The sequence below is a fragment of the Coffea arabica genome, chromosome 11e (genome assembly GCF_036785885.1).
Source record: "Coffea arabica cultivar ET-39 chromosome 11e, Coffea Arabica ET-39 HiFi, whole genome shotgun sequence".
Lineage (NCBI taxonomy): Eukaryota > Viridiplantae > Streptophyta > Magnoliopsida > Gentianales > Rubiaceae > Coffea > Coffea arabica.
In genome coordinates, this window is record NC_092331.1 from 49,572,494 (window position 1) to 49,644,582 (window position 72,089).

Here is a 72,089-nt window from a genome sequence, read left to right on the forward strand (position 1 = left end):
CAACACAGCAGCAAAACAGCGAAGGGATCCAGTCAAGACTTCATACAACAACTGGAATCCTTTTCTTTTGACGTAAAAGATTACAATGGGTTCACAGTATTATAGTCAGACAACACACAAAATCAAAAGGGTCAAACCAGCCGCAACTTGACAACCAAAGAAAAGAAAATCTATTGCAATAAAACTGAAAGTATGAAAACTTGCTGCAGCCAATTTTAAATTTAACCCTAGAACTCTAACAACCGTGTCTTGCCTAACATGAAGATTCTAGGGACAAGAGCCAGATGCTATACTCACAAGAAAACATCAAAAGCCAATCACAACCAATAAAACACGAACTAGCGACATATGAACCAGAAAAACATGAGTGAACATACGAGAACAGAAGAAAAAGAAAAAAAAAAAACGAACGTAATGGGTTTCTGTTTCTGATGAAACTAGTGATGGTATTATCGCAAGCCAGGGAAAGCTTCTAATTCCACCAAAACAAAAAAACATCCCAAAGTAAGCAAAAGAAACGAAGAAAGGAAGCACCTTTACAAACAAACAACAAGGAAAGCTGCAATTTTTTTTACCTTGCCGTACGGTGCCTTCCACAGATGGATGAAACAGAGAGGTTTCGTTCGAGTAGAACCAGTACGCAGCTAAGAATCACGATCTCCTTCTTCCTTGCCTTGGGTTTCTTCCCTTCCCAAATTTTCTCTCTGTTTTCGGTCAGTTTTCCCTTTCACTCTTGCTCTATATATTTTCCTTCTTGCCGCTAATCACTTGCCCAGTCTCGGTTTCAATCCTTTCCCATCTGAGTTTCCCTAGCTTTTCTTGGTTGTCACTCGACGACCCCTTTCTCTCTTGCTCTTCCTGTTTCTTTTCTGAATCCCAATCTCTCTCTTTTTTCCAGAACCTCTCGCCGCCACTCTCTTTCAGTTTTTCTCTCGCTATCCCCACTCTCAATCTCTCAGCTCTCAGTTTTTCTTTTTGCCGTTCTTACTCTCCCCCAAAACCCTCTCTTGCAGCTGATGTTTTTCTTTCTTTTATATGGAACTCCAAGGCCCTTAAACCCTCCACTGAATGGTCAGGATGAAGGCCAGCCTCTGCCTTCATCCTGCCCTTCAATGGCACGTACGAAGTTAGCCCTTTGCAAGCTGCCAAAAATGCAGCTTGCAGGCCACGATCCCTTTTTTTTTTTTTTTTTTTTTCAAGAAAACTAATACAACTTGATAATTACAGAAATGATAAAATAAATAATAACAAAATTACACAAACCAGGTAATAATAATTATAACAAAACAAAAATAATTTTAAACAAAACACTAAACAAAATGGCCATTTTTTAATTTTTAATTTTTCTCTTTTCATCATTTTCTTTCTCTCAAAATAACTTAATAAAAATAACTAAAGTGCCCAAAGATTGAATTTAAAGAAATAAACATATTTTGGTGAACAATTTTTCCTTTTTTCCTTTTTCCTCTTTTTTTCATTTTTCCAATCCAACTAAAGCCTATTTTTGAATTTTTCTTCTTTTCCTCTTTTTCTTTAATTTCTTTTTTCTCCTTTTTATGATTTTGCATTTTCATTTTTCTTTCAAGAAAGCAAAAAAAACAAAATGACTAAAATGATTTTTCTTTTCTTTCTAAAAACTCTATAAACTTAAAAACTAAAAAAACTAAAAACTAAAAACTAAAAACTAAAATCTAAAACTTAAAAGTGATTAAAAACCTAAAATGACAAAATAAAAATGAATAGACAAACTAAAAGGGCAAAATGAATAAAACTAAAAAAATAACAACTAAAAATGCAAAACACTCAACAATGAACTAAATGCAAGCGATTTAAAATGAAGTAGATGCCACATACAAATTATTCAAAATTTGGTGTCTACAGACATGATCTATGTAAATCTAATAGCTCAAAATTTGAGTCAAAATAAAGAAACATCTTTCAAAATATCTCACAAACTATTTAATGAATTAATGAAATCCAAAATATCTCTATCTAACAAACTATTTAGTGAATTCTGGAGTGACAAGTATAACATTCTACAAAATTCTTTCACAATCATACAGGTTAGTAAAATCTCACACTGTGTTTTTATGCATATTTTTTTGAGACGATACTAGTGCTATTGCTGTTAGTTTTATAATATTTTGCAAATTTGATTCTTATAGCTTTAAATTTTGTATTGATTCATTTTTATCTTTGACGAAGAAAACATATTTTAATTACACATAACTTTTTATATTCAATCAAATAGTTCATGAATTATATTTTATGATTTGTATGAATTATAATTTCATGAGTACTCGTCAAAGACAATTATAAATTTTTAATACTGAAGTAGCAGTTCTATTGTTATCTTCAAAATTGAATAAAATATTGCACTTAGTGTTTGTATTATTATTTTTGTAAGTTCACAACTCTGCCAATTATCTATATAGTATACTGCTTATGCTGTTATTTAATTTAATTGCTAATACATTTTTTTAAAAAGAATTAATGTACAATTTTGCCCAACCCAAGGTCTTGGTTCATCGGTCCTTTTCCCGCCACAATATGCAACCAAACATCTTTTTCCTAACTCCTCACTCAGCTGCGAAAATAGAAATAGTGGCATCCTCAAAGACGATGATGGACCTATTCAAACAACCCGCTACCCAGCGTCTCAAGTGAGTCTCTTCTCCTCCTCCTCTGACTTAACTCCGACGACAACAACCAAGCTTGCCGCTTTTTGCTCTTCGTCGTTCTTACCGATCGGCCGTAAGCATGATCAAAATGACATAGCTTCATCAAATCCCTACCCAATTTTACTCAAATCGAGTTGTCACCACCGAATCGAGTTCTCATCTTCGAAGAGAAGTCCAGAATCGAATTAAAAAAAACCCTCGCCAAAGCCAGACAAAAGCTTAAGCTTTGATCCGACGAAATGGCCAAATGTAACCTTCTTAATTTCTCTATTTCCCTTAAGCGTCTCAAGTGAGTCAAACTACTCATCAGTAGTTTGGTGCTCGACTCAAGCTTAAGATGCTTGAGTAGTAAATTGAATCGAATTTGAATTTGAAAATACTATGCTCGAGTGCCCATTGAGAGTAATCAAGTATTATTAATTATTCAAATTTTAATTTTTAATATTTCACTCATTACTCAATTTATTATAGTTTTTAAGTAGTTTACTTATTCTTTAAGACTCCTACTCATTTTGAAATGTTGAAGGTTCTTAGTAAGTGGTTGAAATGCTTTAGAATCTTTTAAAACCAAGGTTTTGAAACCCAAATTGTTCATTGAACCAAAAAAAAATTGGATCACGGGTCACTGGTTTAACCGTTGGGCTGATCGTAATTGACCTGTGATGTCATAAATACGTCATTAATAATTATTAATATTTTAAAGAATTATTGCATATAATAAAAATAAAATGCAACGATTGAGTAAATGATAATATTTGATCACACTATTAAGTTTGTCATCTTAACTAAAACATAAAGCCATTTTAAATAGATAGACCAAATTTTAAGAGTAATTGACTAATATTTAAAGTTGAAAGATATAGATAATATACACAGACATTTTGTTACGAGTATAGGATAATCATTGACGTTAAGTTTTTTCATACTTTTAAGATCAAGATGTTAATATTGCAAGATGTTTTTATTTTTGATATGTTAGTGACCACAAGTTTTTAAGTAAAGGAAGTTGGAGGAAATTTTGAAAAAAGAAAGGAAAAGTGAGTTGTGACTTCATCTCATTATTGGCGAACATAAGACAATTAAAAGTTTAAAACGTTGCATGGAAATGGAAATGTGGGCCAAACTTCATGCTATTCAGCCGACATTCATGAGAATAAAAAAAGGTCAAATTGTTAGCTATTAGTCAAAATTGGTGTGCTGGTTGCCTAGAAAATAGGATCTGCATAAGTGGTTGGCTCCAACGGCCTTGACCCAAACGATTCTAGGAAAATCGTTCCGGTTTGACGATTCACTAGTTGAACTGCCCGATTTTTCCGTTTCGCATTAAAGAAAATGTTTTTATGGCACTTCCGATTTTGAGGGTTGAACCAGCCCGAAAAACAACCTGATTGACGGTTTTTCCAGTCCAATCGGACGGTCCGAGCTGTGTGAGACCCCGATTAGTCCTTAAGTTGGATATTATGTGATGCTAATTATTTGTGTGGTAAAATTTGGGTTTTAGGGTTAATTGGAAAACCCTAATTTGGGTTATGATTAAAACTCTAGTTTTTGTATTAATCACAAGTTTGAGTTGTAGTTAGAGTTAGTTATGCTAGTGTGTGGTTTAGTATAGGATTCGATCCATTTTATATAGGTTAGGTAAGTTTAAAAGTTAGAAAATCCTAAACTAGTAAAACCTCTAGTGTTATAATTTATTAGAACCCTAAGTTGGGTTTAAAAACCCTTAATATTTCCCATGACAAAACGATTGTTGTTTAATTGCATAACATACATGGTTAAGTATAGATGATTAAGTTAGTGGGGTGATTAGTAGAGAAACTAAGTAAGATTAATTAGTTTGGACTAGATAAAGTTTACGTCTATGGAGTAAATTGTAAGGAGTTCAAATGTTCAAGAGCAAGAGTTGAATAAAAGGTAAGTTGAAGTGTAAGGGTTAAAGGAGCAAAATGGGAACTTTTATGTGATTGGGTGTTAAGAAAATATCTTCTAATGTCTTGACTAGGCTTATGACTAAGCTTATATCTAGAAGATACAAGAGAAACCAAGTGATTAAATCACAAAACAACATAGGAAAAAAAGAGAGAGAGGGCCGAAAATTTGGAGAGAAAAGAGAGAAGAAAAATCCCTTTGGTGCACCAACTTTTGTCCATTAAACTTTATCTTGGAGCCTAGAACAACAACCTTGGCACTTGATTGTAGTGGTTTGATCATCTACAGAGCTTCAATTAAAGGTAAATCATCCTCTTTGAAAGTTGGTTTTTGGTGATTAAGTTTTGAAACCATGAAAAGTGATGCTTTTGTTGTAATTGTGCTCTCTTATGGTTCATATGGTGAGTATATGGTGGTTATAGAGTAATTTTATGGGTTAATTTAGTGATAATGTTGCTGAAATTTTGGTTAAGGCTATGAGAAATTAGGGCTTTTTGGTTTAAGCTTCTCTTAGTCAATTGGGTTGGTGATTAGACTTGATAATGGAACTTTTGGTGTAATTAAGTCATTTGAATGGTAAACTCTTAATAAACTCAGGTTTGTTATGGAACCCTAATGAAAAAGGGAAATTAGTTTGGTTTAGTTAGAACTTGAAAGGTTGGTGTGTACTTGGCTAGCGTTTTGAAGTTAGTAAAGAACTAGTGGAATTGGAATCTAGATGGTGGGTAATATTTGGTAATTTGGGGAAGAAATTTCGGACCATTGCTAGGTCTTTTAGAATCTGGTATAGGTAGTATTATTTGGCATGAAATTGGTTAGAAAACTTGTATAAGACTCATAGCAATGGACCATGTGTTTGCAAAGTTTAAAAACCGGCAAAACTGGAAACAGGGCAGCTCACAAATCCGAACATGGGCTCTGTTTTTCTTTATGCTGTGTGCTGATTCGGAAGCTACTCAAAACATAAAAGTTGTAGCTTCTTAAGTCCTTGATGTGCCTGCAAAATTTCAGGTCAAACAGATCAGTGTAGCCTGAGTTATGGCCAAAACAATCTCTCCTGTTTGGAACACTGGATTGTGTTACGTTTTCAAATTTGGCCTCTGGCCATGCTCGGTTCACCTGGATAACGTGCGAACTGGGTGTTGATCCCTTCATAAGAAATGTAGATCTTGGTCTTAGCTTCAAAATGGTATAAAGTGCATCCAAATCCGAGTTCCGTAGCTCTAGTTATGACCAAAACAAGAACGGTTGTCAGAACTGCCTTTGAATTTGGACAGTTCTGACAGGAACTTTGGACCCGTTTTTCACCCTGCTCGGTATTGATTCAGGTTTTGGCCAAAACATAAAGGCTCTGTTTGGATCACCTGTTTTTGGAGGTGTTTTTAAAAAACTTAACTGTAGCATTTTTTGAAAAACTTCATGTAACGTTTGGATTCTTGTTTTGAAAAACTCTGTGTTTTTGAAAAATACCTGCGTTTGGATTGAACAGTATTTCAAAAACACCTTCTTATTAAAAGTGAATATAAAAGAATTAGATAATTGCCCAATAACTTCAGCAACAAAGCAAAAGTGACCTTTTATAAAGATGGGAAAATTTTCAATGACCAAATATGAGAAGTAGCACACTACAGCCAATTAACAAATTTTGGAGTAACAAGAGGAACTTAACTTGTTTTTTTTTTAAAAATTTTAAAAAATATCTCAAAATATATTTTAAAAACTCTTCTATTCTTAAATATCTCAAAATATTCGTTAAAAATATTTCAAAATATTTCTAAAAATTGGATTAAAGCAAAATTTTTCTAATAATTACCCCCAAAAACTGCGTGATTCAAACGGAGCCAGCTTGTTTAAGGGATTTTTGTACAATATCATCCACAAACACATGGTGCAATTAGCATTGAGGTGCACATATGGAGGTAGTGCAAACCACGAGTTAGCATATATAAGATAAACAATCGAGTCCTGAAAGACATAACACGATAACACTGACACAAATTCGAAATCAAGCGGAAATCACATGTTTTTCAATCAAAGCGTATTAAACTTTTTTATTTCTAGGCCTATCGGTCCAAAGCCTCATAGTGTCCCCTAGTTATGCGCATTCCAATACATGTGCGCCGCCATTGCCCGCCGATCTTCGTTCCAATTAAAGATGCCCTGCTCCGACATATCGATGGGTTGGCCCGCCTGCTGTTGCTCCCCTGCTATCTGTGCATCAGCTATGGCTCCGAGGGTTGCTTCTTCGTTGAAGTACTCATCTGCTGGGGAGTATGCACGCATAAAATTGTGCAAAGTACAACATGCAAGCACAATATTATTTTGTGTTGCTATTAGATAATTCTGCATTGGACCCTTGAGTATTGGAAAACGCTTCTTAAGAACCCCAAATGTGCGCTCAATAATATTTCTAACCGATGCACACCACCTATTGAACAGACGTTTAGCTGCCCGTTCATGCTGTGTGCCCTGTGCTCCCCTAAACGGTGCCATAAAACCTGGCATATTTCTATAAGCAGCATCTACCACATAATATTTCCCTGTCAATGATGTCAAGTTGATGGTTAAAAGGCTTTGATTACTAATACAGAAATAGGTTCTTCTTGATTTTGTTTATGTAAGGTCTTGAAAATATCTACCACATAATTATGCATAATCTGCCAATGCCTATCTTGAAACATAAAAAGTTTATCACATACCCGGCGGTGGCATAGGAAAACCCGAATTCGGATCTAGCAAGGTATCTTGGAGAATTCGGGCATCATGAGCACTGCCCTCCCAACCGACTTGAACATATACAAAGCGCATATCATGATCGCAGGCAGCAAGCACATTCTGGGATAAGTCACCATGCCGATTTATGAACCTCTCTCGTATCTCTGAGCTGCACCAAGCGGAGACGTGTGTCCCGTCTAGTGCTCCTACACAATCCTATACAAAGCCCCATACAATATTTCAATAAATTGTAAATTGAAATTTGAGTTGCGAAAAAGTTGAAATAAAATGCTAAAAAACACAAACCCGGAACCACGGCATGAGTGATGCATTGTTCAAAATTCTTGGGTGAGTCCCATCGAAGTCTGTTGGCCTAACGAGATCACAACCGAGGCGAACTAATGCTCGTAACACACGACGAACATGTCGATCTATCGTCTCCGTGGAATGCTGGAACCGCTCGGCTAGAACACGGTGCCGCTCATCATGGCTCAGGCACATTAGAGTTAATGCAACGGATTCATGAACCCCCACCTGATGTGAAGGATATGCATGCCAATAACCACGCTGAACCAACAAATCACACAACATCAAGAATTGGGGAACATCCAAGCGCATGTTTTCAATAATTCTGTCCTCATGTCCGTTTATCAGCTCAAGCACATAGTCCCTCCCCGAGAGCACACTATCTCTAACTCTTCTTCTTCTGGGAACTCGGTTAAAGCGTGGGTCGAAAAACATGAAGCCTAGGAGCACAACTCCCAAAAGGATGTTATCGAAATCAACATCGTCCGTCTCGTCATCCAAGTACCCGCCCTGAATATGTCCCTGATTATCCATCGCACTGCTATCAGTATCAAGTGTGCAATAAAAATTCGGGATACCCTGCAAAGAAAGGAATCAAAAGGATTAAAAATAGAACCCAACAATGCTCTGGCTATATGCACAAAAATTTGATATAGAACAATCAGATAACAACTTATGAATTGGGGGGCATCTTGTTCCTATTATGATAACAATGCTCCGGCTATTTGAACCTACTTTTATAAATGTAAAGCCTAGCAAAATAAGAAGTTTGGAGTTTCACAAATACAAGTTTCCAACAGAAGCATACTTGCTGGTTTCCAAGTTAACAAGTTGCACACCTATGGAACAATAAATCCGCAAAACATTCTAGTCGTCTGGTATAATTTATACCTGGCCAAGAAGCTTAGCTATCAGTTTCCAAGTTAACAAGTTGCGAAGCTTGGCTACAAATGTACCACAAATCCTATACAATCCCTAGGTATGGTGAATACCTAGGCAACATGATATAGAACAACTAGTGCAATCTAAAATTCTCACTAGGTTCGACCGAAGGCAAAGAATTGGCCAGCTGTTTAATGAACATTTGAAATCAAGTATAACTATGCCAATTCCAAACGTTACCAAACGATTAAATCATCTTATCCCTGCTTATGACACTGTAACAAAGCCTATTATCACACACAGCCTAAAGTTGCAACAATCTGTTCGAACGAGCACACACAGCAATTAAAAGGTCACTAAATCGATTCATTAAAATTCAGAAAAAAAATAGACTCATTCGGGGTACACAAATAGAAAAAACCGCCGTCAAAGTTTCCAAGGCCAAACTACATCAAACGAAAATAAAAAGCGAAATAGTGGAATTGCATGTTCGGGGACACAAAGACAATCCAAGTGGGCTGCCACGACTAAAACTCGGATGGTATGAGCATCTATGCGGGTGGGAGGAGCCCTCGATGTCTCACAAACGCAAGTCGGGCATCGTCTGTGGTGCAGGAGAACCAAATGATACGCTCCGCTTTGGACCGGAGGAGATCGGCCATCTTAAGGTGAACATTTATGTCTAGCCCAAGCGCGCAGAGAGGCACCATTGCAGCTTCTAACTCCGCATCGTCATCTACAACAGCCTTTTGACTCTTCGAAGGTGAAGAGACCTCTGCACTCTCGCTCTTGCTCTTTTTACAGCTCAAATGTGTGTCAATGTTGTCTAGGACGCGGACGTACTGCTGGAATTGGGGGTACGATGGTGAGGAGAAGGAATCGCAAGACATGTCACCCGATCTGCGCTTCCCTTTGCTATTCTTAACTTTTTGTTTCCCTTTCCGACTCACAGGCTGTGAGGGAACGTTTTCCTCGGAGGAATCCACGTCCACAACCCCCTTTCCTGAATAGCGTCTAGCAGCTCTCTCCATTTGCTGCTTGTCGGCCGAGTTGGGCGGTGAATCTCCATATCCAGCGCTGAAATCCCCAGTCGCCCCTCGATTCATGAAAACTTCTTCGAGCACGTGATAAAGTAGGCATGAGCAGTTGTAGAATCTAGCGTATGCCTGGTTCACCTACAACAAAGCAGAAGACAGCAAAAGCACAATGAATGCAACTCTGAAAAACATATGATTGCATTAGAGTTAGGAAACCAGCAATTAAATCCAAGGGGGGAACAGTTAATGCAAGGGGGAAGATAAAATCCAACAGGGAGACCGTTTTTATCGATTCCGAATGGCTTAAAAGTAAGAAACCAGATGGCTAAGCGCTTGGAGGGGGACAGTTAAACTGCGAGGGTGAAGATAAAATCCAAAGGGGAGACAGATTTGCATAATTTCAATTGGCCTAACGAGAAACCAGCAAGTAAAGGGCATAGTACGGGGGGACAGTTAGTGAAAGGGGGAAAAGAAAATCCAAGGGGGGGGACAGTTTTCAATAGTTCAGATTGGCTTAAATACAGAAACCAACAAGTAAATCCAGCAGGGAAATAGTTATATCCAAGGGGGAAGAGAAAATCCAAAGAGGGGGCAGTTTTTAATAATTCCAAATGGCTTAAAAGTAAGAAACCAGCAAGCTATACCTGAACCAGTTGGCTCCATCGTTCATCATCCATCATGAAGGTGTAGTTCGTTGAGTCCCACCCCATACCGGTGCCCCGTTTCTTGAATGAAATGTAAAGCCTAGTGATGCTCTGAAGGGCATAGTACTTCGACCGAATACTATTGCTGGGAAATGGAATTCCGAACCTCTGAAGAAGCATGTTAGTAACCTCGGGGATGACATGGCTCCCGATGTTTTGAGACGATATCTCTCCATTCCTATGCATATGCAGTAGATGTTCGGCAAACGCAAATTCATGTTCAGATGTGAAACTGTTACGTTCTGAGTACTTCCCTTTTGACGGTTTCATCTTATTTCTCTTTAGGATACATAAACAAGAAAATTGGGCATAAGAGTCAAAAAACAGACAAATGTGTCCTCGTTGTCATATAAAAATGGAGAAGGCAGTCGCACATGTGGTTGTAAGTAGAAGGCTAAATGCAATTGGCTAACCTTGAAGTAATTAGTTATGCATAGTTGCAAATCGTTTTCTCCCTGAGCTGACAGCGAACAACAATTGCTAAATCCCCTACTCCTTCGCAAGACTGTGAAGTATATATAGAAAATACAATCCTAGAGGTCATTTAATTGACTAAACTTCAACAGAATTAGACCAACTGACAAGTCTAACTTACCCTTCCAAGCACGCCGCGTCACAGGGGGCATGTAGCTCCAAGGAGGAGACAATAAAAGGACAATGAAGTAGCTGCAGCCGCAGTACTTACATAAAATGGAAGAAATTAGGTCCCCAAACTCATGCAAATTACTCAGCAAGACTGTGAAAATACACAAATATACTACAACCAGCATTTTGAATCTACTACAGCCACCGTTTGGTTCGGAACAAATTATACATTGGAGTACATTTATATCTCTGAAGAGGGTCAATTATATGAAAAATTATGCGGCAAACAAGTCAAGCGCCTATTCCAATAACACTGAATGTGCATAACAAAGATGATCGTCGGCAATGAGCAATCCCAAATCAAAAGAAGTTGTGAAGAAATGTTTTCAATAATTTACAGTTAAGAACCAATATGAAAGACGCTGAACAAGTTTAAATCTACTACTTGATGTTCAGTCACTATTTTTTTTCCAATCGTCGGAAACAGATTGAAGGCGAAGAAAGAGACATCAATTTAGACTGCGACATTGGATAAAAAATTTCAACTGTAGCCCTACTCTGTACGAATAAACCCAAAACTCAACGAACTCACCTGCAAGTTCCTTGAAAAAGAGGAGGCTTCACCGAACTTCTTGTGGGATGCAGCAGCGTACCGCCAATATCTTCACGAATTAACTACTGTAGCAGGGCCGAGCGAGTGATAATCGCGTAAGGGCACCTCAACGAAAAGAATCTACAGCGTGTGACTCCAATTGCAGATCTGCCCGCAGCAAGCTCAGGTGAAGCGCAAAGTTGTTTGTGTAGCTCAAGCTTCGTTCCAATTAACTCTTAGCTGCCGGGCTTGAGGCGTGGAATCGATGGGCTGCCCCGCTTGCAGAAATCGTCGGTTGGTCGCTCTTCGAAATTCGAAAGGAGGAGCTGATGTCCAAAGGCTTCTTCGTTCTTAGCTCAGCTCAACAGAGAAAGGATAAGAAACTTTACACTGTGGCATCACATGACCGAAAAACTGTTTTTACTCTTCAGGAGCTAAAACGGTGTAGTCTTGCTACAGTAGGCACTGTAGTTTTTTGGTGAAAAGCTGTTGACCACTTTTTGTAGTTTGACTACAAAAACAGTTTTTACAAAAACTACCGATCCAAACAGACCCAAAAGTTTTAGTATTATGACATACCTGTATAACGCCTTTGGAATTTCTTGATTTAGACTTGTGAGCTGTGAGTTATGGTCCGGCCAACAGACCCTGTCCGTTACCCTAGAGTGTAAACTTCTGGTACTATTTTCCATAATTTTGACCTATGTTCGTTCAGATCTAGGTTAAGGTGTTTTCACGAAAGTTGTAGCCCTTCCTCTTAGCTTCGCAACGGTACCTCATGCACTTTGATCCGACACTTGTAGCTTCAATTGCGTTCAAAACAGTTTTTGAGTCTAAAACGGTCACGTTGCCCTTCCTACTTCCGTAAGCCGTTTTTGTGCATGCATGTGCCAATGTTGCCGTTTTGCTTGATTTATGCACTTTAGTAGCCGTTTGTGTAATAATATGGTACAACCTTCTATTACAGACGGTGGCGAGTTAGACGGAGCCGGTGGGGCCAACTAGCTGTTACACCCGAAGTGATTTTTGCACTTGTACTGTTTTGTGATTTGAGTAAGTATTCAGGCCGTTTTTGTGTATAACTTGCTTATGTGCTTTGGTGTGGATGAGAGGGTACTTAGGCGAGGGTGTACTTAATCACACTCGACCTAAACCCTAATTTGTACTTGTGCTTCTTTATGAGCTGTGTATATATGAATTATTTTGGTGCTGAACCCCTTGAGCTTGTAGCTCGGGGTGACTTTTGTGAAATTTGTGAAATATGATGAAGTTGTGGGCCCGATCTCAAGACCTAGACGGACTATTCGAGCCGGCCAGGGTTTGGTCGAAACCAGTCCAACCTAGTCTTAAGGTCACCAAGTTTGTGGTTCTGTGAACCAAGTTTGTGAACCGAGCTTGTGAATCAAGTTAAATTTTGTTTCGTTTGCTCGAGCCATTTTGTGAGGTGACTGGCCAGTGTGGGTGATAAGGTGTACGGTGGGAGTAAGTGGAGTTCTACGGACCCTTATCGGTGGTCGACGGAGTGTCGACAGGAGGTCACATATGGCACATGACGTGGCTTTGGAGCCAACCTGTATCCTTAACTTGTGTTGTTACTTTGATATTTTGATTTGACATCTTTGTGACGTAATTGTTCGTTTTAATGTGAAATTTATTTTTTACCCCTATTTACTTACTAAGCATATAGCTTACCCCTTTCCCTTTGTTTTCCTTAACAGAGGCCGACGCGGGGAACTTTTGGCACTATCACTAGTATAGTTAGGCTTGGTTTGTAATAGCCGGGGAACTAAGATGTTTTTCTTGTTTTAGTGACCTGTATAAGGACCCCTCTTTGGGTCTACTTTATATTTTGGTTATTAGCATAAGATAATGTAGTAGTTTGGATAACTCCTTTTGAGGATGTAAATACTCTTTTGGAATTGAATATATTGTGAGTAGTACTCTTTTGGTTTTTATAATTTTATTTGCTTTGTGTTTTGAGTCCTGGAGCGAGCTAGGCAGGCGTCCCGCCGATACCCTCGGGTTCGCCCTTAGGAAAAGTGGGGGCGTCACAAGCTGGGTTTTAAAACAATGAATGTATTTGGATAGAGTATTATTTGGAATAATTACTATAATATTTTTTGTAATATGATGTATGTGAAATAAAATAATAGTTAAAAATATAAAAAAGTAAATTTAAAAATATATTTATGATACAAGTCAAATATTATGTGAAATAATTTGCAATCTAAACACATTTACTGTTTAAAACATTAGGCGGTGCCAAAACAAAAGTTTCCTCCCGGGGGGCTATGGGGCGGGGGTTGGGGAGTGGGATGGGGCGGGGCGGGGAGGGGATTTTTTCCCCCTGTTTAGACACGGGGCCGGGGGAGGGGAAGTGTACGCCTCCCCTGCCACCTGTTTAAAAAAATTAAATATATATGTGTATATATATAATATTTAATTTAATTAGTTACAAACTTATGATAATGATATTATTAGTTATACGTATTATATAATGTATATTAGTATATGCAATATAATTGATATTATCAATTGTACTAATAATTATATATGTCTACTAATAGAAATTATTAATTAGTTATATTAAACTTACTAATATATTTATACTAAATCCCTAATCACACTTAATACCATGACATTTTTTTCTCAAAAAAAAAAAGCACAAGCATAATAATGAATTAGTGATTGTATTTGTGCTAAAAGTGAAACCTTGACTACTTTAGTTGTATTTATTTCATCATGTTGGATTGTATTCAAATAATTTTTGTTCAATTGTTTTCATAAGTTTCAATTGTGAAATTATAGTGAATAATATTTTGGTGATATATTGATACTTTAGTACTTGATTATTTGCTAAAATTTAACTATAATAATATTATATAACAAATTTTTATTAACTCCGCGAAGTGAGTTGGTTTGGGGCGAGGGGGGGGGGGGTGGGAATTGATTATCCAACAAGGGTCAAAATCTTACGCTTTGCACCGCATGGTGGACCAAAGGTTGTAATCCATCACTTTGTGGGCTCAAGTTAATGGGCTTGGAAATTGGTTCAAAAGAAATTTGTCTTGGACGAAATCAAATTAAGTCTCATAGCTATCAAGAAAAATGGACTGCTTATTTGGCAAAATTCAGGATCAGGGACATTTAGACTTGTTTTCAACGTTGAGTTAGCTTTCGACCAAGCTTCGAAATGAAGACATTTGTTGACATCAAAATTCTGATATTTAATTAGTCAAGAAAATTTTGACATTTTACCAACAAAGTTGTGCATGAATGGGAGAAATACTTGCAAGCACAAGAGAAGGACATAAGGAAATTTAAAATGATGTTTAGTGAATGTTGCTTTCCCTTCATCAAAAGGAACAACATTTATGTAGGTCACAAGTTAGTGCCCTCCCTGGGTTAGCTCTTCTGGTAGCAAGCGCTTCTTCAGGCCACGCTTACCAGGTTTCGAGTCTTGCCTGGGGCTACCGTGTCCAAGAGGATAGGGCCTCCCCTCTCCTAGTCGGGCCGAAGGCCCGGATACCCCCTGTGTCTGAAAGAAAAAAAAAAAAAAGTTAGCAAAGTTCGCGATTGATTCTTGCAATGAAATATGCTGGAAGGGATCCTTCCCAACTTGCCTATTAGATGCAGCCAAGAATGATGTAACGAGGAGTTGCTCAACCTGATGTAATTACGTTTCCTGAGCTATAACATTGATTGCCGTATTGAGAAAAAAAAAATTAGTCAAGAAAATAAATAAATATAGTTTTCATGGTTAATTAGTTAAATATTTAGTCCAACTTAGAGGCCATTTCTTTATGAAACAAATGATTGGGCTTAGTTAAATCATGACCCAAAACAAATGCTAGACTTCATATTAATGGGTTGATTTAGACATTTTGGTCCGTGATGGGCTAACCGAAACTTTGTTGTTACCAATGGGTATCTTTAGTCACGAATAATCTGTAGAAAACCACGGGCCCGTTTGGCAAGTGAGATTTTTGGGTGTTTGTCTAAAATTTTACTGCAACTTATTATATATAGAAATTTTTAAAAATTTTTTTTAAGTGGGTAAATTTTTGAATATTTTAAAATGTATAGTTTAAAAATTTTGAAATTTTTTTTGAGATTATCATAGTTAAAATTTTAAAAAAACTTGTAACATACAAACTTGACAAAAAACTTGTCTACCAAACAAGACCTATAACTAGCGTGCTTCCCTCCTTCAGGCAAGATAATCCAAGAAAATATGCATCAAGTCTCTCAAATCTGCATCAAATTTCTCTAGACAAATCCTTCAGGTCCTCAAAATTTTTCCAAGTCCTCGAAGTTCAGCAAATCTTCAAATCCTTGGTGCTCTACCCTAAGCCAAATCCTTCAAGTCGTGGTCAATCTCCAAGTCCTTGAACTTTCTACGCAGGGATTTATGTTCTTCGATCCTCGAGTCAATCACAATTTAGGTAAATTTTCATATTTTTTGAGTTGTCGAATCCCCAAGTGTTGCTAAATTCCGAAATCATCAAGTCAAAAGATAGATCATAGGACATTTTTTTTCTCAAAATCTATTCAATCCTTCAAGTGTCTAGTCAAATCTTCATGTTTCTCAATGATGAAGGGAAAGAAGAAAAATGAAGGGAATATTTCTTCTTTTGTAAAAGGACTCACAGCTGTACCCTGTTAGATTTCAAATTAGTTAAAGTGACGCTTTTTTTCATCAATCTGTTCTTGATTTTCAATACTGTCTCCACATTGGAATTTTGTGCGAATGCTTTCGCCAAGTTTGAAATTTAATACTACCTATATATTTTTCAAAAAAGTCAAATTCAAGTATTTGATTACACTCGTATAATCGAATAAAGTCAAACTTTTAAAACTCTAGTTTAAACTCAAAGTTCATTTGTATCAAACTTGATTTCGAACTCAGGCACATTTGGAGCTTTAACTTTATTCACCGAATTCAAACTCATTTATTATTTTAACTTTATTCACCTAACTTGACAACCAACTATGTTAAACTTAACTAAGTACATATGAATGTACTATGCATCGAAAATCTAAATACAGTTACCTCTATCCATTGTTGTCAAGCATAAGTTAATCACTTCTTGTGTCTTTAACTCCTTGTTTATTCTAACAAAACAAAATATGTAGAAGAAGGAAAGTAGAAGGAGAATTTAAAATAAGGATCTTCTAACCTATGTCTAACTCAAAAGTGTACAATTGATGGAATACCACATGCTATTTATAGACTAGGTTAGGGACCCTTACTGACAAATACAAAAATCTCTAGGATTTCCTTCCATTAAGAAAATCTTGCCAAAATTCATAACTGAAATAATATTTTCTGACTAATTGATTGATTAACTAATTGAATAAGATATCAATTAATAAAGATATCAATCAATCATTAACAAATGAGAGATACTAATTAATTATTGATAAAATATCAATCAATTAATCAGGATATCAATCACCAATCATTATCTAATAGGAGATACTAATTAATTATTTATAAAATATCAATCAATTAATTATGATATCAATCATTTTAGAATCAATCATGTGGGTCATAATTGCCTCAAAATGACGCAAGTCTTACAAACTACTCTAGTTATTCCTAGAGTAGTTAACCACTAAAAAAGTTTTAAGGCTCTATTGTGTGTAAGTCAAATATTTCTTCTAAAAAATCTAAGATTTACTAAAAGATTCAGAATCTATTATGTTCGGGAAAAAAAAAGCCTAAATAAACTGACCTCAAACAATATATACATATTTAACCTCAATTAAGCTTTTTTTTTTTGGGTCAAATTTCTACTTCTATATATAACCTCAATTAAGCTTGACAAAATCTAAATATATACAATTCTTAAACTACTCTAGCTGCTCCAGCTCGGATGCAATTCAATGAACCGATGTCCATAACACGAAATCGTACTCTGCATTGTCCTTGTTCGCGGACAAATTTCGACATTTTACCTCTTTTTAACTTTTCGGCCTAACCGGGCTTTCTTTCTTCCCGCCAGAATATACAACCAGATCTATATTTTACTCAACTCCTAATTCAGCTGTGAAGAGTCTGAAGACAGAAATGGCGGCATCCTCAAAGACGATAATGGACCTATTCAAACAACCCGCTGCCAAGCGTCTCAAGCGAGTCTCTTCTCCTGCTCCTCCGACTTCGACTCCGACTCCGACGAAGCTCGCTGCTTTCTGCTCTTCATCGTCCTCACCGATAGACGGCGGTAAGCATGATCAAAACGACGTAGCTTCGTCAAATCCCCACCCGAGTTTACTCGAACCAAGTTCTACTCCTCCTTCCATTCTTACCGCCGAAGAGAAGTCCAGGATCGAATTCAACAAAGCCCTCGCCAGAGCCAGACGAAACCTTAAGCTCTGCTCCGACAAAATTGCCAAATGTAACCTTCTTAATTTCTCTATTTCCCTTCTTATTTAGCTAATTTTTTGCTTTATCATTCCAAATTCGTGCCCCTTAGTTCCTCTATCCAGTGTAGTATACTTTGTCAGTTGCAAAAGTTTTTTTTTTTTTTTTTTATTTATTTAAAAGTTTTCCCCTTTTTGTATTCTAAAACATTTAATCACTGAAATGCTTTTTCCTTAATTCCTTTCAGTTAATCTTCCTTGTATTGGGTAAACTTTTTTTTTTGGGTCAATTTTATTGCATTATGAGTAGCTTTAGATGCATGCCCCATTTACAACGATAGGATATCTACTGAACTTCTGTACGTATCTATACATTTTGCACAGAAGTCAGCAAATTCATTTTATAATACATTTTGTACGTATCTATACGTTTATTACATTATGTGTCTTCTTTACTGATTGGGGCCCTTTTTAGCCTGAATTTTTTTTTATTGATTTGCTTTTGTTGTTTGCTATGCAACTTTTTTTTTTTATTCAATAAATGTTGTGTGATGTTCATGTTTGTAAAGGTTTGATCTTTCTTTGTAGAAACAATGATATCGAGAGAAGTAATAGTCTGCTACTTTGAGTTTTCATGTTATAGGTGAGGATGTAGGATGTGTGAAGTTGGAGGAGCTGTTGGTTGAAGAAACCTGGCTGGGAAAGTTACCAGGGGAATTTCAAAAGCCATATGCGAAAAATCTGTTTAAATTTGTGGAGAGTGAAATTCAAAGGAGTGGTTTTCCAATTTATCCTCCGCAACATCTGATCTTTAATGCTCTCAATACTACTCCTTTCGATCGAGTGAAAGTCGTTATCATTGGGCAGGTGATTTTCATTTTTGCCATATAAGTTTGGGTTTCTCTTGTAAATCTTGCTGTTGAACTCATGGAATCTTGTCTGAATTGCTCATTACTAGCTTGTTTCTGACAAACCACTGATGTCGATGTTCGTCCCTAAATTTAGAAGCAATACAAGTATTTGGAACTTTCTGAAACTGAACCGTTGACTACAATTTAGCACTTTTTGTTGCTTGATTTGAGGAAGTTTGACACTTCATTCTCAGAGAATTGAAGAAAGAGAAACTTTGATTCTCTACTTCATAAGATAACAAAACACTAAATAGTTAAAAGAATTCCTGTGCATTTGAGTTCACTGATAAGAGTTTCATGATTGAAAGGTTGGAAATCTTAATAGTTGTCATCAATCTAATTGGATGTTGTTGACAAAAACATCCGGATATTTAGCAGAGGGTGTAAGTTGCCTAGCAGTGACTTTGTTTTGATAGCTTGCCATAAAAGCTTACGCTAAGGTTAAGTTTTTACTTTCTTTGGTTCTTCTACTAGGATCCATATCACGGACCTGGTCAGGCGATGGGGCTCTCCTTCTCTGTGCCTGAAGGTGTTAAAGTCCCTTCGAGTCTGGTAAATATATATAAGGAGCTTCAGAATGATTTGGGCTGTTCAATTCCTTCGCATGGGAACTTGGAGAGATGGGCTGTACAGGTACTACTAAATCTGGTGGTAATGTACAGCTTATTCCACATTTGTAGTTATGCAGATCCTATGTTTTTTTAAAGTGCATTTAGTTCTGGAAAATTTTCACTTCGATGACTCTTTGGCAAACTTTCTTAGGTTTTTTTTTGTGCTTTTTGTCATCTGTACAATTACCTTTTGAATTTTGTAAGCTTTTGTTATTCTGTTGCATATTATATTGGTAGGAAACTTGATGTACATATTATGCAATTTAATTGGTGAGGTTTCACGTATTGGCAAACTTTCTTAGGTTTTTTTTTGTGCTTTTTGTCATCTGTACAATTACCTTTTGAATTTTGTAAGCTTTTGTTATTCTGTTGCATATTATATTGGTAGGAAACTTGATGTACATATTATGCAATTTAATTGGTGAGGTTTCACGTATTAGGTTTCATAAGTGTATAGTAAATCTTAGTGCTGAGCATCAAATTAGTTAAAATATCATCTGCTTCTCTCGTTACCAAAAGCTGTTCTACCATATTATTCTTAATGTCATCTGTATTCTGTTATCTTTGTGTTAAATGGTGTCTAAAGCTGGGAGTGTTCATCTTGTTAAACACTGCCTAATATTCGATCATGTAATTCTTTAGGGGGTTCTACTGCTGAATGCTGTTCTGACAGGTATGTTCATGTTTCTATTGAAATTTATATATTGACTTTCAAAGGTGTTCCCTCATCTTTTATCCATGAATATTCCTGAGTTTTCAGTGAGGGAATCTCAAATTTTGATATTTGCTTTTTTCAACTTTACTACAAAGTAGGAACATCTCAAATTTTGATTTCTAGTCATTGTTTTGGAGCTTTGCTTTCTTACAATCTACATTATCTATCTTCTTTCTTGAAGAAAATTGCTCAGACTATATTAAAACCATGATACCAGTATGTTCTATCCTTTACTTTCAGTTAGCCCTATAGTACCTATTCTTTTTTTCACAATTTGTTTCCTTTGACTTACTTTTCAGTTAAACAGAGCCAAGCAAATTCCCATGCAAACAAAGGTTGGGAGCAATTTACTGATGCAGTCATCAGGACAATTTCACAGGAGAAGAAAGGTGTTGTTTTTCTTCTCTGGGGTAATTATGCACAAGCAAAAGCCAGGTACTTTTAGTTGTATGCTTGCTTTACTGTACATTTATGGACTTTCAACAAATCTCTTCCCAATTAATTTAATGGGTTACAACATTTCCCTCCACTTTTTGCTGCTGGCACTCAAATCTTTTTTGTAATGTTTGCAAATGAATGAGAGACAAATGGAGTGCCATAACAACAAGTGTAATGTGCATATTGCTACCCCTGATTTGGACATTTCTCTTTTCTACTCCTTATATTGGTGATCTGAACTTGAAGAGGTACCAACCTAAATAGGCACAGTATTAACTGATAGGAAATTAAAGAAAATCCAGATATTGAGATTGCTAAATTTCGAAGTGTCAAGCTTTTCTGCTGTTAATTACATTTCTTTTGTAGTGTCTCTATAGTCATGGTATTCTTGATGCTTTGCCATGGTCTTATCAAGTAGAACATTGAGCAGCACGGCATTGAGGTCAATGCATCCTAAAGGGAAACTAAAGCACTTGAATTTTACAAGTTTTGGAAACTGTTATCCTCATGTAAATTTGACAAAGTGAACAAGCAAACATCACCTCAGCACCAATATGTCAAAATGTGAAGAAACTAATGAGGGTGGGTAATTTGCTCTATACATCGGAAGTCTTTGACTCTCTAAAATTAAAATATTTCAAACTTTAAACTGGAATGGAAGACCTCATTGTGAGGTTAACACTTTTAGACTCTCTTTTGCTTTCCAGTTTTTGGACTTTTTTGGTTCATCTTTAACGAGCATAAGATATTTGTGTAAACTCTTAGATTATTCACCAATATTTCTTTTGTTTCTTGCGGTTAGTTAAATTGGTTTTAGACTGGTTGGGGGATCTGCACAACCAAGTGAAACACCGATGGCTCCCGCTAGGGAGTTGTCTTTAGCGCCATGATTCTCTAGCAGTTTAATCTACAAAGTTCACTTCATAGTACGGTATTGTTCTCTCTCTAGTTGCGATACAGAGGATCAGCATATTATGACCTTAGTGCGTAAATGCTTCTAGATGAGGATAAGGAGTGAATTTTTTTGGTAACCATTCACTAATAATGGCAAAACATGGCTAATAAAGTATTGAACGGCAAAGTTACTCGTTATAGAACAGAGTCAAATAGTTTTAAATTGGCAATTCACCTAGTATTCAGTGTTCCCTACTAACCATCTGCATCTTCAACTTCCATTAAGCCTCATTCTGGGTCACAAAGCTACTCCATAAACCTCAATTGCATCTCCTCTGTGGTGCTTCTGTGTACGTGTTTATCAATTTTTACAGTGAACCATTCAACAGAGTGCAGGTCTACCTTAAAACAACACAAATATTGATGCTTTTTCTTCTTCACTAGGACCTCTTACTGGTTGAATCATTCCAACACAATGATCGTGGTTATTTGGAGTTTTCTTGGTTTTAATTGGTGCATAGCTTGAGAAATCCAACTTTCTAGCTGTAGTAGTGGATTTACACAAAAGTTTTAACTTGTGATCATGGTAACCTTACATCCTATGATTCTTGACTGCTGCTGCTAATAATGACTCCATGGAAACAGTCTAGCTTGTGCGGAACAAAATAAGTCCCTTTCATTTAAATCTGTTTGTGCATCCAAAACAATGATCCCTGGGGATGAACCAAGTTTCAAGTGAGACAGATTTAATGTTTGTGGACGTGTCGTGCTGTTCTCTATTTAAGAAAAGGAAGCTTGAAAATTGCATGCTTGACTAGATTGAAGTTTTGCTTTGCAACTTGTTTGTTAACCGCATGTCATAATTGGAATTCCAACAGAGGATTGATTCTAGTTTCTTAAATGGAGCAGAGAGCTCATAGTTCTAGGAAGCATCAACTTACTGAATGACATTTATTTTGTCCCTTTCTACTAATCTACCCCTTCAAATTCTATAGATTGTCCACAGCAATCTTAAGATTTTGTTTTGGGCTTTGGACAGGTTGATCGATGAAACAAAGCATCACATTCTCAAGGCAGCCCATCCATCTGGTTTATCTGCAAATCGGGGCTTCTTTGGCTGCAGGTCTCTATCAATTCAAGATGACTATGCCAGTTTACTTAAACATCTCTTGAGAAAATGTACTACATCATTTGTTGTAGATTTCACATGTGGGGTTTTATTTCCTTGTGAGTCTTGGATGATGCAATGGGATCAGAGTTTTGAATTAGGTCTTGGAATGTCAGTATGTGGATTTTCAGCTAAATGAACCACTTGCAAAGTGAGATACCAAATTGTTAATGGGACACCATGTCACTTTGCACCAATGCACCTTGAAGCGAGAAAATCCCATGTATTCTTTACGTAAAAACATGCCTTTGAATCTTACCAAATTGATGGCTCCTGGCCCAAGAGACCTGCCATGCCTTGCCTGTGCTGTGAGAGAAGGAATGAAGAAAAATCCTATTTAGTGACATAGAATGTCAATGCTTTTTTTGTTTTCCTGCTCTTAACTCTGTCAGTTGTTAATGCTAAAGGCTACAGTAACTAGTGAGATTGCAATTTTTCTGCTAATGTACTTACAAGTATCTTTTGAAGACATACTTAAGATAGATAATGTTGGGATAGGTTTCATTCTGCCTTACGTGTTTCTGGATAATCTACCTATAAACTCTATTCCATTCTTTGAAAATGAAACTTTAGTGACTGAAGCAATGATTTTATTCTGTATTGTTAACTTCAGAAAACCATGTTTTGTATGTGCAGGCATTTCTCTCGGACAAACCAGATTTTGGAGAAAATGGGAATTTCTCCCATTATTTGGCAACTATAGTGCAGAAGGCAAACTTCTGTTTCTGAACATGATTTTGCCTGCAGCTGGAAGTGATCTTCTTGTGCTTATGTGCATAACATAACAAGATAAGTGAAAGATTTAGTTAGTTAATTGTAACTGTTAGTTCCAGTAATTCAAAAGTGATGATTTTTGAGACCTTTTAATTTTGCCGAGTGGGTCACAGACAGTGTGCACTCTAGCATGTAGCATTTAATTATGATCACCTGGTGCTGGAACTCCTTTTGTACACCTTGTAGACACATTATTAAAGTTGCTGAATTTATCATGTTCAGTTGGTGCTGGAACTCCTGTACTACACCTCTGTAGTTTCAGAGTTCAAATCCCCACCTTGCCACTTAATTTTAGAGATCCCAAAATTTGCAATATGGGTTAGAGATGGATTTGACTTTTCTAAGGGAGGTGTTAATAGAATTATGATCTCAGGCCAGGTTCGGAAATAGCAAAAGGGGTAAAATTGGTTTGCCTTCATCACCTGTTTCTTAAATATACTTTTGAACCCATTGCAATTTTGTATAGTGTAATAGGTCACCTACTTCTTTGTTTTATGTACACTCTTTTCTGTTAATCACCTGTGTTCTATTGGGGTACAATCTGATTGATTCTTTTAGTTTTGATGGAGTTAAAGTTACAGAAAAGACTACGTTGTAGTGAACTTGTCCTCTTAAAGTAGGCTTGAAATTGACATCTAACTCCTTTGTCTGATGGAAGTACTACAAACTTATAAGCTTAGGTCCTTCTTGGCAAAACATTGTTACATTTCACATATGAATCAACTGTTCTAAGTATTGCATATTCATTGGAAAATCCAGCAATATAGAATCAAATGAAACAAAAGGTTTTAAAGATAAAAAATTCCTAAGCAAAATGGACTTTGAACTTGATGCTCCCTAACAAAAAATCAAGATCCAATCAGTTTGTTTTGCAGATAAATTTCTTGCTATTTTCCCATTTTTGGATGTCCTCAAAGGTGTTACTTTCTGCCATAATCCTTGACAAAAAGGCAAATGACTACCTCGGAAGCAGATTTCCATGATACCACGGCATTCAGGAGTTGACAGCAAATGATATATGCAATGGCGTGGAAATCAGCACATTCTAGAATATTGAAAATTCGTCCAAAGCAACATGACCTCATATCTTGAGAATAACGTTTTTCATAATTTCCTTGTTCAGATTGACAACATATTACATGAAAGAGATATTGTTTTGTACAGGAACCAAGAGCCACATGTGGGAAACCAAAGCCCTTTTTTGTGGTATGACATTGTTCTAGATGAGATCTAAGGGTCAAATTTGTTACGCCAGCTTATGGTTCGAGGGGAACGAAGGGCCTGTCTTCAAACCCTCCATTGATGGCTGATAGAAATGCATTTCGGATTTCAGACTAATTTTCATAGAAATTTAAGCATTAAAGACTTTCACCACAACCTTAGGGTGTTCAAATTCATGGCTCTATTTTGTCCTCAAAAATTACATTTTTGTCAAAAGCAGATTGAGATCAATTCACTGATACACACATCTAAAAATGGACATATGCTTGCTTCAATGGATTACATATATTTCTCAGCCTCTGAGACATCTATTCCAACATATTTGTCAAACGCCAAAAAGCTGATTTTCAAGTTATGGGATCATTAGTTTGACATATCGCATTAGAATTAGTCATGGTCTTGACTAGTAAGACATGCCATGTACAGGTTATTCATTTACTTTCATATACTCAAGCCTGCATGATGTTCCTCTTCCGTAATTGCTAGAACTGGTTAATAACCAAATGTCTTTCTTGTAATAATTACTCTTTTTTGAAATTCTAAGCAAGCTCCCACATGTATACTTCTACAAACATGTGTTATTGACTTTTAAAAGTATTTTTATCAACCATGATACACCTGTGTGATCCTCGGCCACCAATTTACATAATAGTAATTCAAGATTTAAGCTCTCTGATTGTTTTGACACCAATATGTCTCAATCAAGACGTGTGAGAGGGAAAGACAGAGAGAGTTCATGAATTACATTAGCACCAATAGCAAAATGGAGAAGTGGACTTTGGGAGGCAAAGTTTTTGGTAAGGAATTTGGAGCTTTGCCTTTTCAGCTGGCCAATTTTGTGCCCACTAGTGGAGTTGTTGTACATCTAACAAGATCGCTATAGAGCTTATCAACTGCTTAACTATAAGCAAGAAGAAGACATCAATGAAGAGCTTACACAAATTCTGTTGCTTCTGCTTTCTGTTGCCTCCTTTTATACTGTCTGATGCTACAGATACCATAACTGTAAATGAGCCACTGGCAGATGGGAAAACAATCATCTCATCAGGTGGAACTTTTGAACTGGGATTTTTCAGCCCAGTTGTTAATTCCAGGAGTAGATACTTGGGAATATGGTACAAGAAAGTTGCCAAATCTGCAGTGGTATGGATTGCTAATAGAGACGTTGCAATGAATGACACAGATGGCCTTTTGAAGATGACTGATCAAGCTAAACTCACACTTGTGAAAAGTAGAGATACAGCCATATGGTCCACAAACGCCACGAGGTCGGTAAGGAATCCAGTAGCCCAACTTCTTGATTCAGGAAATCTTGTTGTAAAAGATGCAGCTGACGACAATCCAGAGAATTACCTCTGGCAGAGTTATGATTATCCTACAGACACTATATTACCAGGAGTGAAGCTTGGACTTGACTTGGTGAAAGGCATTGATAGGTACCTTCAGTCTTCAAAGAGTAGTATCGATCCTTCAAGAGGTGATTTTTTATATCGAACGGATCCTAATGGCTTTCCACAACAGTTCTTGATGAACAATTCACTTCCACAATTTCGTTCTGGACCGTGGAATGGTCTGCGGTTCAGCGGCTCACCAGGCCTGAAACCAAATCCGGTATATACATATGAGTTTGTAAATACTCCAAAGGAAATATACTACAAATTTGATCTGATTAACAGCTCTGTCTACTCAAGGCTTACTTTGAGTAGCTTTGGGGTGCTTCAAAGGTTAAATTGGAATTACCGGGCTCAGGATTGGACTGTTTACGTTAATGCACCGGCTGACAATTGTGATACTTACGGGCTTTGTGATGCCTATGGCATCTGCAACATTGCTAATTCTCCAGTTTGTAGCTGTTTGGATAGATTTGTGCCACAATCCCCCAATGATTGGAACGCAACAGACTGGTCGAGTGGCTGTCAGCGAAGAACTCCTTTAGATTGTCAAAAAGGGGATGGATTTCTAAAGTATACAGGCCTTAAGTTGCCAGATACAAGATGGTCCTGGTATAATGACAGCATAAATCTCAAGGAATGTGAGAAAATTTGTTTAAAAAACTGTTCCTGCATGGCTTATTCAAATACAGATGTAAGAGGCAAAGGAAGTGGCTGCTTGCTTTGGTTTGACGATCTCATCGATATTACCATGATTGGCGACAGTGGTCAAGATATCTACATAAGGATGGCCTCCTCTGAGTTAGGTAATGATGCTATCACATACACTGTGCGAACCTTCTTTCGGAAAGATGATAAATTGCAGCATTAGAGTTCATGCTTAAACTTGCAGTAAGTTGAAGAATGAATCACCAACTTTTTGTCATGGGCACCAGTTACTGTCATCATTTTTCAAATCATCGTTGGCCGTGCAAACATTGTTGATTAAGATGTAAATACTATGCAAGGTCATGAAATTTCAAGAACTTGATGCCTGAACACATAATTTGACTCGTTGCTTCTGTTCTAAGCTTTCATCATTTATATCAGAATACATATATTTTTAATTCTGCAACTTCCTTAGAGCTCTTGAATATGCATCACTATGTTATCTAATTACTACTGGCTTCAATCTATGAGAAAAAAATACTATTAACATTAGCTCTGCTAAATGAAGCATCCTTTTTTTCCCCAAGTATCTGAGTATGGTTGAACAAAAGGATATATTAACACTTACGTTGATACATTCGTGCTTTCCTGCCAAATAGGCACTGGATCCAATAAAGCGAAAAAAATTGGAATCAGCTTGTGTTTGGTGGTTCTTGTACTGCTGGTCCTTGGCCTTACCTTGAATGTTCAAAAGAAGAGGAAGAGGAGGCAAGCTGAACACGTGTCTGGCGAAGGTAAGCGGATGCTTCTATATTAGTGGCAAGGTGTAATATATGCTTGCTTTCACTTCATGAAAAGAAATGAGAATGCATGTCAGTTTCCAGACAATTCTCTCAAAATTTGTTGTCTATCTATAACCAGATATATAATCTTTCTCAAATTCTTCCTTTTACTAATCTTTCCATGATTTATCCAACAGCTAGTACGGGAACCAGATCAACGCAATATCTTGCTGAAGAAGGTGACAAGGAAGATGTTGAGCTGCCACTGTTTGAATTGAAAACCATCATCCAGGCTACCGATAACTTCTCAAGGGATAAGAAGCTTGGAGAGGGTGGATTTGGTCCTGTTTACAAGGTAAACATTTATTATTCGTGTTAAACCTAACTCCTTATTGAAAGTTTTGAAGTCCAGAGGAACTAGACCTGTTTTGATTTTGATATTCAAGTCAATGTATTTCTCTTGTGGAAAACCAACCAAAATAAGAGCGAGAAATATTTTTATTTTGCACTCTTTAGGATGAGAAAGAAATCTAGTTTGGATTGTAGTTTTCTGTAGAAAAATTTTCATGTTTTCCATGAACACATTTCACAATCACCTTTTTACTTCACACTCATCAAATCTACAAAAGCTCCCAAAAATAACAATCCAAACGGTCCAGGACGAGCCATACAATCAGAATGAACATAATATTGTGTGTGATATGTGTCTGCCAAGGCTGTTAGCTAGTTAAACAGATACTCTCATTAAAAGCTAGTTTATCTTAACGATTTTCTTAAGATACACTAATCTTGGCAATCTCCGATCATAATCAGTACTATATAATTAGTGGGATTTGATATATGATGATGCATCTAATTCAAAAAACAGAAAAGGAAAAGAAAAAAGAAAAAAGATACTGGATTTATGGAAACACGCACAAAAGAAATTGGATATCACACCGTGGAATTGATCTATGACATACAACAATTTTCAGGGTACACTTGTTGGGGGACAAGAAATTGCAGTGAAGCGGCTTTCTCAAAACTCCATACAAGGACTTGATGAGTTCAAGAATGAGGTTAAATGCATTGCAAAGCTCCAGCACAGAAATCTTGTGAAGCTTCTAGGGTGCTGCATCCAAGAAGAGAAGATATTGATTTATGAATTCATGCCTAATAAGAGCTTGGATTTCTTCATCTTCGGTGGGCTCTCTCACAACAATGCACAAATATATAGAAAATTACAACTTGATCTTGCATTCTTTTGGTTCTTTCTCGTACAATCACATTATTTGTTTTTCACTAGAATTTTCATTTCACATGTGGTTTCACCAATAGTTACTCCTTACGGGCTGGTAAAAATGCTTTACATCTATGCAGTGAAATGACATGAATGAAGGGGGCATTTGTTTTTGTTCTTCCAAAGCTGAAAAATATTCAAACTTCACAGTATAGTCAATGACCTGCTGATGTCAAAGGACTTTCTTTCTTTCAATTTAAATCACTTACATGCAGGCTCAGATACTAAGATGTAAGATTTTGCAGATCATGATCGGCGCAGATTCCTTGATTGGCCAAAACGCTTCCAGATTATCACCGGGATTGCTCGCGGACTTCTGTATCTTCATCAGGACTCTAGATTGACAATCATCCACAGAGATCTTAAGGCTGACAACATTTTGTTAGATATTGATTTGAAACCAAAAATATCAGACTTTGGCCTGGCCAGAATTTTTGGAGGAACTGAGACTGAAGCAAGCACAAAAAGAGCCGTTGGAACATAGTAAGGATGCCCTTTAACAATTAAATTTCATGACTTTTTCGTAGGATATTGATATAATTCCTCTCATTATCCTATCTTAGTGGCTACATATCGCCAGAGTATGCAGTGGATGGATATTTCTCAACAAAATTAGACGTATTCAGCTTTGGTGTTTTGGTACTGGAGATTGTAAGTGGGAAGAAGAACAGAGGATTTAGCCATCCTGATCACCATCATAATCTTCTTGGGCATGTAGGTTTCCTCCATTTCCATTTCATACAGCATTGAGTTCATTTTTTATTCTCATGAGCAACATTAATTACCACAAGTGCTTCATAAACTTTCAGGCATGGTTACTTTACAAAGAAGGCAGATGTCCGGAGTTGATTGATGCCCATTTGAGTGTATCCTGTCATCTATACGAAGTTATAAGATCAATTCATGTAGGGCTACTATGTGTACAGCAATCTCCAGATGACAGGCCGAGTATGTCATCTGTGGTTTTTATGTTGGCTGGTGATGGATCGTTACCTTTCCCTAAAGAGCCTGGCTATTTCACTGAAAGAAATTTATCTTTCGAACCTGATAAGAGTTCATCAGGCAAGAAAGAAAATAGTTCTGGCAATGCTTTAAGCATCACATTGTTAGATGCTCGATAGTTGAATGAATCTTTTGCAGGTTTGCTCCAAGAAAAGCCTGTGGCATTCCATACTCCCTTTAAAAGTAAAAGAAGAAGTGAAGTGCTAGAACTTTTTTTAAATAGGTCTCATACTCTTTACATAGAAGTGTTGGCTATAATGAGATATTTTGTACATACATACACATGTATATAATATAATTTTTTGATTTGGCTAACAAGTGCTTAATGAGCACTCGTTAAGAGGGGATTTAGGTGTTAATTATATTGTGGCTAATTTGGGAATGTATCTAAATGTCAGAGTACATTAATTGTGATGGTGTATATTAACATGGTAAGTTAAGCATGATTAGGCACCAATTAGAAAAATTCTCAATTTTTTTTTATATTACTTCATTGCTTATGATCCTCTATAAATTGGTTTCTAATTTATCAAAAAATTTGGATGGTAGGTATACAAGTTCATAACAAGGTTAAAAGCAAATGCAAGATTAACCATTTTTGAAGATTGGATTTTGAAGCAACTAAGAAAGGCAAGGGGGATGCAAGATTATCCCAAACAGCAGAGATGACACTGATTAGCAGATAATTATAGCATTGATTAAACAAAACCTTGACAACCAAAAGCTAAAGTGGATCCAAAAATGCAATTAGAATAGGCCCCATCATGTTTAACACAATATGCTCGTCCTCTCTCTAGAGTAAATGGTGCAATTAGTCACCAAAAATTTTCGAACTTCATGTTTTAGTCACTAAACTTTTTATTTAGCCAATGTGCTTAGTCAACTCATAAAAGGGAGTATAATTTTTGGCACTCAACTAATTAAAGCTGACATATTTTATCACTCATCTTATGAAAACTCATACCTATTTAGCCCCAAAATGGATGTTTAAATTACATGAATGACAATTTTAACTAAATAAAAGGTTTAAATTAATAACCAATATAATGCTTTAAATAGTTTAATAACCATTTTTTTCCATTACCTCCTTTCGAGGAACCTTTTGTTTTCATTCTTCTGACAAGTTCGCTCTTAGGAAAAAGTTGCATCTAATATATAATTTGGACATAACCACTTGGTTCAGCCCAGTCCGTCACAATATCCCTATTGGTAGTTTAGTAGGTTAAAATCCCACCCCACCAATCAATTTCACAAAGCCCAAAAGTTTCACTTTGGGAAGAGGTGGCTTTCACTCGTCTAAAAGGGTGTTACCTACAATTGGAATCTAAGGACACGTTCGGAGGGACACAGCTGTTCGAGTCGTTTTTGTGCAAAATGCATAAAAAGTTACTTTATATGCACACGGTGTAATTCACTTTCAATAACATGTAACTATAGAATAAAATTTTATGAGTCCCACGCATGGTGTGAAAATCATATATAAGATGCAATCTGCACCTTACATATTTTTTTTTGTACCAAATCTTGGTCATGAACCTTCTGGAACGGTTGCTAAATCCTGCAACTGTTTCCTGCCCCTCCTCCCATTTGGAGTAAAAGAGGTATTGATGTACTCATAATTGTTTGCCTATTTCTTTTTGTTTCATAGGGTTAATTGCACATTGTACTTTTCAATCATACATAGATTCCTATTTTAGTCTCTAAACTTTAAAATAAAACACTTTAGTCTCTGTATATAAAATTTGCCCCTTTCAAGTAAATTCATTGACTGACGAAAATTTTATACTTAGGTAGAAGAAATTTTGTACTTTAAGGACTAAAGTAAGACATATTTTATATCTTAGGAACTAAGACGGGACCAAATTTATACTTTAAGAATTAAATTGACCGTCCTATTTTGAAGTTCAGAAATCGTAAGTCGAAATTAAGTTTATAGTTGAAGGATGCAACCTCGTTTCATATGTACAAGTTTAGAATTAATCAACCACGGGTTTAAATAATTTATTTAATAGTTTTATCATCTGATTGATTTCTTTTGGTCTTGAAGAAATATAAATTACCGAACAAATTAGTGCAGTCAACTTGTCCTCTTAAATTATGCATAAAATCGAACTTTTGCATGCCTAATGAAAACACTACCTAGCTAGAAGTTAAAATGCTTGTCCAATGCTGTTGCATTTGACAAATAAATTACTCTGTATGGGTCCGTGGATTTGAATTCAATAAAGCATCCAGTCGAATGGATTTGAAATTATGATTAATTGAAATGCATTGTTTGGCTAGTTTTTTAAACGTGGGACATTCCAAAGTTCACAAATATAATTGGGATAAAAACATAAAAAATCAAAAAGTTGAAAGGTGAAGGTCTAATTTGCCAACTTTCCTTCATTCTTTCTCACTAATCTGGCAGCCGCCTTGACAATGACATCATGCTGACGTATCATTTTTCCTTCTCGCGCAACAACGCCAACGTCTAGGTATACATATATCATAAGTAAGTCACTAAATTCCTACATTTTGTAGTTATCCTATTTCCTTATCCCTATGTTTTAGATTTTTTATTCTCGAACTTTAGACATGTTCACAAGTAATCAATATTGTGTATCGATATGAGCAGAGACTGAGAGGGATTTATAAATATACGTAACTATCAAAGTTTCAGCATCTGCAAAGCTACTAGAATCCAGTTTCTTTTGGGCTGAAAAATTTAATGAAAGATTCGAAATTCATTCAAATCACTTTTAATTGTTTGGATTGTTTAATGGGTATTTGGGTTTGTAATACGTCAACTATTAAAATATATTTTAAATACTAGAATAACTGGTAATTTACAAATCTAAATACCTTATAAATAATGTAAACGACTAGAGGGATTTGAGAGGATTTCAATTCTTTTATCAAATCTTTCAATTCAAACGCAATTAATTTAGTTGGATTATGTAATTGGTTCAGAAGATGAAATCGTGAAGCCAAGATCACGCTTTTATAGTTCCTGGATTAAGGAAAACGTGGTACCTGGTTTGACGCCTCCTATGCTTGCTGCTTAGGGGACTAGTCATATTCTTTTTCTGGCTGCTTTATTTAATTGGAAAACATCTTTTTATAGAGCCCGCCAGTTCATTTTGCATGTCATGTGATTGTAATCTTTTTTTGTTTAAGAAAAATTTTGGATGGATTCGGCTCCGATCACCACCACGAATCAGGGCAAGCCTACGGATTATAATCACAATTGCAGGATTGGATTTGCTCTCTTTGAGTTTATCTTATTTTCTTCTTTCCCAAGTTTTGCTTCCTCTTGCATTTTTAGTCTCTATTATTAATGGATTATCAGCTTTATTTGATCCCAATCAACTGGTGCTTTAATTTCAGTTGATGCTCCAGTTTGTTAATTCCAATTTCCATACCTGAGTCTGTTGACCACAGCAACATACCAGCAAGCAGTAGATGAAACTAGGATTTGAAACGACACTTAATTTAATGGAATGTAAAATCAATCATCTTCTAATTTCAAAATCCCTTTCAACAAGCCATCAATTTGACAACGGAACACAACTTATTTAGTAAAACGTTTCTCCTGAAATCGATACGTCACAAGTTCGAGTCATCAAGAGGATAAGTGAAAAATCACTGTTGATAATTTAAAAAAAAAAGTGATGAATTTCATGTCCACATCCTAAGAGAATCCAAACAAATGAGGGGATTTGGGTGGATATCTCAAGACCAAGCCATCCAACCAAACCTCTAAACCCAAACGAATCCTAAGAGTTTTAAGCGTCACAAATTCATTCAAAAAATCCAGCAAGACAGAATCAAGTGTAAAATAATAAAGCAAAAATCAAGACAAAAATCGGCTTAAACTTCATGTTCCCCGCAATTTCTTCACTTCGGTCCCTCCATTAATGGCGAGATTGAGATCAAACTATCAACTACATTTGTCAACCTGTCCCTTTATGTCGGTGACGGTCAAAAATTGTTGTTGCCATAATTAACCATATATGGTACCTCCCCGTCAAAGTCGTTACCATTTTTTTGACTTCTTTTTTGATGTAGATTTCTTACCTTTTACGCCATTTTTGCTTGTCCTCAAAGAACAACTTTCTGCCATTACCCCTTTATCCAAAAATCATAACAGAAGACAAATGACTACCTCAGAAGAAGATCTGCAGGGTCTACTAATGAAATCCACAGCCATAGAAGTTGACAGCAAATGTTATTATATGGTGCTGAAATCAGCACTTTTATTTTTGGGATAATTTCAGAAACCTTCCTTGAGGGTTTCCGACAATTTCTCGTAGTACTCTTGAGATTTTTAATATTACACTTATTTCCCTTGGCCCCATAAAATGACCATAATTACCTTAATATATTAATAGTTTTCATGCAATTAAACATTCTGCTGCTAATCTCATGCATATGAATGCATCGCGCAATTAGACATTTAATGGAATTAAAACAAGATTCACTCGTGAAATAAACAATTATGTCCTGAACATAATTTTAGCATATTATAGATTAATTTTAGCTTTGTTTGGAGGATCTGGAAATAATAGAAGAAGATGTAACTTGAAGGTTTAGAAAAGATGGGGCTAGTGTTGGTACTCCAACATTTGAGGGATAGAAATATTGGATGTTATATTAATGTAGTTGGTGAAATTTTTTGGATTTAACGTTGCTTATTTTTTTTAAAACTTATATTGATGTTTTAGAATTTAGGGACTAATAATGGTGGTGGTGATCATGGTGAAAATGGTACTAATTTGAGATGTGAGAATATGAAAGATTTAAAATAGTAAAGGTGAGAAAGTGAATTTGAGATTTTATACATGTTTCATATATATATATATATATATATATATATATTAAGAATTTTATAAGAAGGTAAAATGAACTTCACAGTTTCATGGGGGTATTTTGGGTTATTCAGTCAAAATTTTAGTCATTGAATAGTTTTCCTTACCAAAAAAGTAAACTCAAGGGAGGTATATGTAATTTTTAAAATCTCAAGAGAATTAGGTGAAATTGTCAAAAATTTCAAGGAAGATTTATGAAATTATCCCTTTATTTTTTTTAATGGAAAACAAGTGACTTGATTCACTTAGGGTTAATTGGGGTAAATTTCCTCAGGCTTGGTTCAAAGCCACTTTGCCACCTAATGGTACTTTTTAAGCATTTTGCCCCCTTAGACAATCAAAATCATGATTAAGCGTTACACAAGGCCTGAAGTTCGAATGTAACCCTGACTTTCAACCATAAGGACTACGTTAACTTGCAGTTTACCCACCATGATTTATGACCCTAGTTGCACTCCCCCCCCCCCCCCCCCCCCCCCCCCGCCCCCGCCCCCGCGGTAAGATTTTATAAGCTACTATTTTAATCATTTTGTCTATTTCTTTTTTCCTTTTCTGTTTCTTTCCTCTCTATTTTTTCCTTTTATCCCAAGTCGCCCTTGTTATCCCTATTGGTAATTGATTAATCACAGTGTCAATGGTTAATTTGTATCTAAACATTTTTAGTTTCTTGATTATATATGCTTTGTGACACAAGTAACAAGTTAATCACCATCTACAACTTATCAACATCAGAGTTTGTATATTTATTAATTAGTAATACCAGATGAGCAACTTACGACAAAATCTGGGGAAAAGTAAACATTATAGTATGAAACGTATGCAATAATCAAGTGTGTTATTTATCAATTATTTCCAATAATATATTTCTTAGTAGTGGCAAGAGAAAATGTAAAAATAACTAAGGAAAATAAGAGAGAGAGAGAGAGAGAGAAGAAACAAAAGATCAAAAATGAAAAATAAAATACATAAAATATCAAGAGTAATTTCATCCTCAAACTGTTAAACATGAATAAAATATATAAAATATCAATAGTAATTTTATCCTTAAACATGATTATAGCATTCTTGAAAAGGGCGGGGAGGGGGGGGGGGGGGGGGGGGAGGGGGAAGAGAACAGGGGACAAAATACAACTAAATTCATAGTTCATGGGGGTAATCTATAATTACCAACTTAAGGATACTTGCATCATTTTACGAAAAGGTTGCTATGGACTGTTAACTCGGGGGCAAAAGTGGTTTTGGAACCAAAATCGGTCACAAGATTGTGAAGAGTCTCTAGTATTCTTTGACTTTGTTGTGAGCTATCGTTTTCTCATCCCTACCAACTTTGAAAAACATTACATTTGAAAAATAAAGACGAAACATTGCGATTAATTATTGCAGAGGATTGTGGAAATGTGATGCAGTAGAACAAGTCAATCAGTCTTAAACCATGACCAAGGAGTCCCAAGTCTTTGTAGAAATCTGCAGGGTGGAATATTAAATGATACTCAGAGCAAGTCACCTCACATCTCCATAATAGTACTTTACAAATTTTCCATGCACAAATTGATAGAGGATTTTTCTAACGAGTACCCAATATCCACTCGTTAGTATACCTAAATTACATCTAACATATCATATAAATTCATGCACTGATAATTACTATTCTATCTTGCATTTTTATACTTTCACTAATTAACATTACTTTTCCAAAACATAAACACCTGAGGTCCATTTTAACGAGTGACGAATGGACACTCATCAGACAAATCCACTGATAAAATATTATGAAAAGAGTTTTTTCTAAGAGGTGATCGATTAACACTACTATAACTCAACTACTAATTTTCAAGGGTTGTGTAGATGCGAAGAAATCAGAACATAAACATGCGTTTAAACCATTAAATTATATGAAGTTTATATCGTTAACAAGCGTCTAATGAATATTTGTTACCATATTCTAGAAATCAAGAGTCAACTGTACGCGTCCGAGTCTTTGTTAAGTCGTCTTCCAGGCAGTGGACATGGGGATCAGTTTTGTCAAAGATCCTTACGCGTCTTCGGCTGTTCCATTTGGAAGTTGCTCATTGATGATTATCAGACCATTAAGGCTCACTGCCTGGAAGGCTGATTGAGATGGGGAATATTTTCTTCTAGTGCTGTTTGGATTTGGGATTAAATTTTCAAAGGACATGAGCATAAACAACTTTCACCATAATATATGGTGTAAATCGTGGCTCTATTGTGGCCTCAAAAAACATGCACTTTGCTCGAAATCGATTGAGATTAAGGGTGCGTTTGATAAAATTGAAATCTGAATCTATTAAATTATTAAATTGCTAAATACTAAATTTGACACAATTGAGTGTATATCACATTCAGTCATAACTCAATAACTTATCATTTAATTTTGAAAGCAAACTTTGTCTAGAAAATTTAGTGCCACTTAATTAATTCAAATGCTCTATTTTTTATTAGCAAATGTATCTGAACATATTAAAATCTGAATCTATTAAGTTTTAAGTATTGAACTGGGTCTCTTATACATGGATCTAAAAATTGGGATATATTTGATTTTTTTCAATATACAACATGTATTCCTTTAACTGATCATAACCTAAGCCTTTATCTTGATTAGCAAGACATAGGCTCTGTTTGGTAATTTAATTCAGAATTCAATTTTAATGATTTCAGCTATTAACATGTTCAGATGCATTTGATAACTAAAAATAGAGCATTTGAATCAATTAAGTGATACTGAATTTCTAGGCAAAACTTGCTCCAAATAATAAGTGATAAACTATTTATTTATTACTTAATATAATAGATTCGGACTTCAAATTTCTTAATTTTTAAATTTTAATTTTATCAAATGCACATGTACTATGTATACATTATTTATTTACTTTTATATACTCAAGCCTACATGATGCCTCTCTTGTCTGGTTGTAGACAAGTACATACCCAAATTATAGCTGTTTTCCTTGCGTTAGTGACCTTATTGGAGAAATCTCTAAGATTATGATGAAATTCAGAATCATTCTACTAAAGGAGTGCTTTTGTTGAATATTCTCATCCAGAGGCTGCTTGCGTTCACTAAATGCAAGTTTTCGAGACAAATAGTAGATTTTAATCAATACTCAAAGCGTTTTAGATCTTGCCTTTACTAAATACGAGCTTACGGAGTTTGCATTTGTCAAATTTGAGAGCCCTCTCATCCAGAATATGCAACTAAAACTACTCTTTTTGTGGAATATTTGAATTTCATCATAATTTTGGGAATTCTTTCGACTTTATAAGGGATGATGAAATTTTGAACAGCCTGCAACATGTCCACTTGTAAACAAAAGTAAGTTTGACTTGTAAAGGTTTGAAAAAATTACAGTTTTGGTCCCAAATGTTTGATGTGTGAGCACTTCTACTTTCTAAAATTTGGAAGAAAGCAAATGTACTCCCAAATACGTAAACTCTAGGCACATTTAGCCTTAGTAACTGATTTTTACCAATTGCTATCAGAATGTGATCACGTGCTAGTTGCTCACATATTGATCAAGTGAGTAATTAGTCTTTAGTCGAAAAATATAAAAATTCGATTGACAAAAAAAAAAAAAGATTAAAGACTTATTACTCACATGACCAGAGAAATTAGTCATTTTTTAGAGCAAATTATTCGGATGACCACTGAATTTTTGAAATCGTTGAGTTTTAACCACTGAACTATTAAAAGTCTGATTTTGATCACTGAACTATCTAAAATTTAAATTTCAGGTCATTCTGTCAGATTTAATCGTTAATTATGCCTCTTTCTTTCTTCTTGTAAATCATGCAAACACTCAAATCTGTCATGTTTAATGATTAAATCTAACGAAATGGCTCGATATCTAAGCTTTAGATAGCTCAGTAGTTAAAACCAGACTTTTAATAGTTCAATGATCAAAACTCAACGATTCTAAAAGTTTGGTGGTCATGCAGATAATTTGCTCCATCTTTTACTACATTTTATGGCTAGCAATATTTTATTGATTTTTAAAATTTTCTTTAATAGTTAGTTGCTGGTACATCACCTGTTTCAACAGAAGTTGGTAAAAATTAGTCATTAGGACAAAAATGTCCATTGAAAGTTAAACATTTGGAACTACATTTGTTTTCATCGAAACTTTAGGGGGATAAAAGCACTCATATCCCATTAATTTGGAATGAAAACTGCAATTCTTTCTAAAAGTTTTAATCAACCTTTTTGAATAAGTACCATCTTTACAAGGACAGTGGACATATGATCCTTGGACCCCAATTCACATTATGGCAACTCCACTTTTAACCTGTCTCACGATGTTTACTCATTAAAATATCCCAAATAAGAAATGTGAAATGGAAGAAAGAGACGATTCTTTGAATTAATTACACGAAGACCAATAGTAAATGGAAAATTGGACTTAGGGGACCACTTAGTTGGAATGCAGGTTTGGAGCTTTGCTTCTTGCCTTTTTCAGCCGGCCATTTCTGTACAACTCTGAAGTATATCTAACAAGTTTATTTCAAACTTAGAACTAGATAACATTTTAATCCTTAATTGGAAGCAACAGACATCAATGAAAAGCTTATACAGATTCTGTTGCTTCTGTTTTCTGTTGCCTACCCTTGTTGTATCTGATTCCACAGATACCATAACCACAAATCAGCCACTTGCAGATGGCAAAACAATCATCTCATCAGGTGGAACTTTTGAACTGGGATTTTACAGACCAGATGTTAATTCCAACAGAACATACTTGGGATTATGGTACAAGAAAGTTTCCAAGGCAACTGTGGTATGGACTGCTAATAGAGACGTTCCAATCAACGACACAAAAGGCCTTCTGAAGGTGACTGATCAAGCTAACCTCACACTATTCAATGGGGAAGGTACAGCCATATGGTCATCCAACGCCACAGGGTCGGCGAAGAATCCTGTAGCTCAGCTTCTTGATTCAGGAAATCTTGTTGTTAAAGATGCGGCTGATAATAATCCAGAGAATTACCTGTGGCAGAGTTTTGAGCATCCTACTGACACCCTTTTACCAGGAATGAAGTTAGGAGAAAATTTGGTGAAACGCACTGAAGTTTACATGCAGTCTTTAAAGAGCAGCGTTGATCCTTCGAGAGGTAATTTCATATTTAGAGTGGATCCTGATGGCTTCCCACAACAATTCTTGATGAATGGCTCAACTCCACGGTTTCGTACTGGACCATGGAATGGTCTGAGGTTTAGCTGGGGTTCGCCAGGCCTTCAACCAAATCCGTTGTATACTTATGAGTTCGTAAATAATCCTCAGGAAATATACTACAGATATGATCTTATTAACACCTCTGTCTACTCTAGGCTTATCATTAGTACTGATGGGATTATTCAAAGGTTCACTTGGAACTACAAGACTCAGGATTGGGGCGTTTACCTTAATGCACCGGCTGATACTTGTGATACTTACGGGCTTTGTAACAACTACAGCATCTGCAGCACTGCTAATTCTCCAATCTGCAGCTGTTTGGATAAGTTTGTGCCAAAATCCCTCAGTGAATGGCAAGCAACAGACTGGTCTAATGGCTGTCAGCGCAGAGTTCCTTTAGATTGTCAAAAAGGAGATGGATTTATAAAGTATTCAGGCATTAAGTTGCCAGATACGCGATGGTCATGGTATAATCGGAGTATGACTCTCAAGGAATGCGAGGCAATTTGCTTGAAAAACTGTTCCTGCACAGCTTATGCGAATACGGACATAACAGGCAAAGGCAGCGGCTGCGTGCTTTGGTTTGGTGATTTGATCGATATGACCCGGGTCAATGGTGGTCAAGACATCTACATAAGGATGGCTGCCTCTGAGATACGTATGAAGCTATCACTTATATTATGATAAAATTGCAGCATTAGACTTCATGCTTTTACTTACTTGCAGGAAGTTGGAGAATGAATCTCCAAGTTTTTATCATGTTCACTAGCTATTAACATCATTTTTAACATTCTCGTTGCTCCTACAAAAATTGCTAGATAAGATGCAAATGCTGTTTCGTTAGATCAAGAGCTTTAGGCCTGAACACACACTCCACTTCTGCTCCAATTCTAGCCTCATAGGCTTGGTCATAAGTCATATAAAATGTTTTTGAATAAGATGAGGAATTGCAGAAGCAGGCTTCATGCTTCATGCTTTTACATGCAGTAATTTGAAGAACCAATTGCCAACTTTTTATCAATCTGCACTAGTTTTAATCAAGAACATTTTTTAAATTGTCTTTGCCCATACAAACATTGCTAAATGAGATGCAAATGCTGCATAAGCTCGTGACATCAAGAACATTAGGCCTGAGCACATACTCCGCTTCTTCCTGTAGTTCTAGGCTTTGGTATTATTTATGTGAGAAGTTCTAAGTAGATATAAGTATCTTCAAATGAGCAACATCCTTAGATCTTCGGATATGCATCACTTGAACATCTAATTAGTGGTGGATTAAATAATAGAATTGATGCTGTTAACCTTAGCTGTAGGGAATGAAACTTCTTTTTTGTTTCTTACATCTGACTATGTTTGAATAACAAGATGAATAAAACGGCATTGATATAATCATGTTTTCTTGCCAAATAGCCTCTGGAGCAAATAAAGCAAAAATACTCGGAATCAGCTTGCCTTTAGTAGGAGCTTTTCTACTGCTGGTCCTTTGCCTTATCTTGTGCGCTCGAAAGAAAAAGAGAAGGCAGAGGAAACTTGCTGAACAGATACCTAGCGAATGTAAGCAGATATTCCTCTCAAAGTTTGTCCTCTATCTGTAGCCAGATATACACTTTTCCTTAAATTCTTACTTCTTTTTATCTTCCCATATTTCATTTGGTAGGGAAAATGGAAAGCAGACCAGAGCAGCGCCTTAATACAGAAAGTGACAAAGAAGACCTTGACCTGCCATTGTTTGATTTGAAAACCATTGAGCAGGCTACTAATAACTTCTCAATAGATAATAAGCTTGGAGAGGGTGGATTTGGTCCTGTTTACAAGGTAAATATTACTTGCTTTCTGCTTCTTTTGGTAGACCATTGCGACTTGCATGGTAAACTCCTTACTGATACTTTTAAAATCCAAAAGAACTAGACCTAGTTTTGACTTTGATATTCTAGTGAATGTGCTTTTCTTCATGAAAATCAACAATAAGCAATTAAATACATCTTTCTTTTGGCACTTAGGATAAGAAATTAGTCTAGGATAAGCCAAACAATCAGAATTAGCAGAGGATTATTTGTAATTTAGGTCTGTCAAGGCTTTAGCTAGTGGAAACAGATACAATTATGGGAGGTATTTTATCTTATTGATACTCTTGAAATAAAATGTTCACCACCACTAAATGATTAATGGGATTATGACATTTTATCACCCATCTGATTCAGAAGAACAGAAAAGAAAAGGAAAGAAAGAAAAAACATTGGATTTGTGGAAACACACACAAGAGAAACAGGATATCCCCAGCTTGAAATTGATCAATAACAAACAGCCATTTTTCAGGGTACACTTGAGGAGGGCCAAGAAATTGCAGTAAAGCGGCTTTCTGAATACTCTATACAAGGACTTGATGAGTTCAAAAATGAGGTTAAATGCATTGCAGAACTTCAGCACAGAAATCTTGTGAAGCTTCTAGGGTGCTGTATCGAAGGAGAAGAGAAAATGTTGATCTATGAATTCATGCCTAATAAGAGCTTGGACTTCTTCCTTTTCGGTTGGTTTTAACAAAATCTTACATGAATTAATGAGACATTTATGTCTATAGCCTGCATTTCCTTTTTTTTGCTTTCTGGTACAAACATCTTAAATTGAATAGGATTTTCATTTTACTTGTGCTTTCACTAAAAATTTAATCAGCACAGTGTTGGTAAAAATGCTATATGTGTTTGCAGTCAAATGATATGCTCAAGTGACAAAGCTGAAAAAGCTTCAAAAAGCATGGTCATTGACCTGCTCATGTCAAATGAACTTTCCTCTTTTTCAAAATTAATCTACTTACATTCGGGCATAGATACTAAGTTGGGTTTGTGCAGATAATGATCGGAGCAGATTGCTTGATTGGCCAAAACGCTACCAGATTATCATTGGGATTGCCCGCGGACTTCTTTATCTTCATCAGGACTCGCGGTTGACAATCATCCATAGAGATCTTAAGGCTGGAAATATTTTGTTAGATAGTGCAATGAAACCAAAAATATCTGACTTTGGAATGGCCAGAATTTTTGGAGGAACTGAGACTGAAGCAAGCACAAAAAGAGTTGTTGGAACATAGTAAGGATCCCTTGACCTTTGAATATTTTCTCCATAGGATACTGAATTAATTCTTGCTCTTTTTATTCTATCTTAGTGGCTACATGTCTCCGGAGTATGCAGTCGATGGAGTTTTCTCGACAAAATCAGATGTTTTCAGCTTTGGTGTTTTGGTGCTGGAGATTGTAACTGGGAAGAAGAACAGAGGATTTTCTCATCCTGATCACCATCATAATCTTCTTGGGCACGTAGGTTTCCTATCATTCCATTTCATGCAGCATTCATTACATTATTTTTTTCTCATGAGCAGCACAGCACTAATTACCACAATTTCCTCCTGAATAAATTCTCAGGCGTGGTTACTCTTCAAAGATGGCAGATTTCAGGAGTTGATCGATGACCATTTCAGTCAATCTTATTGTCTGTCTGAAGTTATTAGATCAATTCATGTAGGACTGCTATGTGTACAGCAATATCCGGACGACAGGCCAAGCATGCCATCTGTGGTTTTGATGTTGGTTGGTGATGGAGAATTACCTTTCCCTAAGGAGCCTGGCTATTTCACTGAAAGAAATTTCTTTTTTGAAACTGATAAGATTTTCTCAAGCGGGAACGTGGATAGTTCTGGCAATCAACTCAGCATCACAGTGTTAGAAGCTCGATAGTTGAGTAATCCATATTGATCTTCTTCTTTGTACATGTTCACTTGATCTCATGTTCTTATCAGAAGAATTTTTTAGTGCAACATGTTTTTTTTTTTTCTTTTTTGATTACAAACTTGTTTTTCAGTTACCTTTTTATATTTTTGCAACCACATTTTTGTCGCATATATCACATTAGAAAAAATGCTTCAAGATTATTCCGACAAAAGTTTTCAAATAAATTTTCAACCCATACAGACGAACAGCCACCAATAATCTTCAATCCCATGAATAAGGTCTTAAAACAGAACCCTCAAACAAAAATATACAGTTTCAGCATAAAATGAGAACTTGTTAGAATCACATCTTAGAGGCAAAAAATTACAACAAACAGCCACCCAATAATTGGATTACAACCTATTCTTGATAGTGCCATGTATACAAAATTTTTAAATACGTGTTATGCTTGCTACTTATGTGATCTAGTTAGTGTGTTTTATCATCTTTCTTGTATCTTTTGATCTGAATGGTGCAAAATGGATATTTATCATTTGACAGATGCAAAATAAGACAATAATAAATTATTGATCTCCTTCACACACACAGACATATATACGTACGTACATGCATACATACATTTATACTATCTCATTACTTAGTTAATGTTTCTGTGAACGAAGTCAAATTTTATGTATTGTTACACTAATATGGATATTTTCTTACTCTTTTTTCTTTTACTAATTGGTAAATATCATTTGAAACCCTAGAAGCTATTATAGTTTTCTGACCAACACAGACCATTAAATACCAATTTTTCATAATTCAGTAATTATAAGCCCACAACTTGAATACACACACAAAATTGTGGTCCATCTTAAGTGCCAAAATTCGACATGTGCACGATATTCGACAAATGAATTAAAACTTTAAGGTATGGAGATACCAAAAAATTAGAAGCTAAAATGCTTCTTGACCAAATTCTGTTGCATTTGACAAATGAATCAGTTTTAGGCATTGCACTCCAATTGGAAAGTGCAGCAAGACAGATAATTGAGAAAAAAATCAAAAGAAATTTAAAATTAAAAAAGACAAAGCAAAAATCAACATCCAAATGTTTTAAATTTCATACCCCGAGGAAAATTTTTCAATTTCATACCCCTAGGGCAAAAGAAAATTGAGGTACTTCCTCGTGATTTGATCTTCAATATATGTATGTGGAAACAAACAACAGGTTGAATCAAAATTGTCAGTTATGGATCTTAGCTAAGTACTGATAAATAATCAAAATAAACATTGATAACTTCTTAACTTTCAACCTCAAGAACATGGATTAACAATAGTATATCATGCTTTGAAAGCATGTATCAATTTTGACAGTTTAGCTAGTATTTACTTCTTCAAGTTGTTAACATTGTAAAGGGTACTGCTTTCCCTCAGTACAGTCAGAATCTCCTTTCCATACATGAATGGTTTCCTCTTCTCCTTCATGTTTTCTGTTAACAGTATTTTCCTGTCTCAACATGCATGATTCGCTTTTATGCAGGATTAGTGAACTCTAGATATAAGTTTGCCAACTTTTAATGGCTGAGGTAGCAATTGCTATCCCAGTGATCTGGAATGAGACAACATGTGAAGCTGGTGAGTTTAGAAGGAACTCAACTGGAAAGATATCTGATGAGACTAATGAAGTAAAAGTGTTGCCTAATTATCTTAGAGCCTCATTAGGCTCTTGCCATGACTACTGCAAGTATGGTTTCAAACCTGAATTTAAGACAATAGAATGGACTCCAATGGTGAAGACATCGCCAGGATGTTAAACTTCACAGAAAAAGATAGGCCTAGACCCGGCTAAAGGTGAAAATTTGGAGAAACAGAAAAGTTCATTCAAAGTTTCTAGGCCAGCATCAAATTTGGGGAACTCAATTCAATCATCAAGAACAAAAAGGACAGTGACTCCAAATAATCCTGAGGAGCGGAAGCAGAAACCTTTGAGAACAAAGGAGTCTTCAATTGAAACAGCCCACCAATTAAGAAGAAACAGTGAAGTCAACATATCAAAGGGAACATCCAACAGGGGACTGACTGGAGGAAATGATTCAACCAATGGCATTGGAACTTCCAAAGGAAGCAAGAAAACATATATGTTGCCAACGACTTGTTCCCGATCTCACAAAATTGATCGAGAAAGGATACCAAAGCCAAAGGAGGTATCTGGTACCAAAAGAAACGAGAATACAGCTACATTATCTGCATCTCAATCCAGAGCTCGTAAGCCCAATGCACAGAGCATATCAAAGGAGATATCCCATCTTAACAGTAAGGTGGTCCTAGAAAAGAGACCTCAATTTCAAGTGAATATCATTTTCTTTTTGAATATCATTTTCCATGCACCAATTGACAACAAAAAGAGATGCTTGTTAGATCCTTAATCTAACATTGGATTTATATGTGAATAATTATGTGTTGCAAACTGTCAATTAAGGTTAAACCCAATTAAAGTGATCAAATATAGTTTGGACTTAATGTATCTAATAGGGTGTGGGCCTTTAATGTGTAGACACTTAAGGGCTCCTATTTCTATGATGGGCTGAAGTAGGGTTCCAAAAGATAACAGGAATGTTACCTATAAATAGGGTTATGGTCCCCAGGTCACACGTATCATTATTTTGTCATATTTTCTAGTACCAAAATATACAGCCCTTTCCTGATATCCCATCGTCAGGAAAGATACCAGAGAGATGTTAAAGGGCTCTCTCAAGATTTGGCAAATACGTGTTGACCTGGAAAGTCACCCCAAAATCTCTAGGGATTCAAGCACCAGTTTGTCAACATGAATCAAGGTACGCTTCCGCAATTTTGTGTTAATTGTTTCTCAATAATCGCCATAAAGATCTTGGGGTTTCATAGGTGATAGTTTTCACCAAATATTATATATAAATAACCGCTCTAACAAGTGGTATCAGAGTCCATATGGTTAATTATTAAGAAATAATTTGGATTTAGTAATTCATAGTAATTTGCACGGTTGATTTAGTAATCTGCAAGTCTTGGCTGCTGATGGCTTTATAATTGCATGCCATATGAATTCATCCATAATGTCATCTTTATGCTGTGGTACAAATTGCATTGTATGATTCATAGATTCGGTCAACTTTTCAATTCGTGGGTTCCACCACTATGACGGACAAGTCTTCATAAGGTTTCCATGGTTCTATTTTTTTTGATTCACGGATATGTTAGTCAAATACTATTCTGGTCATGATTGTTTGCATATGTTCATAGTAGTGGTTGATTCGTGAATTGTACTATCCATTGTTTTGGCCGATCTATTGGTTCTTTATGCGATATTTGTTGGCCGATTGTTTACTTCTGCATCTCAAGCATTCGGCTTTGTTTGAAACTATGACTAATTGGCACGTGTTTCAAGAATCAAGTTTACTTGGCCTAGTTAATTGTTTATTTTATTTATATCACTTGAATCTATTTATGGGTATGCTTTTGATTATAAAATTAGGACGATTAACTTAAATTTTTGACTTGTTTTCTTGTTTAAGAGCCAACATGTATGTATTTATGTTAAGGAAATTAGGGTTTCTTTAATTTAAGCAAACCCTAATAAAGTTAATAAGACATTCAAACCCTATAAAATCCGTATGTTTGGCCCATTAAATATATAATTTTTATAAGACATGGACTTTAAGAAATTTTTGGGTTTGCATGATAAATTTGAATCAAATTATGGATATGGGCTTTTAATCCAATAAGTTTTGATTCAATTTGATTGATTTGACCAAAGTTGACCAAAGTTGACTTTGATTAAAATTTTGTTTAATTTGGATAATTTTAAATTTGAATATTGGTATTAATATATATATTTTGGAATAAATTAATTGAAATAATATGCCACCAAAGTGACCTCTATTATGAAAATTAATTTATTTTAAAATATAACTAGTTGGGTATTTGTAATTTTATGAATATTGATTAGCCCAAAAGAATGTCAATATTTAATGAAATTACATGTGCACTTGTGGTAATAAATACGTGATAATTATTTGAATTTTACATGTGATTTATAAATTGCCCCAAATGAAAATTTATTTTTGACATGTTATTATTATCAATATTTATTACTGCACCAAGATATCACTTAGAAGTTAATATTTTTGTCCAAAGACAAAATATTAATGGAATATCGATATCTTGAGATGGGACTAGCATTATTTGAATTTATTATTGTTTTGATTTATGTGAGTTTGTTTTAATTATATTATGTTTTCTGTTCAATTGCGAATGATCTTATAAATATTATTGCCAACATCAATAACATTCCTATGCTGAATGGCACAAACTTCAAGTCGTGGAAAGAAAATTTTTTGATAGTACTTGGAGTAATGGATCTCGACTTTACGTTAAGGGATGATTCTCCCCCATCTCTTACAGATCAAAGTACTTCTGATGAAAAGAGAAATAATGAGAGGTGGGAGAGATCAAATCGCTGGTGTCTGATGATCATTAAAAAAGCCGTTCCAGAAGCATTCAGGAAAACAATGTCAGAAACGACTGTAACCGCTAAAGAGTTCTTTCAGAACATTGAAAAAAGGTTTGTCAAGAACGAAAATGCTGAAATTAGTACGCTCTTGACACGTTTAGTTTCAATGAAATATAGTGGTAAAGGTAATATCAGAGAGTACATCATGGAGATGTCTCATCTTGATTCGAAATTAAATGCATTTAAGTTGAAACTCTCTGAAGAGTTACTAGTGCATTTGATTTTAATATTTTTTCCTACACAGTTTAGCCAATTTAGGTGAGTTATAACTGTCAAAAGGAGACTTGGTCTCTAAATGAACTCATCTCACACTGTGTAGAGGAAGAGGAAAGGTTGAAGTAAGAGCAGACAGAAAGTACCCATCTGGTGTCAACCACTAATAATAAAAACAAGGGACTTAAGAGAAAAAAGGAAAAATGAGCTGCAGGTACAGCGCCACAAAAGAAACAACAAAAGAAATCAGATGATCAGGGAAAGAATAGTTATTTCTTCTGTGGAGTTGAAGGGCATCAAAAGAAGCATTGCACCAACTATCACGCTTGACGTGCTAAGAAATGTATGCTTCTTAATTTGGTTTGTTCTGTGGTTAATTTAACTTTGGTACCTAGACATACATGGTGGTTAGATCTGGTGCAACAGCTCACATCAGTGTGTCTATGCAGGATTGTCTGAATTGCCGAAAACTTAATGATAATGAAAGATATATCTACGTGGGCGATGACAAAACAGTTCAAATTGAGGCAATTGGAGTTTTTAGATTATTGTTAAAAATCAAATTTTATTTGAATCTGTATGAGACATTTGTTGTACCATCTTTTAGACGAAATTTAATTTCTATTTCTACTTTGGACAAATTTGGTTATTTTTGTTTATTTGAAAATGAAAAGTTTGAATTGTTTCATGATTCAAAATTGGTTGGTTCTTGTTCTTTAATGCATTACGATAATCTATATTTAATTGATACGATTGTCTCATTTAATGAATCTCTGCATTTGAGTACTAGAGGAGTAAAGAGAAATTAACCAATGAGAATTCAGCTGCATTATGGCACAAGAGATTGGGACATATCTCCAAACGGAGAATGGAAAGACTTGTGTAAATTGAAATTCTCGACCCCTTGAATTTTACAGGTTTTAATGATTGTATTAACTGTATAAAGGGGAAACAAACTAATAAAAGGAGATTTGAAACAAATAGGTTCTCAGACGTCTTAGAACTTGTACATACAGATATTTGTGGGTCATTTCCTACATCTGTTTGGAATGGTCAACAATATTTTATAACGTTTGTAGACGATTTTTGAAGATATGGCTACATATATATCATTTCAGAAAAGTCACAGTCACTGGATGCGTTCAAAAATTTTAAGGCTAAAGTTGAGAATCAACTCAATAAAAGAATTAAAAGCGTCATATCTGACCGTGGTGGTGAGTATTATGGTAGATATGACGGTTCAGGTGAACAACATCCAGGACCATTTGGTAAATACCTAAAGAAATGCGGTATCGTCCCACAGTATACTATGCCGGGTTCACTCACTATGAATGGTATAGCTGAAAGACGAACTAAAATACTTAAAGACATGGTAAGGAGTATGATATGTCATTCTACCTTACCAGAGTCATTCTGGGGTGAAATACTTAAGACTGCAGCATATATCTTTAATAGAGTTTCAACTAAATCAACTATCAAAACCCCTTTATGAGTTTTGGATAGGGAAAAAATCCAGTTTAAAGCATATGCATGTTTGGGGGTGTTCAGTTGAGGCAAAACCTTACAGGCCAAATGAAAAGAAACTGGACTAAAAAATAGTTAGTTGTTATTTTATTGGATACTTTGAAAGATCCAGAGGTTACAAGTTTTATAATCCCACAACTAAATCAATTTTTGAAACAGAAAATACCCGATTCTTTGAGGATGTCGAGTTTAGGGAAGAAAATACAGTAAGGGACATTGTGTTTAAAGAGGAATATATTAATATTTTCACAGGTGTCATTGATTTTGTTCAGGATCCTATTTCTGAACAAGATCATGACATGACAAATCAAGATAATGTCGAAAAATAAACTGTTATAGAAGTTCAAACTCTCCATCTTCAAAAACCAGTGTCATTAAGAAGATCCACTAGAGAAAGGAGAAGTGCATTGCCAGATGATTATATTATTTTTCTCCAAGAACATGAGGATGACATTGGATTGATGGAAGATGATCCAATCAACTTCCGTCAAGCCATGGAAAGTTCAAATTCTCAAAAGTGGATCGATACCATGAATAAGGAGATTAAATCCATGACGGACAATGATGTTTGGGATCTTGTCCCATTACCAGAAGGTGCGAAACTCATTGGTTGTAAATGGATATTTAAAATCAAGAGGGATTCGAAAGGCAATGTGGAAAGATACAAAACTCGTCTTGTCGCTAAAAAATTTACACAAAAAGAAGGTATTGACTATAAAAAAATATTCTCTCCGGTCTCTTCAAAGGACTCTTTTAGAATTATCATGGCACTAGTGGCGCATTTCGATCTTGTGTTACATCAGATGGATGTAAAGACAACGTTTCTCAATGGTAACATTGATGAGACGATTTATATGGTGCAACCAGAAAATTTTGTATCAGGAGAACCAAAAATATGGTTTACAAATTTAAAAAAATCCATTTATGGGTTCAAACAAGCGTCTCGATAATGGTATTTTAAATTTCATCAAGTGATCATCTCATTTGGTTTTGAGATGAATTTAATAGATGATTGTATATACCATAAGTTTTGTGGGAGCAAGTATATTTTTCTGATATTGTATGTTGATGACATTTTACTTTCCAATAACGATATTGGTCTATTGTATTAAATCAAGAAATTTTTACTAAGAATTTTGAGATGAAAGATCTTGGTGATGCATCTTTTGTGCTAGGTATATAAATACACCGAGATCGATTGCAGAGTATTTTAGAACTATCACAAAAGGGTTATATCGAAAAGGTTCTCAAAAGATATGACATGCAAAATTATAAATCAGGTGACACTCCCGTGGTTAAAGGAGACAAATTTAGTCTTGAGCAGTGTCCTAAGAATGCTTTTGAGGAAAAAAAATGCAAAAGATTCCTTATGCGTCAGCAGTAAGGAGTCTAATGTATGCTCAAATATGTACGCGTTTGGATATTACGTACATTACTAGAATGTTGGGTAGATATTTAAGTAATCCAAGATTAGATCATTGAAAAGCAACTAAACGGGTCTTACGGTATTTATAGAAAACAAAAGATTACATGCTCACGTATCGGAAGTCAGATGAGTTAGAGATCGTTGGGTATATTGATTTCGATTATGTTGGATGCCAAGATACTATGAAGTCAACGTCAGACTATGTGTATTTGTTGGCTGGAGGTGCTATATCCTGAAAGAATGTTAAACAATCCCTCATAGCATCTTCCACTATGGCTGTAGAGTTTATAACTTGTTATGAGACATCCAACCAAGGAATTTGGCTGCGAAATTTTGTCACAGGATTACATGTAGTGAATAGCATTGAAAGACCACTCAAATTATTTTATGACAACAAGTCAGTAGTTCTATATTCCAATAATAACAGGAGCTTGACGAAATCTAAACATATAGATATCAAGTTCCTGTCTGTTAAAGAAAGTGTACAGAGTGGACAGTTATCGATAGAGCATATCGGAATAAACTCCATGGTTGCGGATCCGCTTATTAAGGGATTGCCACCCAAAATGTTTCATGAGCATACTGCTCGTATGGGTGTCATATTGATAAATGATGTACAGTTTTAGTAGGAGTTTGATATTTTAAACGCTCTTATGATATTTTTTGGTTATTAAAGATTTGAGGATATTTTATGCATAAATAAAGTTTGGATTTATTTACACTCTGACTTTGATATGGTTTGATCTCATAAAATTTTAAGATGGACCAGTTATAAATAGACATGTTTTGATAACATTACATGAAATTTTCATGTTGCACATCCACATCATGATTCATGTCATTCAATTATATCAATGTATGTGACCATTGATGGGTCGAGTTACGAAATTGTGACAAAAGCCGCTTTGATCCTATGTTGGTATGATTGATAGACCGAATTGGTTATAGATACATTGTGATAATGACAGTAAAGTTGAACTCATAGGGTTAATTGCGAAACATAATTATAAGGTTACACATATAGTTCAAGTGGAAGATTGTTGGATTCTCAATCCAACATTGGACTTATATGTGAATAATTATGTGTTGCAAACTGTCAATTAAGATTAAATTCAACTAAAGTGATCAAATACAGTTTGGATTTAATGTATCTAATAGGGTGTGGATTTTTAATTTGTAGAGATTTAAGGGTTCCTATTTCTATGATGGGTTGAAATAGGGTTCCAAAAGGTAATAGGAATGTTACCTATAAATAGGGTTATGGTCCCCAAGTCACACGTATAATTATTTTGTAGTATTTTCTAGTACCACAATATACAACATTTTCCTGATATCTCATCGTCAGGAAAGATACCAGAGAGATATAAAGGGTTCTCTCAAGATTTGACAAATACGTATTGACCTGGAAGACCACCCCAAAATCTCTAGGGATTCAAGCACCAGTTTGTCAACATGAATCAAGGTACGCTTCCGCAATTTTGTGTTAATTGTTTCTCAATAATCACCATAAAGATCTTGGGGTTTCATAGGTAATAGTTTTCACCAAAATTTATATATAAATAACCGCCCTAACAATGCTGCTTTTGATTGTCGTCTAATTGGCACGCATTAACATCCGTTAAGAGATGCCTAAGCATGAGTTTTTTTTTTTTGAAAGTAACATTAAATCTAGAAATTATTTAAATGTAAGTGAACTATTGATGTTAATGTGTGTTTAAAAAGATAACTAGATGCGATTAAAGTGCATTAATGAATCTTGGATATGTATTCGTTATAAAAAAAGGTTAAATGCACTGAAACCCCTAAATTGTATATGAAGTTCTAATTTACCTACCTAAACTTTTTAATAGACAATGTATCCTTCTCAATAATAATAATTTTATAATCTTTTCATTTTTTTTCCCTTTGCTCCCTTTTCTTTTACCCTTTATTTTCTTCCTTTTTCCCCTTCACTCAGTAGCCAATTCTTTCCTCCAATACTAAAATACTTGTATCAAAATTTTTAATTTTTTGTAATATTATTTTTATTTTCATTCTTAATAATTCATCCTAAATTCTTGCTTGTAAAACGTATTTAATCTGGTAATTCAATAGCTTAAGTACATATAAACTAATTAGAGTTCACAATTACTCAACTATTCACTATAAAAGTAACATATTTTAGATCACGTAACAAAGAAGGTTAACACATTATTTGTAGTAAAACAACAAATGACGAAAAACAATCAGTTGATTTGTTTATTTGCTATTTACTACAATTGATAATTGATTAATTAATAGCTATATTTTGTTCCTATATATTTGAATAATTCAATGCCTTAAACCAAACACTCATCACAATGTGACAAACACAGATCTTGTTATAGTATAGAGTTCTTTTTTTTTTGTTGAAATATTGACTTTGGAAACTAACAAATAAATAAGTCTTTAACAATCTAGTATACCAAGTTAAATAATATTAAAAATTTAATTTCAGGTATACAAATAATAATAGCATAGGAAATAAATAATGAAAAAAGAAAATAAAAAGGGAAGAAACTAAAAAGAAAATGTCAGAAAAAAATTAAAAAAATAGAATAATTAAAACAGAAGGGATAATATTTTTTCCAAACATCTCATGAGAGGGAGAGGAGGGCAAAGTGCCTACTAAAATAGTTTATGACATTTTTTTTCAAAACGGCAATATTTTATTAATAGTCTAAGCCAAGTTACATAAAAGGTGAGCAACTACCCTTACAATCTGCTTGCACTAACTCAAGCAGCCAGACTGGGAAGTCATCCTTTCATTTAACAAATTCCTTCAAGATAATTCCCATTGGCTAGTTTATGACTAACAAAGTTGTTTACCCTTCTAGTAAAAGTAAAACAACATTCATCAAAGTTGGACTTAAGTTTCCTAATATCAAATACAACTACTGACCTTATTACATCATCTTCCTCTCTGTTTATCCCATTCACCACCTGCAAACAATCTGTTTCAGACTCCACACTTCTCCATCCTTGTTGCTTCGCCACCAACATAGCAGCTCTTAGCACCATTGCCTCCTCTAGCTTTGGATTTGAGTAGCTTGAGTTTGGCACTGCCCAGGCTCCTAACACCTTCCATTGCCAGTCCCTCGCAACCATTCCCCAGCCTACCTTATCCATTTTTTGGTATAGAGCTGCATCTGAATTTATCCTGACCCAGCTCTTCTTTGGTCTCTTCCAGCCATTCGATGCCTCTTCTACACTCTTACTATATCCCCCAATTTCCATCTCTGCTTCTTGAGCTTCCTGGTACTCTCTCCACTCCATTACTGCTTTATTAGCTGCTACCATTAGGTCCCTTCCTTTATCAGTAAATTGCCTCTTGTTTCTTGATTTCCAAATTTGCCATAGCAAATTTACTGTTAGCACAATACGCTCTCTGCCATTCTCCTTATTCACAGCTTCTTTCAGTTCTTCCCACCAATGCCAAAATCTATTCTTGTAAGCCTACAGACCCTCCCAGCTCAGTGGGGCCGCTTTCTAGATAAACTTTGCATTGTTACAAAAACACAACATATGTTCGATGGTTTCTTAGCTTTCCCCACATCCCTTGCACATATGATCTCTTTTTGAGCATCTTTCCTTAATCACTGCATTCACAGGTAAAATGCCATGTAGGCATCTCTAGATGAAATGCTTCAATTTATGCTTCATGTTCAATCCCCATAAGAAATTCCAGCTCTGTGTTGCATTTTTTTTCCTGCAGCTAGATTTTGCCCCTGGCCACCATTGATCTTCCCTTCTTTTCCTGTTTTTTGCCAATCTGTACCCTAATTTTATAGTATACACCCTACTATTAGAAAATGTCCAATATATTCTGTCTTTCCTAGGTTCCACACTGAGCGAAATTCTCATTATTTTCCTCCCTTCTTCCTTGTCAAAAACCTGAGCAATCAGTTCTTTGTCCCATATTCCATCTTTGATGAGCTTACTCACTCTCTGTACCTCTATACCCTCCACATTCCTAGTCTTGACTTTTCCATCTTCAGTTTCTGGGAGCCATTTATCCTCCCATATGTTTATAGATTTCCCATCTCCTATTTGCTTCCTTATTCCCTCCCCCAGTAGCTTTTTTGCCTTCAACAAGCTTTTCCAGCACCATGAGTCGGCACCAGAGCTCTTGTCCTCCAGATGGATGTTTCCTTGAAATATCTAGCCTTCATTATTTTACTCACTAGTAAGTTAGGTTTAGTCAAAATTCTCCAAAGTTGCTTTGCCAACAAAGCCATGTTAAACTCATGCAACTCTCTAAAGCCTAGCCCTCCTTCTGCTTTAACTTATGTCATCCTTCCCCAGCTCAGCCAGCGAATCTTATGTTTATTTTCCTTCTGCCTCCACCAATACTTTGCCATTTTTGAGCATATTTCCTTGCACAAAACCTTTGGCAAAAGGCAACAGGACATGACATAGGTAGGCAAAGCCATTATGACAGACTTGAGCAACACTTCTTTCCCAGCTTGACTCAGTAATTTCTGCTTCCATCCCTTTAGCCTTGCTATTGTTTTTTGCCTTATAAAGTCAAAAACTTGTCTCTTGGATCTCCTAATGACCAAAGGCAGTCCCAGATACTTGCTTTGCAGAACCTACTTTATTCCCTGCAGCTCTCTCATCACCCCTTCTCTTTGCCTATTACTCATATTCCTGCTGAAGAACAGTGATGATTTTTCTACATTGATCAGCTGACCAGAAGCTTGTTTGTACACATCTAATATTCTCCTCACTTGGCCTGCCTCCTCAACACTTGCTTTGCAAAAAATCAATGAGTCATTTGCAAAAATTAAGTAAGATAATCTACGAGCCCCTTGAGCAATCCTCATTCCTGTCAGTTCCCCCTGCGCATTTGCTTCCTTAATCAGGAAGGAAAATCCCTCAGCACAAATTAGAAACAAATAAGGGGATAGAGGGTCCTTTGTCTCAAACCCCTAGTAGGCCTAATGAAACCAGTTTTCTCACCATTAATGTTTACATAATAGGTTACACTAGTAACGCACTCCATGATCCATTGAATCCACATGGGATAGAAGCCTATTTTCAACATCATTTTAGCTAAAAACCCCCCATTCTACTCTGACATAAGTCTTGGACATATCTAATTGCTAGCCATATAACCATCTCTCCCAGTCCTTTTATTTTTTAAAAAGTGAACACTTTCATGAGCAATCAAAACATTATCTAAAATCTGTCTACCAGGAACAAAGGCAGATTGGGAATCACTAATGTAGTAGTTCAAAACACTCTTAAATTTGTTTGTCAACGCTTTAGAGATGATTTTATAGAGAACATTACACAAACTAATAGGTCTGAATTTTGTGATTGAAGTTGGGGAATCAGTTTTGGGAATAAGGCTTATCAAGGTCTCATTGACGGATTTAAGAAGATGACCAGAATGAAAGAAACTTTGCACTGCATTAACATCATCAGTTTTAATAATTTACCAAAATTTTTGGAAAAAGCAAGAGGACATACCATCTGGCCCTGGAGATTTGTTTGGTTGCATTGAAAAGACAGCATGACTAATTTTCTGATCTGTGACTTTCCTGGTTAGCTTCTTGCTCATCTCAGCAGTGATAGTTTGTTGGACTCCTTATAAGATTTCTGCAAAGTCATCTGGTTTTTCTAAATTAAAAATTTGCTTAAAATAGTCTATGATCTCCTGACAAGTTTCCTCTTCACTTTCACACCAATCCCCACTCCTTTTTTTCAACACACTAATCCTATTCATTTTCCTCCTGCCAATCACTCTTGCATGAAAATAGCTAGTATTTTTGTCCCTTTCCTTTAACCATTTTACCCTAACCTTCTGAATCCAATATAGCTCTTCCCTTTTATAAGCATCAGCCAGCTTCCTCTTAAGGCCTGCCAACTTAATCCTGTAACCACTAAGTTTACTCTCCTTGACCCCTTTTATTTCTTTTTTAACCTGTTCTATCTGTTTCTTTGAGTTACAAAAACTTCCTTTACTCCAACTAAGCAAGTCCACTTTGATTTTTTTTATTTTACATTGAACTTTATATAACCAGGACCCCTGTTGGTATTCTCCCCAGGCTTTCCCAATTACATCCCCTATATCCTCTTGCTGTAATCATCTTCTATTAAACATAAACCTTTTCTTCCATCTCTTCCCTACTGACTTTGTATCCAAAACCAGTATACAATGATCAGATGCCTCAGTTATACATTTTGCCTTATCAATCTTTTTTATCCAGCCTTTAGTTCCTAAAATCCTATCTAACCTCTCTTTCACCCCTCCATCATTCCCCTAGTTATTGCTCGAGGTCCAAGGAATTCCTTCAAAACCAATGTCAACCAATTCATTATTATTTATGAAGGAATTAAAATCCTAGAACCTCACCTCAACTCTCTGTTTACCTCCCCATTTTTCTCCTTTAGAAGTAATGCCATTCTCCCATTATTGCCCAGTACTCACCCCATATAACACTTCGTCTGGTTATAACTTTTCACTGCTCTCTTCTAACACCTGCATCTGAACTAGCATAAGCATATATGCACTACTAGTCAATTCTAGCTTTATTCTCCTCTATTAGTAATTCGATAGTAAAACTTATAAACAAGACCTTTTTCACATGCAATTCCTTTTTTTAATAATACAGCCAAGCCCCCGGCCCTACCAACTGGATCAACAACAAACATATTGTCAAATTTTATCCATTGCTTCACTTTGTTCAAATAACTTTTTTTCTTCTTTGTTGCTGACAAAAACACTAAAAAAAGAGAATGGAGTCTAATGACCTCCCTCAGTTGGGGAACTGTCAAGGGGCTCTCCACACCTCGACAGTTCCGTACCACAGTCTTCATTTAAACAGTGGAGCCCCATTTAGGGTGGACAACAACCTCTCAGACAGTTCCATCCAGTCACTATTTCCACTCTTAGCTCTAATTCTCTTCCAATTTTTCTTCCCTACGTGCATCTCATCACTTTTCCTTTCCATAATCTCCACATTCCTTTTCCGTTTCTCAATTCCAATAACTTCTTTGTTTGCCTCTACCAGTGGTTTTCTCTTTCTTACCTCCAACACCAGTTTTTTCCACCTTTTACTTACTATTTGATTCCCTTTAGTCCTACTCTTCTGCCTACCCATCTTCCCCTTATCTTCACCTCCCTCAGATGTTATCTTACCTTCCCTCCCTTCTATTATTATCTTAGCAATCTTATCTTCATTATCCTTACTCTGAACACTATCAATCCACATCAGGTCATGTGCTCCTTCCTTCACTTCCTCTGAACTTCCCCCATCCTGCTGTTCCATTTGCCTCTCTTTCCTCCTGCATCCCTTTCCCTTCCCAATGTTCCTACCTCCTACCTTACTTAACCCTCTTTTCCCCCGTCTCCTTTCTTCCTTCCCATCCCCAATCCCTTTTTTCCTCCTCTCCTCAAGTACTCTTTTCTCCTTCCTACTCATCAAAGCAATGTCCCAAATCAATTCTTTCTGAAAAATTTGTTTTAGTTCCTCCCCTTTATGAAAATCTTCTGTATAGGTTAACAACAACTTATGTTCATCCCTCCTTGCATCCCTATTGTCTTGAGTTTGGTGCCTCTCTTCTTCCCTACCCCCAATCCCATTTTCATTCTTATTTTTCTTATTAGGACTTCGAGGATAGCTAGCTCTTAACCAATTCCCATACTGAGGTTCCCTCCCTATATTCATTCATTTTTTACTACAATTTCGTTCACTATGACCAATCAATCCATAACCAAAACAGAAATCTGGACATTTTTCGTATTTAAATTCGATCCACCTCTTGAAACCGTTGCTATTTACCTCTAGGTAATGGAATGGAAAGATCAATTTCTGCCAAAATTTTTAGATGTTTACCTTTCTTTCCTCCACTCTATGGGATGATCACCTCATTTACTTTTGGAAATATGCTGCAATCTTCCTTCCAGCCTCCTTCGTGACCCAGTGCAAGGGTATATTCCAGATCTGGACCCAAATTAATGTTTTACTTAAAGCTTCTTCATTCTCCTCCAAATCAGCTTCCCACTGTAGCAGAATTAAAGGTTGGCCATCATAGATCCATGGCCTCCTGCTCATCACTACCTCTATATTCTTTTCATTCTCGAAAATGAACTGGAACAAATTACATCCAATCTCCATTACTTTCAGATGCTTCACCTGAGACCACATGATGTTTACGAAGCTCTTAATTCCTCCAATATTTGCCTGCTTTCCCCCCCCCCAAACTTTACCAATCAAACTTTGCTTACATTCCAGAAAACCTTTAGCCACTTCTTCCTCGTCCAAACAAACTCCATCTCTTTTCTCTTCAGAGAGTTTGAACCTTTTTAGAACCTTTTCGATATTCTCCATAATCCTTCCCACAGACTTCGCGCTGCAATTTCCTGGATGCTTCTAGTCCAATACAAACTAAAACTAATCCAAATCCTTGCAATGCCTCCAACAAGTTCCAGTACCAGTGACTCCTGATTCAAAACAAGCAAAACAGAAAAATGAAATTAGACACGGAAACAACAAAAGCTAGCAAAATGCGAAGAAGGAGAAAAGTGAGCGTAGATATGAAAGCTATCACATCTTATTTAATAGGAACTGGAAAATGGAAAAAGTTATGGCTACTATCACTAGAAAATCCAATGCTATTCTAGAGATAATGGATGAGATCGGTAAGTTTCCTTCAATGGAAGGTTGTTGATCTTGGCACCTAACCGGTAATTCAATTTTTTTGAAGTTTTCGAGAAAAGTGTGAACACCCACTAAGTGGTATTTTCTCTTTCTAGGACAGAGAGAAACTTGCTCTCATAGTGAGAGACTATTCAATTAAAATAGTTTATGACATAAACTGCAATTAAGTAAATAATTAGTGGGGTTTAGTGCATTTAACCCTTATAATAAAAATCTTAGTAATCAAGACCCAAAAGTCCAATGCTAGAGTCAAAATCCTTTCCAAATAGTGGTATTATGTCAGGACCTAAGGACTAATCTGCAAATTATGCAAGTTGTAGTAGTTTTGTGAGTTAGTTAGAGGATTGTTAGACTTGATGAGGTCAACAATTCAGTTAGTTAAAAGAATAATGAAGTAGTGGATTTGTTAGTTCATTCTTTTATATTGAGCAAATTGTAAAGAAAAGATGTCAAGAAAGTTCATAACAGAATTTGATTCTTATTCGTTCTTACATCCCTTTCTCTCTCTCTTTCTCTCGGTTCCTTTCTTCTTTCCTTTTTCATCTGTTTTACTCAATCTTCAAGTCATCTTCCAGAGATAGCTTAGTTGCAGCTAACTATCAGAAATTCCACTCTCATTCTTGACAATTAGTATCCAGAGCTACGATTCTTAGACTGATACAACTAGTTCGAGCATTGCAGAAGGCACCCGCTTCAAGAATGTGGAAGATCAATTAAAGAAATAGGAAGGTCGTTTACAAGAGGCTCTACAGTCTATTACTTCCCTTCAACAGAATCAACAAGAAATTCAACAACAACTGCATGGAGAAATGGAGATTTCTACTTAGAAGATGAAAGCAATGATCTTAGGAATGGATCAGAAACTCAATGCTTTAATTCAACTAGTGGCCCGAGAGAAAAATTTGGAAAGAGAGAAATCAACTCAGTTGGAAAAAATCCCCATCTTACCCGCACTACCACCATACACAAAACTCCAACCAGACAATGGCATTCATTAGTGCACCAGAGCTAAATTTCTGAAGATAGTTTTACCAAATCCACCCAACATTGAGCTACCATTGTTTGCTAGGGAAAATCCTTGCATTTGGCTTCACAAATGCCAGAAGTATTTCATCACCCATCAAGTTCTACCTGAGTAGCAACTGGAAGTGGTTGAAATGTTTCTTGACAGCAAAGCAGATGTGTGGTATGATATCAAGGCATCAGGATGGAATACCCAGAACTATCATGGCAGAAATTCTCTGATATGCTCTGTGAGAGATTTGTAGAAAAAGGAACTCATGATGTGGTGGAAGATTTCAATAAGTTACAACAAGTGGGAACTATGGAGGATTATCAAGAGAAGTTTGAGGAGTTGAAATCATTAATGTTGGTGAAGAATCCTCACCTCTCTAAATCATATTTTGTTTCTAGTTTTATTAGTGGATTGCGAGATGAGATCAAGGCCATGGTAAAGATGTTAAAAACAATCAAAGTATCTGATGCCATGGAACTAGCACAATTACAAGAAGAAGCATGCAATTATAGCACAAGTCTGTTAAACTGTCTGCCAAGTCACCCGTTGATCCCAAGTTTGGCTTATACAAAAATGCTGCCAATGTTTCCAATGCCTCTAAAATTCCCTATTCTAATGCATTTAAAGGTGAAAATAATTCAGCTGCCCCAGCCAAGAAGATATCCTCCTAAGAAATTCAATTCAGAAAGAATAATGGATTGTGCTTCAAATGTAGGGAACGTTATGAGATAGGACATCAGTGTAAGAACAAGTAGTCAAATTTGATGGTGGTTACTGGATGCAATAGGAGAGCAGGATGAAAAAACAAGCAGCCCAGGGGAATTAATGGATATCTCACTACATGCAATAACTGAGGCACTGGAGGAAGACAATGACTCTCAGAGAGGAAATCAAGGGAGTATCAGTGTACATCTTGGTTGATACAGGAAGTTCAGATTCCTACATCAACTATCATTTGGTCAGAAATTTGAAATTGCCATATGTAGTCAATTGTCTTTTCACAGTAGTAATTGGAGATGGATCAAGTGTGACTGGTTACACCAAAAGCCTCAAAGTACTATAGTCCACTAACAACTATAAATTTTGCTTTGATATGAGGATGATGGAACTTGGAGGGTGGGATCTAATTCTAGGGGTGGATTGGATGACTCATTATAGCCCAATCACTTTTGGTTTTCACAAGCTACATATCATCATTCATAGTGGGACAGAGGAGTTAATACTGCAAGAATGTGTAGCTAAAGCAAAACTCAATTTGTTGCAGGACAAAGACTTGAGAGAGTACATTAATTACAAGGACAGTTGCTACAATATATCCCCAATACCCCAGGGAAGAGATCCAGGATCTGAAATGCAAGTAGAAGTTCATGAGTTATTGGTGAAGTTCCAAGATGTATTTGCTGTTCCAACAAACTTGCCTCCTGAGAGAAGCTTGGATCATTCTATACCACTCAAACCAGAGGCTCAGGCTTTCAAAATCAAGCCTTACAGGTACCCTCATTCTCAAAAATTTGAAATAGAAAGACAAGTCATGGAGATGCTTGACAGTGGAATGATTAGACATAGTAATAGTCCTTATGATTCACCTGTGCTGCTAGTTAAGAAAAAAGTTGGAACATGGCATTTTTGTGTTGATTATAGACACTTAAACCGGCCGATTATTAAAGACAAGCATCCAATTTCCAACATTGAGGAGTTGATAGTAGAGTTATGTTGGTCTAAAAACTACTACAAAGTAGATCTCAGGGCAGGATATCATCAAGTCAGGGTTAAAGCTCAAGATACCCACAAAACTGGCTTTCAAACTCATGAAGGACATCATGAGTTTTTGGTCATGCCATTTGGGCTAACAAATGCTCCAACTACATTCCAGGCCCTAATGAATCAATCTTTTCAGCCTTACTTGCGCAAATTTGTGTTGATATTTTTTGATGACATACTAGTCTAGAGTAAAGATCTACAACAGCATGTGTAGCATTTGGAAGTAATGCTGGGGGTACTTAGAAGTAATCTGTTGTATGCAAAGAGGTCTAAATACTCCTTTGCTCAGCAAAAAATTGATTATCTGGGGCATGTTATATCTTCAGGAGGAGTGAGTATGGAGATTGGGAAGATTCAAGATGTATTGAATTGGCCTACACCAAACTCAGTTGAGGCCTTGAGAGGATTTCTAGGCCTTACAGGGTATTACAGGTGATTTATCAGACATTATGGCATCATTTGTAGACCTCTGACAGAATTACTTAACAAGGATAATTTCTGCTGGAATGAGCAAGCAAATTCTGCTTTTGAACAGTTGAAATAGATCATGTGCACTTCTCCAATTCTTAAACTACCAGATTTTGAGAAGCCATTTGTAATTGAAACAGATGGCAGTAATGGAGAAATAGGTGCAGTGTTACAGCAGAACTCTCACCCAATAGCTTATCTCAGCAGAGCTTTATCAACAAGGAACTTGGGTCTATCTGTCTATGAAAAAGAATTAATGGCATTAGTACTAGCTGTAACCAAATGGAGACATTATTTGATGGGGCATCATTTCATTATCAAGAGTGACCATCAGTCACTGAAGTTCCTGCTAGAGCAAAAACTGATTACTCCCCTGGTAGCATGAATGGTTGACTAAACTGTTGGGATGGGACTATGAGATCCAATATAGAAAGGGAGTGATAATTCTGCTATTGATGCTTTATCAAGGAAAATGCTCTATGATAACGATGGCTAACAAGGGGATTCTCTGCAAGCAATCACTGCTATTAAACCCAAATGGATGGAGGAGTTACACAAAAGCAATGAGGGAGATGAACTCTATCAAACCATGGTGGCTTAGTGTCTACTAGACCCACAAATTGGAGCTGATTATCGGGTCATAGATGGTATGTTGAAATACAAAGGGAAATTAGTGGTAGGATCAACAAATAACATTAGGAATTCTTTACTAAAGACAGTATATGACACTGCTCTAGGGGAACATTTAGGCCAGAGGAGAACTTATCAGAAACTGAAGGCCTTGTTTTATTGGGAGGGAATGAAGCAAGATGTGATCACATTTGTTAGTTTATGCGACATATGCTAGAGGTGTAAACATGAAAATGTACCTTATCCAGGATTGTTGCAGGTTCTAATCTATTTCCTTATAAATCTTGGTCTCATCTCACCACAGACTTCATTGAGAAATTGCCTATTTCTCAAGGATATGATACCATCCTGGCTATTGTAGATCGTTTCACAAAATATGCACATTTTCTAGCACTTAAACATCCCTTTTCAACCACACAAGTTGCAAAGCTCTTTCTGGACAACATATACAAATTACATGGATTACCACTGTCCATAGTAAGTGACAGAGACAAAATCTTTACTAGCAAGTTCTAGCAAGAATTGTTTAGATTGATGGGGGTAGACTTGCATCTAAACTCCCCATATCACCCACAAACAAACGGGCAATCAGAGAGACTTAATCAATGTTTGGAAAATTTTTTGAGGTGTAAGACCAGTAAACACCTGACTCACTGGTACAAGTGGCTATCCCTAGCAGAGTTATGGTACAATACCACTTTCCATTCAGGCTTACAACTTACTCCATTTGAGGCCCTCTATGGCTATAAACCAACATATTTATTGTTGGGGCCTTACCAAGACACTATCATACCAAGTGCAAAGGATTTGGTGCAAGAGAGAATTAGAGTTTCTCAGTCCATTAAGGAGCATCTAAGCAAGGTACAACAGAGGATGACTTACTTTGGGGATAATTTCAGAAACCCCCCTTGAGGTTTTTAACAATTTCATTTAGCTTCTTTAAGGTTTTAAAAATTACATATACCTCCCTCGTCATTTAAAATGAAAATGCTACCCTTAAATATTTTAATGAAATTCTCTTGTTCAATATGTTTATACTCAGAATGACTTTTAAAATTATTTTTTCATTATTTTTTCCTTCTTATTCATTTTTTCAAAAATTTTTTTGCTAATAAAACTGTAGAATTACCACTACTACCTCTAGTTTCTATTGTAACAAAACTAGGGAGGGAGAGCCCGCGCGACGCGGGAAAATTTGGTACTTGTGATTGAAGATAATTAATAATTATTGTTTAATATTTTGTAGTATAAGAACTGAAGTATGATGATTTTATTATGTAATTTTAACAGAAAAATCAGAAGTTACATAGTAAGTAAAAAAAAAATAATGTGCAATGAAATATCCTTATCCTTATATTATATAAGAATCAGTTGTGATCAAAAGTTATGTTTGAATTTCGACCGCAAAGATAAGGATAGTTTGGAATAATAAGAATGTTTGAAGAGCAATTGAAAAGTATCCAAAAGTTTTGTCTAAAACTTATCCAATATCTGATTTGAAATTACCTTGATTACAAAAAATTGGTGCAAATAATATTTTCTAAATTTGAAATTGTAGGAAATGGTAACTAAAATCAAAAGAAATTGCTCATATGAATTCGAATTGCAAGCTATGGTAGAAACTGCTTAATGATATTTTCCAATATTTACTTGTATAAGTATCCAATATAGCAACTCTACTTAATTGACTCATTTGAACTATGAATAATAGTTGTTTCAATCAAATCAAGAAACATTATTTATCATTGTACAGTATACAATTATGAGTAAATGAATTAATACAATGCAATCAAAACAGTGTTGTAGCTGAAGCATTTAAACTCATCAAGTTCCACTACAAATTCTTTTAGATAGCATGTTAAATAATATCGCAAAACGAGTTGTCAAAGTAAAAAAAGCAAATTTTTTTCGTATTTGGAATCATATAAACAATAGAATACAAGAACGAGATCATAACATGGGAAGCAAATAGATTGCAAATGACATCTTAGTACTATGTAGCATGCTTTTTTTTTTTAGTTTCAATGAAGGACAAAATTCTAAGTTAATAAATTTTACAATCATAAAATTTCCAATTAAAATAAACACAAGCTAAATTCCAAATCATATTACATGAAAAACTAAATAAAAATAACTACTTGAACCATAATTTATCCATAATATAAAATGCCATAATAATTCTGTTCAACCATAAAAAATTTTGTCAAGCATTAAACTACTGGCAGAATTACCAGGCCTCAATTCCATCCCTTCTTGCTATGCTTACTGCAACACCCACACCCATAAGCCTATTGCCTCAGAACATCAAGTCTCAATTCCTATTATTATTTTTTAATACCTTACCTTCAACAATACTGATTAGCATCTTCAAACTATCTGAGATTTTGGAAGAAAATGTCAAGATTAGGGCTTCTTCATGGTAACTACCGGATCATTTGCTTTTCTTTTTTTCTTTTTCACTTGGAAATTTGAATTCCTAGCTACTTAATAGCAACAAGACACCGGGAATTCTAGAAATTCAGACTCCCTTCTTTTTAGAACTGTCAAAATACATCATGTTTTTACATGGTTTAGTTTGAATGATATATAGCATGTGACGGTGCATGTAGGTGTAAATCACAGCATATCAGAAAGTCTAATGAATGCAATATTTAATATTAGTAACTTGACCGAGGAGGTGAAGATGGGATATGAAACTAAGAATTTGTTGGATCCAGTGTGGCACGAGCTTCAATGCTTTCAAAAAGCAAATCAATCTTCTTCAGGACCGGAGGAGCGACTTCCTCAAGGTCGTCGTCCAACTTGCTTTTGCAATGCTGACATGTTATACCTTCTTCTAATTAAACTTTGACTTAATATCTATAACTTAAAAGTAATAAATTTATAAGAACAAATAAGTTCCACTACTTTAAAAATTAGTTCTACACAACTTCATTCAATGAATTATAAGCAAGGTGATAAAATTGTTAACCTTATTCAAGATATATGCAACAAAGCCAGGTTTTGATACCAGCTTCAGCCTATTCCACAAATACAAGAATCAGAAAATAGTACAATTAGTAAGTTTTTGGAATTAGAAGTATCAAAAACCAAACTATATGGAGTTCTTGAATTGATCAATCATCGAAAAAAAGCAACCTCAAATCCAAATAGCTCACCTCAATTTAAAGGAAAGGCTACGCCTTCCACCAAATATTTAATAGCTATAATAAAACCAAAGAGGTGAAATGGAAAAAGAAAAAAGACTATCGGCTGAACATGGAGACATAACTATGGTGATGGTTGTTTAGAGCAATCTGCTGAACATGGGGCATAATATATGATAATGGTTGTTCAGGTAATAATTAGGTCAATTAATTGTAATTAAAATCCAATTATGTAAACATCCAATTAATTCCTTAACGGATGAGAAATGCTTCAGGAAATTGGAAGGTTTGGGTGTTAGTATAATAAATGATTAAAAGGCCTTTTATGTAATTCTATCAAAACACAAGCTTAATTCAGTTGTACTTGATACTCAACTTGGCACCAAATATTGTCACTTACCAAACCTACTCCTAGCCTTAAATGTTTGAAAGGTTATATAAGTAATTATAGCAAAATTAAAGCTATAATAACTTGTACCTAATGCTTCACTTGTACTTCAAACACTCTCACATTTTCAAAATGCTTCACTTGTACTTCAAACACTCTCACATTTTCAAAATAACCTCACCCTTGCGGTTGAAATCCAAAATCTATCTTTACCTTAAACTCGTTCTTATATAGTATAAGGATGTCAAACTTGTGATTTTTTTATCAGTTAACTTTATATGCAATCCAAAGTTTTTGATGATCTTTGTTTTCTATTTTTGGGTATTAAAATTAACAAAAAATCAAGAAAATAGCCCAAAAAAACTACTAAATTATGATAATCTCACTACTCAAAAAATTCATAAACTCTAAATGAATTATTTTCATATTTTCTTTTCTATCGTATAAATCTAAATCTATAATAAAATACCATCAAAAGTATCTTATCATAGTGACAAAATTATTATTATTATTATAGTTGTTTATTATATGGACATACAAAATTTGACACCTTTTCCCTATAATGATATTAGATAATCTTATAATTATATAAGAGAAGTAAATTAGAACTCATTACACAAGGGCATTTTTTGGGTATTCATTTAAAAATTTGACCAAGTCAATATTATTTTAAGGTTTTGTTACTAAAACTATCAAATCAAGGGAGGTAAGTGTAATTTTTCAAACTTCAGGGGAGCTCAATGAAATTGTCTGAAACCTCAGGAAGGTTTATGAAATTATCCCCTTACTTTGCTAACAAGAACAAAACTGAAAGGACGTTGGAAGTTGGGGATTATGTGTTCTTAAAACTACAACCTTACAGACAACAATCTTTGGCTATCATGAGGAGTTTGAAGCTGGCAACTAAGTATTATGGTCCATTTGAAGTTTTGGAGAGGATTGGATAGGTCTCATAAAGACTCAACCTACTAGAAGGAGCTAAGATACACCCTGTTTTTCATGTATCTCTCCTCAAGAAGAAGATTGGACCAGATCAAAACATCACCCCACTATGCCAGAGTTTGACATGCAGGATCATTGTGTACTAGAACCCGAGGCTGTCCTTAAGAGAAGAGTTATCCTCAGAAATGATTAATCAGTGATACAATATTTGATCAAGTGGACTCATTTGGATAGCTGTGAAGCTTCTTGGGAGGATGCATCAGTTATCAGTCAACAATTTTCATATTTCTAGCCTTGAGGACAAGGCTATTGTTGAGGAGAAGGGATTATCAAGACCTGAGGACTAATATGCAAATTATGCAAGTTGTAGTAGTTTTATGAGTTAGTTAGAGGGTTTTTAGAATTGATGAGGCCAGTAATTCAGTTAGTTAAAAGAATAATGAAGTAGTGTATTTGTTAGTTCATTCTTTTATATTGAGTAAATTGTAAAGGAAAGATGTCAAGAAAGTTCATAACAAAATTTGATTCTCATTCGTTCTTACATCCCTTTCTCTCAGTTCCTTTCTTCTTTCAATTTTCATCTGTTTTACTCAATCTTCAAGTCATCTTCCAGAGATAGCTTAGTTGCAGCTAACTATCAGGAATTCCACTCTCATTCGTGACATATTAGTGGTAGATTAGTCTAGTCATTGGTATTAAGGGTCAAATTTGTCAAGCTCCAATTCCATTGCCTTATGGTCTATACGAAGCGTCTTCAAAATGGTACAGCGGTTTGTACCACTCAATTGGTATTAGACTGACTAGTCTGACACAAGTGTTGAGTTGAAAGTCAAGGCAATTATAGCGGCTGACAAGTCTAAAATTGTGGGGACAAATAAGTATAAAGTAATAATAAAGCGGTAAAAAGGAAATTGAAGGAAAAGTTTATTTACCGACAATCTAATTAATAAGTAGTCTCATCACGTGAAAGTAAAGTTGGGCTTGCCATCTCTGGAGACAAAATTGAGTGGGAAGAAACGAAAACTAAGCCTGATTTACTTTTCATGAAATGAAAAGTAAAGTTAAGTGGGAAGAACTAGCAAGTCCATCTCCGGAGAAACTACACTCCCACCACAATAAGAGACCCAAGGTTAATTACACTCCCACTTTCAATTACAAATGAATTATACTTTGTTTTATGCTTCATGCATCATGAAAAGAAGATTAATTTTCTTTGGTCAATTTTCTTAGTCCTTCTATAACATATACTACATACATGCTTCAGCATCTCATTTTAATTTATGAAAAATAATTGAATCGTACTTTATGATTCATGAATCATGAAATAAGTTCTTTCTTTCTATTTCACACAACTACAAAACGAATCCAAAAACAATATTTGTTTCTCTTTGTAATTATTCTTACCAATTATTCTTAACACTTTCACAATTCTTACGATTTATAATTCATAAATCTGAAAACAAGATTAATAAGGTTTTGCAAATATTATTAGCCATTTTTTACTGTATACTCAAGCAATTAGATCATGAATCATGAAAAGAGTTCATATTTCATGATTCATGGATCATAAAAAGAGTTCTTTCTTTCTACTTAGCAAAACTACAAATTGAATCCATGAATTTGTAATTATTCTTACCAATTATTGTTAACACTTTTGCAATTCTTACACAATATTTGATTTTCTTTGCAATTATTCTTGGTCCTTTTCTTGCAACTATACTTAATACTATAGGATGAAGTCACGTGATAAGCAGCAATACATTAGAAATTGAAAAGTTAGCCCTTATACATGATCATTTCCTTACAATATCTTGTTCTGTTAATTTTATCATATATTTGCAATACTTTTTAAAATCATAAAAGAAATGTAAATTATCTATTCATTTCTAATTTTCCAACATGCAAAGTTATAATCTTGTATTCGTCCTTACTAAAAATTGTTCTTAACTGTGTCATGATAGTCTAACTAATACCAGTTCTTAAATTTAAGCATGTATACATCAATACTATATTTGTGCAGCATTATTGGGTATGATACTTTCTTCTTCTTCTTTTTATGCAGTCATAACTAGCAATAATTATAGTTGCATGGTTAATACAATAGTTTAATGAATGCTACATAGTTTGCATAATACAAATTACAATAAATCCTTTATAAATTAACAATCTCGGAGTTATACAAATTTTATTAATTTAAAATTAATTAATAAATTAATAATTTATTAATTTATTGAGTGTGCTTACAATTCAAATAAACACTTGTTTAATCGACTAAAGTTTTATTTTATTTTATACATATGAATTATTCTAGTAATAAAAAGATGTTAAACGTCTAAATATGTAAATTACTTATTGGATTATCCAGATGATGAAAATGAGAAGAGGTCTCCAGTTTAAAAGAGATTATTGTTGGCATTACTGAAAATCATGCTAATGACGAAAGTTAGAGATGATATAGTAACTTTGGAGCCTATTACACAAAAAGAAGCACTTAAAGCATTATTAACTCTTCATAATTTATTGCAATATGAGAATTCATGTCCAAAACATTTAGATACAATAAGGAAAATTAGGGATGAGGTTTGGATAGATTTAAATTTCAAGATAAAACAAACAACAATAGACTTATGTTTCATAAATTTTTATCTCCTTTTGCCTAAAAATCTGTTCAAGTTCGGGAGGACCAATTGTAAAAGTTTTTTATATTATTTGAAAGAAAATTATTCATTCATTAGTAAATTTGGGCATGTCATCTTGTATTATATTATCCATGAAAGTATATGGAATACTTTTAATGTGAAGATTGCTCGTTGTCCTACTTTTAGAATAGACAATGAAAAATTATATTTTTGTATTTTCACCTATTAAAAATATTCTTAACTGTATCACTACATAGTCTAATCAATACGAATATTTGATTTCAAGCATGTATACATTTGTACAAATACCATTAGTATTACTAGTGATAGAGAGCACACTCAATCTATGTGTAATTTAAAACAATCACTTTTTATATGGAAGAAATTGGTATAAAATTTTAATAAACAAAAAACTTTGATCTTTTAAAAGCTTTTTTAATATTATTTTAATGAATTTGGTAATTATAATGTTTATGGTTGGTTATCGATGAAAGTTAGTTGTGCTATTGGATGACAATACATAGACAATATGTTAATGAAACAAAAAAGTATAATTAAGTGATTATGATGATAATGTTGAAAATTTAAAAGCGACAAGTATGGTCTAATTAAATTTCACCTATTTGCACTCCGGTAATTATGTCATCAATTCATTCTCATTAATTTGGACTAATACCATTACAAATGCATTTTTTAAACATTTCTTTATGTCCTACCCGCAAATATAATAAAAGAATCATATTAATTACTTCTCATATAATAAAACAACATATTACTTTTCCTACAAATATTCCATCTCAACTAATTAATTAACCATTCGTTTACTCCTTTACAATTATTAATTCCTATTATTGTTTAATTAATTGTACATATTATTCCAAAATTTCTTCCAAAATATTTAAATCATATACTCTTTTGTCAATTTATGTAATTAAATGAATCAAAATTTATCTAATTTTGCACAGACATATATTATTTATTTTTCTAATTTCTTTTCAGTTATGTATCTAACTTTGCATTTTCTTCATTATGTCCATTGTTCATAAATTAGAAAACAATATTAATAATGTCTTGGGTCTTTTTATATGGGTTAACGATGAGTGAACCCATAAGTGGAGGTGAACCCATGTGCCTGACCAATTGTCTTGGATCATTTCAATCTGGAGCCCACCATCACAACACTCATTTAAGTTCCGATAGTCTTAACCCACACCAAAAACAACCTTGAATTTTGCTTTTCCTAACGTGTCTTGCTCCTATCACATCCGTACCACATCAAACCACTTTACCAATGAAGTGGTACAAAGCACTATACCAATCCTTAGAA

General features: G+C 35.2%; 4 protein-coding genes across 4 annotated transcripts; 3 read left to right on the forward strand and 1 right to left on the reverse strand.

Moving 5' to 3' along the window:
• Positions 1–17,269: 17,269 nt before the first annotated feature.
• Positions 17,270–23,523, forward strand: LOC113717918 (uracil-DNA glycosylase, mitochondrial-like). The gene is made up of 7 exons (XM_027242764.2): positions 17,270–17,832; positions 18,441–18,664; positions 19,183–19,341; positions 19,962–19,992; positions 20,334–20,469; positions 22,406–22,489; positions 23,171–23,523. The coding sequence occupies exons 1-7, from the start codon at positions 17,505–17,507 to the stop codon at positions 23,235–23,237; spliced, it is 1,029 nt and encodes a 342-aa protein (XP_027098565.1). The 5' UTR covers positions 17,270–17,504; the 3' UTR covers positions 23,238–23,523.
• A 144-nt stretch (positions 23,524–23,667) lies between these two features.
• On the forward strand, positions 23,668–30,052 carry LOC113719651 (G-type lectin S-receptor-like serine/threonine-protein kinase At4g27290). Its single transcript, XM_027244906.2, has 7 exons — positions 23,668–26,726; positions 27,228–27,362; positions 27,548–27,705; positions 28,325–28,532; positions 28,875–29,112; positions 29,193–29,343; positions 29,439–30,052. The coding sequence occupies exons 1-7, from the start codon at positions 25,454–25,456 to the stop codon at positions 29,748–29,750; spliced, it is 2,475 nt and encodes an 824-aa protein (XP_027100707.2). The 5' UTR covers positions 23,668–25,453; the 3' UTR covers positions 29,751–30,052.
• Positions 30,053–38,973: 8,921 nt separating this feature from the next.
• Positions 38,974–43,475, forward strand: LOC113719566 (G-type lectin S-receptor-like serine/threonine-protein kinase At4g27290). The gene is made up of 7 exons (XM_027244789.2): positions 38,974–40,325; positions 41,078–41,221; positions 41,325–41,482; positions 41,984–42,194; positions 42,514–42,751; positions 42,828–42,978; positions 43,084–43,475. Exons 1-7 carry the CDS (start codon positions 39,053–39,055, stop codon positions 43,393–43,395), a joined length of 2,487 nt encoding a protein of 828 aa, XP_027100590.1. The 5' UTR covers positions 38,974–39,052; the 3' UTR covers positions 43,396–43,475.
• A 10,398-nt stretch (positions 43,476–53,873) lies between these two features.
• LOC140021344 (uncharacterized) lies at positions 53,874–55,930 on the reverse strand. The gene is made up of 4 exons (XM_072072102.1): positions 55,701–55,930; positions 55,493–55,655; positions 54,999–55,265; positions 53,874–54,560 (listed from the first exon to the last, which is right to left on the reverse strand). Exons 1-4 carry the CDS (start codon positions 55,928–55,930, stop codon positions 53,874–53,876), a joined length of 1,347 nt encoding a protein of 448 aa, XP_071928203.1.
• Positions 55,931–72,089: the final 16,159 nt, after the last annotated feature.

Excerpts from the sequence above, each read along its gene's own strand:
- LOC113719566 (XM_027244789.2), top strand. The coding sequence starts at position 39,053 with ATGAAAAGCTTATACAGATTCTGTTGCTTCTGTTTTCTGTTGCCTACC. Across the intron at positions 40,326-41,077 it reads GATGGCTGCCTCTGAGATAC|CCTCTGGAGCAAATAAAGCA; the intron begins GTATGAAGCTAT and ends CTTGCCAAATAG. Across the intron at positions 42,752-42,827 it reads AAAAGAGTTGTTGGAACATA|TGGCTACATGTCTCCGGAGT; the intron begins GTAAGGATCCCT and ends ATTCTATCTTAG.
- LOC113717918 (XM_027242764.2), top strand. The coding sequence starts at position 17,505 with ATGGCGGCATCCTCAAAGACGATAATGGACCTATTCAAACAACCCGCT. Across the intron at positions 19,342-19,961 it reads TGGAGAGATGGGCTGTACAG|GGGGTTCTACTGCTGAATGC; the intron begins GTACTACTAAAT and ends GTAATTCTTTAG. Across the intron at positions 20,470-22,405 it reads TATGCACAAGCAAAAGCCAG|GTTGATCGATGAAACAAAGC; the intron begins GTACTTTTAGTT and ends GGCTTTGGACAG.
- LOC140021344 (XM_072072102.1), bottom strand. The coding sequence starts at position 55,930 with ATGAGGATTGCTCAAGGGGCTCGTAGATTATCTTACTTAATTTTTGCA. Across the intron at positions 55,656-55,700 it reads AGAGAGCTGCAGGGAATAAA|GAGATCCAAGAGACAAGTTT; the intron begins GTAGGTTCTGCA and ends TTTGGTCATTAG. Across the intron at positions 55,266-55,492 it reads CCTGTTGCCTTTTGCCAAAG|ATATTTCAAGGAAACATCCA; the intron begins GTTTTGTGCAAG and ends AATGAAGGCTAG.
- LOC113719651 (XM_027244906.2), top strand. The coding sequence starts at position 25,454 with ATGAAGAGCTTACACAAATTCTGTTGCTTCTGCTTTCTGTTGCCTCCT. Across the intron at positions 27,363-27,547 it reads TGAACACGTGTCTGGCGAAG|CTAGTACGGGAACCAGATCA; the intron begins GTAAGCGGATGC and ends TTTATCCAACAG. Across the intron at positions 29,113-29,192 it reads AAAAGAGCCGTTGGAACATA|TGGCTACATATCGCCAGAGT; the intron begins GTAAGGATGCCC and ends ATCCTATCTTAG.